The 72,089-nt window shown below is 40.6% G+C and overlaps 1 protein-coding gene across 1 annotated transcript; it reads right to left on the bottom strand.

The window, feature by feature from the left end:
• Nucleotides 1–32,036: 32,036 nt before the first annotated feature.
• On the bottom strand, nt 32,037–57,011 carry LOC120032965 (zinc finger protein 135-like; the record flags this gene model as incomplete). Its single annotated transcript, XM_038979242.1, has 3 exons — nt 56,683–57,011; nt 41,669–42,370; nt 32,037–32,440 (listed from the first exon to the last, which is right to left on the bottom strand). Coding segments are annotated over exons 1-3 (1,347 nt in total), but the record flags the coding sequence as incomplete, so codon positions are not given.
• Between the last annotated feature and the right edge of the window lie 15,078 nt (nt 57,012–72,089).

The raw sequence follows: 72,089 nt of genomic DNA, 5'->3' as shown, positions 1-72,089 counted from the left end.
ATCAAAACCAAATGTACACCCCTTTGTTAATATGTATTGGCAATACTTCACTTAATGGTGAGGCATGGAATAATAAAACATGTATCTTTTGTCAGGCTGAATGTTTGAAATATGAGTAGGTGATTTGAGTCATGCTTCTTCAGTAGTGGAATAAAGACAATTATCATTTGAATGTTGTCAAGAAATACTGGAGTGATGTCAGATTGTTAATAAAATTGATTAGACCAATTTATTATTATTCATGTGTGTATATACACAAACATCTGCAACAATTATCATATTACATGTCTTTTTTAAACAAGCAGCTTTTTCAACTTGTAGAAAACAGCTAGCTACATTTTGAAGTGCTGCATTTTGATTAGTGGGTCACCAACCCAGTAAGTGTAACACAGCTCTTTTTTTGTTAGTCACTTTTTGTTAAATAATACTCTTTCAATTCAGAGCCTGGATTTTCCCCTGAGGCTAATATACATATCATGCTGCAATCAATTGAACAGGGCAAACGATAAGGTAGAACATCATTAAAATACTCCTACTACAATGTTAAAACATTCTACATTGCGACATTATTTCATTGATATCATGAAACGACTTCTTCATGTATGTATTTTCTGATGTTTGATCAGAGATCTTTTATCAGAGTATCTCTTGTCACACTGATTACAGCTAAAAGGTTTCTCTCCTGTGTGTGTTCTCTGGTGTGAAGTCAGCTGGCTAGATGTAGGAAAACTCTTCCCACATTGATCACAGCTACAAGGTTTCTCTCCAGTGTGTGTTCTCTGGTGTGAAGTCAGATTGCTTGATCTAGTAAAACTCATCTCACATTGATCACAGCTATAAGGTTTCTCTCCTGTGTGTGTTCTCTGGTGTATTTTAAGGTCTGATGAATATTTGCAACCTTTCCCACAGTCAGAGCAGAAGTGAGAATTCTTCAATGTGGGTCTCTGCTGGTGTTTCTTGAGGTGTTTTGATGTGGAGAGACTCTTCTCTACCTCGTCAGCATCATGAGGTTGTTGAGGCCCCCCAGAGGATCCACGATAGTCACGTTTCTCTCCTGTGTGAACAACAAGTCAGACAGGTGGTTTAAGGCTCACAACAGCAAAAATCTACTGTAAAAAGGTGATGCCAACAGTGTAGCCATGATGTTGTACAAACAATGACGTCTGTAATGAATGTTCATTATTTGACATTTGTCTTAAGACAGTCAAGTGAACAACAAGTCATATTTTGTCTTGTTTTCCCATTAGTAGTAACATCGACGATTGTATGCTAGAAATACGTTTTTAAAGTTGTTGAAATCCTAAGCAGTGTGCCAGACAACTTTTGGTCTCCAATATAGGCACCTTTCTGTAGGTCTATGTTGTTGTTAGGTGAAGAAATGGGTCCTACAGTAGGTCTATGTTGTTGTTAGGTGAAGTTATGGGTCCTACAGTAGGTCTATGTTGTTGTTGGGTGAAGTTATGGGTCCTACAGTAGGTCTATGTTGTTGTTGGGTGAAGTTATGGGTCCTACAGTAGGTCTATGGTATTGGTATAACTAGGGATTTCCGCATTAGCATGGAGGAGTTTCTGCAACCAAATTGCGTTTTAGCAAACACAAAGGGCAGAGAGCGATGCAGAGAGCGATGCACCTATTTGGGGATGTCTGATAGTATTTACGCACCCCCACTAATGAGTTGTGGAGCTTCTCAAAGTAATTTTTTCTTCACCTCAAACAGCAAGTAAACAGTCTTACTAAAATCAATTGGCGAATGACAATAGTTCCTCAAAGTATTTGTAAAATATTTCCAGCTCTCACTCTTGATAACCACTCGACATGAAAGGGAAACATTTTATGCTCTGATCCAGCGGAAATGTCATAAAATACCTGATTACTTCTTATCCCTTACACAAATAGCCTACAGCTGTGTCTGTCCCAAACGCACTGGCGCGGGAAACTGAGGGCCCAGAATATTTTATAATCAAGTTTCGGACCGACCTAGGTGATAGAACTTGAAACATTGTATCAACTACTGTATGTAGACAGGCCATGCGCATCCAATGTGATTTATTTTTATCTGGATATTTTCTAGCTGTTTTTATTTGTTGGCTTTATGTAGGCTATTTTTACATAGTTGGCAATGGCAATAAAAGTCATTTAGATTTGTCTAATTTTCATTTTGATTTATATAGAATATAGATTAATCACAGATAATGATTTTGAGATAAAGACTATTATAATTATTATTACTATTATAAATTAAATGAAACTGTTCCAGTAAAATGTGAATATGAAAATCCCAACTGGCACCAGATCAGTAGAAATGGTCAGATAAATTGGCACTACAAATGGAAAAGGTTGCCGACTGCTGTTGTAGCCTATTACTGGAAACTTCAGGAGCATAACATCAGAATTTACAAAGGCCAGCAGCAGCGGGAGGAGAATGCTAAGGAAGAGTTTTTTTTCTTATTGTAAGGCTATCTTGATCTCTGGTTCCCTCCAGTCATTTGTGTGTCTCAATTATTTAATAAAAACGGGTGATTCCTATGTTGATGATGTAAAGAATATTTGCTGCTCTGTGGTATGTAATGAGGAGACCAGATGCTGCACGCATTTATGAAATTGCTTTTTCCAGTTACTAATAAGCATGCACCCATTAAGAAAATGACTGTAAAAGCTGTTAAATCCCAGTGGATTGATGAGGAATTTAAAAATGGTATGGTTGAGAAGGATGAGGTAAAAGGAATGGCAAATAAGTCTGACTGAACAACTGATTGGCAAACATCCTGCAAATTGAGAAATCATGTGACTAAACTGAATAAAAAGAAAAAAAAGACAATATAAAAGATAAATTACATAAAGAATGATAGTAAAAAGCTTTGGAGAACCTTACATACAATTTTGGGGAAAAATTGACTGAAGATGGCTCATTCATCAAAGTCCACTACTTTTATGATTTTTTCATAGGCAAGATTAGCAAATTTAGGCATGACATACCAGCAACAAACACTGACACTACACATCCAAGTATATCTGACCAAATTATGAAAGACAAGCATTGTAATTTAGAATTCCGTAAAGTCAGCGTGGAAGAGGTGAAAAAATTATTGTTGTCTATCAACAATGACAAGCCACCGGGGTCTGACAATGGAAAATTACTGAGGATAATAGCGGACTATTTTGCCACTCCTATTTTCCGTATCTTTAATTTAAGCCTACTAGAGAGCGTGTGCCCTCAGGCCTGGAGGGAAGCTAAAGTCATTCGACATGCACTATGCTCTGCATAGTTAGCTCCAGGTAAAATGTTGCACTTATTCAGCCATTCTGTGACATAAAACAAGCTACATATGGACAGTACCAAAATAAACTGACTCTGGAAATGACAAAGCGCCTCGTAACCTTGCTGGAAATGGGACAAACGGACCCCTTCTGTGGTAACAGACTGGGACGATTTGTAATCAAATGTAATTCCCAGGAACGGGGTTCAAATGAACCACAGAGACTGTGTGGGATAATAACATGGCCGTGTCCAACCCTGCTTGTTCCCTCGACTCCACTACCAACCACCAATCTCCAACAGGGCCCTTAACCTGTATCACTAGACACTTCATAGTGAGCTACAGGTAGGAATCAGCAATGGATCCCAATAATGAGCCACCTATGGGAGGGGTAACCCTTTGTGGACAAATCTCTCAACGTATTACTGCTACCCTGGGGAGATTGATATACCCCTTGAACATCGGCTCCAACCCTCGTCGGATGTGGTAGGGCTTGCCACATCAGACTACAAAGGGAAGCACAGCCGATAGCTGCCCAGTGACACAAGCCTACCAGACGAGCTAAATTACTTCTATGCTCGCGTCGAGGAAAGTAACACTGAAACATACATGACAGCATCAGATGTTCCGGACGACTTTGTGATCACACTCTCCGCAGCTGATGTGAGTAAGACCTTTAAAACCTTTCTGGACTACCCATCCCGGATCCGGGATCATCCTCATCAAAAAAGCTGACTAGCATAGCCTAGCCTAGCGCCACAGGGATATCATATAATATAATTTCATGAAATCACAAGTCCAATACAGCAAATGAAAGATAAACATCTTGTGAATCCAGCCAACATTTCCGATTTTTTTAATGTTTTACAGCGAAAACACAATATATATTTATGTTAGCTCACCACAATAGCCAAACACACAACGCCATGTTTTCACCGCCAACATAGCTTTCACAAAACCCACAAATAGAGATAAAATGAATCACTAACCTTTGAACAACTTCATCAGATGACAGTCTTATAACATCATGTTATACAATACATTTATGTTTTGTTCGAAAATGTGCATATTTATAGGTAGAATTCGTAGTTTTACATTGCAGCCACCGTCACAAATAGCACCAAAACCGCCAGAATAATTACAGAGAGCAACGTGAAATACATAAACACTCATCATAAAACATTTATGAAAAATACATGTTGTACAGCAAAAGAAAGATACACTGGTTCTTAATGCAACCGCTGTGTTAGATTTAAAAAAATAACTTTAGTACAAAGTACAGCATGCAATATTGTGAGACAGCGCCCAGCAATTCTCCGCCTTGTTGAAGCCAAAATATACCACAAAAATACGAAATAACATCATAAATATTCTCTTACCTTTGATGATCTTCCATCAGAATGTAGTGCAAGGAGTCCTAGTTCCACAATAAATCGTTGTTTTGTTTTAGAATGTCCATTTCTTCTGTCGAATTAGCAACTTTGGCTAGCATAATGGTGCTCACGTGTCCATCATCTCTTGGCGCATGCAACGAAAAATTCCAAAACTCACAATAAACGTCGAATAAACTGGTCAAACTCAGTTGAAAATCCAACTTTATGATGTTTTTCTCATATGTATCCAATAAAGTCCGAGACGGAGCATTTCGTCGTGTATACCTAACGCATTTCAGAAGACAATGTGGGGTTCCCTGGTGCGCAGTTGAATACTGCCAATAGGGCGGACCTGTCACTCCAAAAGTTCTCATTCGGTCTCACATCAAGCTAGACACCCCATTCAACATTCTACTGCCTGTTGACATCTAGTGGAAGGCGTATGAAGTGCATACAGATCCATAAATATAAGGCAATTGAATAGGCAAGCCCTGACACAGAGCCCCATTTTCAGAACTTTCACTTCCTGTATGGAAGTTTGCTGCCAAATGAGTTCTGTTTTATTCACAGATATAATTCAAACAGTTTTAGAAACTTGAGTGTTTTCTATCCAATAGTAATAATAATATGCATATTGTATGATCTAGAACAGAGTGAAAACATCGCCCCCTATTTCCAAGAGGTTTTAAACAGATTAACATTCACAAGGCCACAGGGCCAAATGGATAACCAGCACGTGTACTCCAAGCATGCGCTGACCAACTGGCAAGGGTCTTCACTGACATTTTCATCCCCTGTCTGAGTCTGTAATACCAAGATGTTTCAAGCAGACCACCATAGTCCCTGTGCCCAAGAACACTAAGGTAACCTGCCTAAGTGACTACTGACCCATAGCACTCACGTCTGTAGCCATGAAGTGCTTTGAAAGGCTGGTTGTGGCTCACATTAACACCATTATCCCACAAACCCTAGACCCACTCCAATTTGCATACCGCCCCAACAAATACACAGATGACGTAATCTATTTTGCACTCCACACTGCCCTTTCCCACCTGGACAAAAGGAACACCCATGTGAGAACGCTATTCATCGACTACAGCTCAGCGTTCAACACCATAGTGCCCTCAAAGCTCATCACTAAGCTAAGGACCCTGGGACTAAACACTGAGCACGCCCCCATTCTCATCGAAGGGGTTGTAGTTGAGCAGTTGAAAGCTTCAAGTTCCTTGGTGTCCACATTATAGGCTTAGTTAACTGGTGAACTGTTGAAATCATGGAAACATAATGACGATTCTAATTCTAGATTTGGAATAGAATGTGCAGCACCTTGAATATATTGTTGTTTGACTACCAATTAATAAACCAGGGAGGAATTACTGACAGAGTAGGAGCGTGGTGGAGACATCCAAGAGAGGGAAATCAGGAAGGGAAATGACAGCAAGTAGTGCAGACGAAAGGGATAACAAGTTGGTGAAGCAACAGATGTGCTGGAATGAGAACAATATAGATGGAATGAGAATAATATAGATGGAATGAGAACAATATAGATGCTACTTTGAGAACACAAACTCTCACAGCACAGAGCGAGGGAGTCCAGGGGATGACTGGAGGAGCAATGGAGGAAGCATTGTGGGATTCTCTTGGCGCGGGTACAGTTGTTGAGACTGCGTGGACGATGGTGAAGAACAGTGGAGTGAAAAGGCCTAAAGTTGGTAATGAACAGCAGTTTAGGGTCGGAGTGGGAATCATCAGCAAGGATGTTTTTGTGGGTGACCTGTTAACGGTCTCAAAGACGGTGAAGGATGAATTGGGTAAAGTGGAATCGGTTCGACTGACCAGGAGCGGTATGAATCTGATTGTGTGTCAACAGCGCAAAAGGAGAAAGCTTTGTGTGGTTTAGGTTAAACATTTCAGGTAGACGCACGTTGATTAAAATGAATGATAGACGGAAGGTTTTACTGTGGTTTGGTGAAGTGGCTCTCCCATCTTATGTAAAACCTGGGTATGTGAGATATACAGAAGGCGCTGCAGTTTGGACATGTGGCAAGTGTTTCTCGAAGGAATAAATATGTCGTAGTCAGATGAAGCATGTTGTAATTGTGATGGGAATCACATTCCCGGAGTGCCCTGTACGAATGAAGGATGTCACAGTAGCTAGGATGATCAGGCCCATCCAGCAGGTGTCCTATGTGGAGGCAGTGAAAATAGCTGAAGGAGTAGAAAGGAGAAGGTAGTTCATGTCCATGTCAGTAGGTGGCAGCAATACACCTGATGAGTGTAGTCTGACAATAAACCTCAGAGAAGAAGACATGGTAGGAAGCAAAGTGTTGGTCAGTGTCCAGTTGACCCTAATTAGATGTTACATTACATGTTGTTTTCTTACTTCATGTAGCCGGCTAGCTAGCCAACATATTCATACTTCGCTTACTCCTCTCTGATAAGATACCGCTGCACAAACATGCTTATCTAGGCCTACACCAGCACTGGTACCAGGCAGTATTAGCTAGCTACGTTTGCTCTGACTCGTAATACATTTAGCAAGCTAGCTAGCCCGCTAACTAGCATTTAGCAGCTAACATTATTTGAGCAACACCTTGCTAAGAAAAGACAATCTTTCGCCTTTAATGTAATGGCATGAAAAGAATTGCCAGAATATTATACAATGACTTAACAGCTGTAACAATTTGACCCCCACAGGAAATCTACACTGTCAGTTATAGAAAGACCCATTTACTAAATAACCATTGATTCTTGAAGAATATAACTTATAAATGCCTCAAATGTCTCAACTGTATTACCCCGACCAGAAACCAAAACATAAGCTTGTATAACGCCACTGTTTGTAAACAAATACTATATGGCTGAGGAGTAGGGTCGATCCAAGCGTTCTGACCTCACAATGACAGTAAAGCACCCAGCTAACTGGCTAACGTTGGACAGCTTGCGAGACACAAATCAGAGAAAACCTCACTCTTACCATTTTACTTGCCCTAGCAGAGCTGGTTAGGCTGTTTTCATGTTACCCAGAGCGTTGGTGACTAACTGTGCTGCTGGCAACAATTTAATTTGAGCTTTTTTGCAGATGTTTACTGACACCGGCCATATTCAACAGGTGTTGAGCGTTATTAAATACATCAGTTATTCTGCGCTCTAATCAAGTCAATAAACATTGGGTAGTTAATTAGAATATAGTTACTATACTGGCAAGTTTGATGTACAAGTAGCCAACTAACATTAGGTAGCTAGCTCACATACTGGTACATACTGCTGTAAAGATATGCTATGCATTTTGTAAGGATAGTGTAGCTAACATAACGTGTAACGTAACTTATTTGAAAAGTCATTACATTGCTCAACATTTGTCATAATTATTTAAAGCAGTTAATTTGTATCCGATCTCTCGTTGGACTTCGGCTGCATATTTTCCCCCATTTTCTTCAAATCTGAAAACGTTGAAGCCACAACCATTTCCCGAAGAATTGCATTATGGCCCTAAAGTTCTGCGTGTATACTTCGTATTTTGGCGAATTTAGTACGACATCCGGGAACTTTTGGCATACTAACTACATCATACTATGACCAATAAGCATACTATATACTCAATTAACATCACAAATAGTGCGGTTAGTATGAGTATTCTAACACAGCTCAGGACTCTGGGCAGCCATTTTGTTTGTTTAAAAACTAGGTTGCCCCTTTAAAAAAAGCCACACAACAATCAATCAACCAACCAATCTGCAGTTCAACCAATAACAAAGCTGTAATTCCACCACTGTTTTGGTAATAAGATGATGGATGGGGCTGGAGAAATGTAACTAGTCTAATTCATAGACAGACCGATGGATGCAAGGACTGACAATCCATGATATCAACATTATAGTTTTAACCATGTTGAGGCTATACAGTGTTGATTTACATTGTTTCTAAACATTGGAGTAAAAAAAGCTTATTTGGGGTTTTGATGGGGTAAAAACAGTTGAACTAAGCGCATGAGGCATGTGTTATATTCAAGAATCAATGGCTATAAATAAATAATTTAAAAGTCAAAATATGGATGTAGCAATTGCACATTTCCCCTTTAACACCACACAGAGTTCAGCAATCGCAGAGTTTGTGCTTATGTATTTAAGACAGTACTTACGAGTGTTACTCAGGGAACGGTTTCTCAAAACCATCTTATTGCTAAGTTCATCGTTAGAACCATCGGATGCCTGAAGATGTGTTTGGGAAACCGGGACCAGATATCCAGTTTCGTCCTCTTCATTTTTCGATGTGACAGTCATATCCCCCTCTTCTTTCACTGAAACGTCGTCGTCGTCCTCCTCTTCCTCTGTAACGTCTTTCTCTTCTTCTTTCACGGTAACAGCCTCACCTTCGACATGTTTTTGTATTGTAACAGCCTCCTCCTCCTCCTCTTTCACGAGAGCTACTTTCTCCATCCAGCAGACCTTCTCTTCTTCAGCAGGAACGGGGTTAAGTTTGAGACTGGAGTTATGAGGCATGTACTGAAGTCGCTAAACGGTATACAGTAATCCCTCGTTTATCGCGGGGGTTACGTTCCGAAAATGACCCGCGATAAGTGAAATCCGCGAAATAGAAAACTTTTTTTTTTTTTACAATTAGCAACTATTACATGTATACAAATACAGTGACTCACGTGTAGGCCGTTTCACTGCTCTTCAGACTGGGCCGCTGCATCCTGACTGCGCTCTGCAGTGTTCTCTTCTTCTGAAGCCCGCGGTGCAGGTGTGTTTGTTCGGGAGAAGAACATAGTGATAGGCAGCTGTTGTCGCTCTTTTTTCTTCTTTGCAAAAAGATCCTTGTACACCGACATGCCACCATCGATTACGTTGGAGAACTGTAATGAACGGCTCATCAAAGGGTCCCATTCCTCAGCTACTCGCTTAAGTTCAGTGGCCATTCGCACCATGGTTGCTAAGCGACCAAGCGTTAGTCCTTCCTCCTCATCTCTCGTGTCCTCTTCTCCCTCTTCTCTTTCATCGTCGCTTTGTGGCTTTGTCATTTCTGCCAGCTCTGCATCGACAAAATGATAGCACAATTCGTAGCATGTTTTGATACAAGAAGCGGGAGTGAGTTTTTAGCGAATCAGAATGCAGAGCACAATGCACCAAAAAAAAAAAAAAAATGCATTATGAAAATCCGCGAAATAGCGAATCCGCGATAAGTGAACCGCGAAGTGGCGAGGGATCACTGTAATTCAAAGGAGTGTCACTTTATTAGCAGCACGTGATCAATGACGTCTGAAGAATCATTTCGTCGAACACCTGATTGGTTTGGTATTGGGCTCGTTCGACATTGCAGCCGACAGTGCAGGTGGCTGCTGACTGCTGATTGACTAATTTACAAATCACCTTGCATCATAAATAACTACTCACTATTATTTATAAATCAGTCAGCCAGTCACCGTTTACCCACAACGCAGCATGGATTTGATGCTCTCGAACACGGCCAGTGGTTTAATATATGACATATTGACTACGGGAGTTTTGTAACTTTTTCTCCGGTAGTTGGTCTCGCTGACCAAACCCGTGCTGGTTGGCTACGCTGGTTAGGCTAATAGCTAGTTGACTAAATAGCTAACGTTAGCTGGTTGGCTAAGATAACTGCATATAGCTAATGTTATCTGGCTGGCTAAGATAACTGAATATAGCTAATGTTAGCTGGCTGGCTAAGATACTTGCATATAGCTAATGTTAGCTGGCTGGCTAAGATAACTGCATATAGCTAATGTTAGCTGGCTGGCTAAGATAACTGCATATAGCTAACGTTAGCTGGCTGGCTAAGATAACTGCATGTAGCAAACATTCTTTGATATTTGGTTAGATGGCGTTATGTATTTACAAAACTGTGGTTTACTTTAACCACTCAAGTCATGAGAGCAAATTATTGGTTTAATTTAAAGTTATACATTTTAAGTTATTTCTGTTGTAGTATACATCATAGGGAATAGGCTGGTCCTCCATATTACTTCACACCTGACTTTAATGTAATAACTCAAAAAATAGAACTGTGAGGTGTTACTTTGCATTGGAAATGTTTTAATATTTTATTTAATATTTTATAAAGAATACAAAACATACACATACAAACAACATCATAGAAACATTAACTACATCACACCTGCCCAGACCCACTAGAACACACCTCCATCTCCATTAACTACATCACACCTGCCCAGACCCACTAGAACACACCTCCATCTCCATTAACTACATCACACCTGCCCAGACCCACTAGAACACACCTCCATCTCCATTAACTACATCACACCTGCCCAGACCCACTAGAACACACCCCCATCTCCATTAACTACATCACACCTGCCCAGACCCACTAGAACACACCTCCATCTCCATTAACTACATCACACCTGCCCAGACCCACTAGAACACACCTCCATCTCCATTAACTACATCACACCTGCCCAGACCCACTAGAACACACCTCCATCTCCATTAACTACATCACACCTGCCCAGACCCACTAGAACACACCTCCATCTCCATTAACTACATCACACCTGCCCAGACCCACTAGAACACACCTCCATCTCCATTAACTACATCACACCTGCCCAGACCCACTAGAACACACCTCCATCTCCATTAACTACATCACACCTGCCCAGACCCACTAGAACACACCCCATCTCCATTAACTACATCACACCAGCCCAGACCCACTAGAACACACCCCCATCTCCATTACCTACATCACACCTGCCCAGACCCACTAGAACACACCCCCATCTCCATTAACTACATCACACCTGCCCAGACCCACTAGAACACACCTCCATCTCCATTAACTACATCACACCTGCCCAGACCCACTAGAACACACCTCCATCTCCATTAACTACATCACACCTGCCCAGACCCACTAGAACACACCTCCATCTCCATTAACTACATCACACCTGCCCAGACCCACTAGAACACACCCCATCTCCATTAACTACATCACACCAGCCCAGACCCACTAGAACACACCCCCATCTCCATTACCTACATCACACCTGCCCAGACCCACTAGAACACACCCCCATCTCCATTAACTACATCACACCTGCCCAGACCCACTAGAACACACCTCCATCTCCATTGACTACATCACACCAGCCCAGACCCACTAGAACACCCCCCCCCCATCTCTATTAACTACATCACACCTGCCCAGACCCACTAGAACACACCCCCATCTCAAGCGCCCGCATCAGCACCATTTTATTTCTCTCCGTCACTTTAAACTTTTAGATAATAAAGCATTTGACCTTTCTTTTGAAATAACAACAGAGGATTGGTTGATTTCCAGGTTTGAATTAAGTATAATATTTAAGATAATTGACGAGAAAAGTATCATCCAACCATGGGTATCTCACTGCACCCTTAAATGCCATGTCTTGAAATATACCGACAGTGTAACGGGTGTCCTCCTCCTCTTCAGACGAAGAGGAGGAGTAGGGATTTGACCAAAACGCAGCGTTGTGATACGACATGAATATTTATTAAACAAGACGAAAACTAAACATACTTGAGAATATACAAAATAATAAACGAAGTCAAACAGACCCGAACAAACGAACTTACATAACACGAAGAACGCATGAACTGGTACAGACGACACAAACGAAACAGTCCCGTGTGGTGCACAGACACAGACACAGACACAGACACAGACACAGACACAGACACAGACACAGACACGGAAGACAACCACCCACAACAAACAATGTGAAACAACCTACCTATATATGGTTCTCAATCAGAGGAAAACGTAAACCACCTGCCTCTGATTGAGAGCCATACAAGGTCAATTAACACTGACACTTAACATAGATACACAAAACATAGAATGCCCACCCCAACTCACGTCCTGACCAACTAAACACATACAAAAATAACAGAAAACAGGTCAGGAACGTGACAGACAGACAGATTAAAAGTAATTTTACATTGTATAACTTTACTTCTGACAGCCAACTTTCTAACTCCTCCCATAACTTTATGACGTCATAACATTCCCAGAAGGATTATTGAGTCATTGTTAGTTTTACACTTAAGACATGACTCTGCCGTTGTGCTGTAGAATTTGTGAATTTTGTCTCTTGTATAATAAGGGACTATCATTTGTCCCAACTTCACAGGCCACAGACTTTGATGCAGTTAAAGACTTCCAAAAGTTTTTCTGCAGTTTAAGATCAACTGAGTTTTTTATTTATTTACACAGACAATTAGACAGACAATTAGACAGAAAAAGGGATCGGTGGCAGCTAGTAGACCGGCGACGACGACCGCCGAGCGCCACCCGAACAGGAAGGGGAGCCACCTAGAAATGGCTGAAGCTACACTGTAAGGTGTAGAACATCAAGAGTGGACCATCACCAAAACGTTAACAATTGATCAAATGCATCCAATGACAATGCCTGAAATACTATAGTCCTCAATATGTAGTCTTAAAGGGGCAATCAGCAGTTGTTACATCCATTTTGGGACTTATACATTAATGATATGTACCCATTGTTTCTTTAAGAATTCACTTATAAATGCCTCATGAGCTTAGTTCAACTGTTATACCCCATCAGAACCCAGAATATAAGCTTTTTTTTACTCCAATGTTTGTCAGTAAATATAAACAATCACTGTATATCCTAAAAACATGGTTAAAACTAGAATGTTGATATCATGGATGGTTGCATTTCTCCAGCACCATCCCTCAGCTTTTTACCGAAACGGGCAGGGAGTACGCTTTGTTATTGTTTCTACTGCTGATTGCTGCCCCCGTTACTCCTCAAGGTCCAAGGACTGTATGTTATTTTCAGAGGTAGACTGGCTCTGGCAGCTAAAATAGTAAAATATTCCATCTAAATGTGAATCCATTCTCAATTGCGATACATTTCTAGAAACATAAATCGCTGTACTTTCATATCAATTCAGAATAATTTCACACAATACTTTCATATCACATCAAAATAAGTAACCAGTCGCAATACCCCAAACGGTAAACCAAATGAGTTTCTTGTCATTTCACCTTCCTTTAGGCTTCTTTTTCTCCTTTGGACTTTATATGGCGGTTGGAAACCAACTTTAAGGTGCATTACCACCATCAACTGGACTGGAGTGTGGACCTCAGTTCTTCTTTCAATCACCCAAATGGGTATATACCAAGACAGTCATGAAGAGGGCACAACAAAACCTTTTCCCCCTCAGGAGACTGAAAAGATTTGGCAGGGGTCCCCAGATCCTCAAAAGGTAATACAGCTGCACCATCGAGAGCATCTTGACCGGTTGCATCACCACCTGGTATGGCAACTGCTCGCCACCTGACCCTGAGGCGCTACAGAGGGTAGTGCGAACGGCCCAGTACATCACTGTGGCCAAGCTTCCTGCCATCCAGGACCTATATAATAGGCGGTGTCAGAGGAAAGCCCACAAAATTGTCAGAGACTCCAGTCACCCAAGTTATAGACTGTTTTCTCTGCTACCACACGGCAAGTGGTACCGCAGCGCCAAGTCTAGAACCAAAAGCCTCCTCAACAGCTTCTACCCCCAAGCCATAAGACTGCTGAACAATTCGTAAAATCACCACCGGACAATTTACATTGACCCCCCCCCCTTTTTTGTGCACTGCTGCTACTCACTGGTTGTTTGTTACCTATGCATAGTCACTACACTCCCCTACCTTCATGTACAGATTACCTCAACTAGCCTGTAACCCCGCGCACTGACTCTGTACCGGTGCCCCCTTTATATAGCCTCCACACTGACTCAGTACCGGTCCCCCCTGTATATAGCCTCCACACTGACTCGGTACCGGTGCCCCCTGTATATAACCTCCACACTGACTCAGTACTGGTGCCCCCTGTATATAGCCTCCACACTGACTCAGTACCAGTGCCCCCTGTATATAGCCTCCACACTGACTCGGTACCGGTGCCCCCTGTATATAGCCCTGTTATTGTTATTCTCATTGTGTTACTTTTTATTATTACTTTTTATTTTAGTCGACTTGGTAAACGTTTTCTTCTTCTTGAACTGCACTGTTGGTTAAGGGCTTGTAAGTAAAGCATTTCACGGTAAAGTCTAAGTTGGTGTCTTGACAGATTTGTAAAAAACGGTTTGTCATAAAACACTATATATATATATATTTTTTTTAATGTTGCTGACACCCCTCCCCAGAGGTGTCTCATTATTGGGATTCATTGCTGATTCCTACCTGTAGCTCACTATGAGGTGTCTAGTGATACAGGTTAAGGGCCCTGTTGGAGATTGGTGGTTGGTAGCGGAGTCGAGGGAACAAGCAGGGTTGGACAGGGCCATGTTATTATCCCACACACAGTCTCTGTGGTTCATATGAACCCCATTCCTGGGAATTAGATTTGATTACAAATCGCCCCTGTCTGTTACCACAGAAGGGTTCCGTTTGTCCCATTCCCAGCTAGGTTTCGAGGCGCTTTGTCACCAGTACCTATGACTGGTTGATAGGGGAAACCTCCATGCTTATTATAGAAAAAGTATTTAGGGGAAAAGTATTTAGTAAACTGAAATAAAATAACAAACCTGTTTGAAAAATTTAAACTATTCCAGAACTATCTTTGACTCAAACTAAAATAGCCTAAAATAATATTATATTAAATAATAATATTATGTTCAGTTTGAATAATTTATAACTTGACTTTGGGCAAAAATAGAATTGGGTTTTAAATATTTTTGTGGTTTTAAAGCTTCTGAACCTGGTGGCTGGTAAATGCTGCCATGGGATGGCAATGTTTCAAATAGACCTAGCTTGTGTATCACTATCACCTGCTATCACCAGAAATACTTGAAGAAATTAGGATATTGGAAACTCCTTTCGATTTGTATTAATAGCTTAAAGAAAAGAACATTGGCATGAATTACGCTCCGTGAACAAGAAGCACAACATTACAAATATTTTCAGAGATGTGAGATAATGAATTTGTTCTCTGTAATATCGTATAGCTTTACAATCGTGACATTACATACTTTCAAGGAAAATAGGCATGTTTCTCAACTCATACCCTGACTTTAAAAAGGGATTTCGTGAGAATTAGCTTAGGAACTGCGTGTGACAGCATGACAATGTGAACGCGATTGGTCGACCGTCTCTTGGACGGGCGTTATATACGCTTTGACATTTTCTGGAATAGTTTTTATTTGAAAACGTTTTTGTTTAGTTGCCTGCCTATTGAATTTGGAATGCACTGTACTGTTCATCTCTGAAAGTCACTGAGATAATTCCTTTGATCCAGCAGTAGCAATACAGGGATATAACATCTACAGTGAAGACAGGAATGCTTATGGGGGAGCTGTTGCTGTATACAGTGCATTTGGAAAGTATTCAGACCCCTTGACTTTTTCCACATTTTGTTACGTTAAAGCCTTATTCTAAAATCGATTAAATTATTTTTTCCCCCCTTTCATTTAGCTAATTTATTTGGCACACTTGCATTTCGGGAGGTTCTCCCATCCTTCTCTGCAGATTCTCTCAAGCTCTGTCAGGTTGGATGGGGAACATCACTGCACAGCTATTTTCAGGTCTCTCCAGAGATGTTAGATCGGACTCATTTCCGGGCTCTGGCTGTGCCAGTCAAGGACATTCAGAGACTTGTCCCGAAGCCACTCCTGTGTTGTCTTGGCTGTGTGCTTAAGGTCGTTGTCCTGTTGGACGGTGAACCTTTTCCCCAGTCTGAGGTCCTGAGCGCTCTGGAGCAGGTCTTTCATCAAGGATCTCTCTGCACTTTGCTCCGTTAATATTTCCCTTGATCCTGACTAGTCTCCCAGTCCCTGCTGCTGAAAAACATCCCCACAGCATGATGCTGCCACCACCATGCTTCACCGTAGGGATGGTGCCAGGTTTCCTCCAGACGTGACTCTTGGCATTCAGGCCAAAGAGTTCAATCTTGGTTTCATCAAGCCAGAGAATCTTGTTTCTCATGGTCAGAGAGTCTTTAGTTGCCTTTTGTCAAACTCCAAGCAGGTTGTTATGTGCCTTTTTACTCAGGAGTGGTTTCCATCTGGCCATTCTACCATAAAGGTCTGATTGGTGGAGTGCTGCAGAGATGGTTGTCCTTTTGGAAGGTTCTCCCATCTCCACAGAGGAACTTTGGAGCTCTGTCAGAGTGACCATCAGGTTTTTGGTCACCTCCTTGACCAAGGCCCTTCTTCCCCAATCGCTCAGTTTGGCCAGGTGACCAGCTCTAAGAAGAGTATTCTATTTAAGGATGATGGAGGCCACTGTGTTCTTGGGAACCTTCAATGGTGCAGAATTTTGTAGGTACCCTTCCCCAGATCTGTGCCTCAACACAATCCTGTCTCAGAGCTCTACGGACAATTCCTTCGACCTCATTGCTTGGTTTTTGCTCTGACATGCACTGTCAACTGTGGGACAATATATAGACAGGTGTGTGCCTTCCAAATCATATCCAATCAATTGAATTTACCACACATGCACTCCGAACAAGGTGTAGATACATCTCAAGGATGATTAATGGAAACAAGATGCACCTGAAAGCAATTTCGAGTCTCATAGCAAAGGTGGACTCCGAACAAGTTGTAGACTCTATTTTTAAAAAAAATCAATTTTAAAATTAAGCTGTAACGTACCAAAATGTGGAAAAAGGGAAGCGGTCTGAACTTTCTGAATGAACTATGTTTTATTTCATTTAAAAAGGTTTTACCTTTAATTAACTCCCAATCACGGCCGGTTGTAACACAGCCTGGACTCGACCCGGTGTGTCTGTAGTGAAGCCTCAAGCACTGAGATGCAGTGTCTCAGGAGCCCCAAAATCATGTTCTAGTGCTGTCCCCACCTAAAATAAATCTTGGTCAACCAAGAGTCGTCTGTTCTTTCTACCAATCGATTGGTTGAAATGTTATGTGTATTTTTCCATATATAGACAAAACCCATTGTGTTTTAATAACATCAACTATATGTACTGAATTTCTCTGATGCTTTAAGCGCGCTGTTTGATCAAATAATTAAGACACACAAATGACTCGAGGGAGCCAGAGATCAAGATAACCTAACCAGAAGGAGAAAAATTCTGCCGTTATGCTCCTGAAGTTTCCGGTAATGGGCTACACCAGCGGTCGGCAACCTTTTCCATTTGGAGGGCCAAGTTATCTTACCATTTCTACCGATCTGCGTGCCAGTTAGGATTTTCATATGCACATTTTCGTGGAACAGTTTCATTTCATTTATAATAGTATCTCAAAATCATTGTCTGTGATTAATCTACATTCTATCTAAATCTAAATGAAAATTATACAAATCTAAAAGTAACTTTTATTTCCATTGCCAACTATGTAAAAATAGCCTACATAAAGCCAACAAATAAAAACATTGCAGCCTGCAGGTAGAAAATATCCTATAAATCACATTTGCTGTACATGGCCTGTCTACAACGAACTTGAAACATTGTATCAACTATCAACTGGGTCAGCCCAAAACTTGTGATAGCAAGCTTGCAACATTGTATGAAATATTCTGGGCCCTCAGAGTTTCCCGTGCCAGTGAGTTCGGGACAGACACAGCTGTTGGCTATTTGTGCAAAGAATAAGAAGTAATCAGGTATTTTATGACATTTCCACTGGATCAGAGCATTACATTTTTCCCTTTTATGCCGAGTGGTTATCGAAAGGGCGAGAGCTGGAAATCTTTTATAAAATACTTTAAGGAACTATTGTCATTCGCAATTGATTTTGATTAGACTTTTTTACTTGCTGTTTGAGGTGAAGAAAAAATTACTTTGAGAAGCTCCACAACTCATTAGTGGTGGTGCGTTAAGACAATCAGAAATACTATCAGACATCCCCAAATGGGCACATTTATAGGCCTACATTTGCGCGCAGGACAGGTAGACTAGTCCTACTTCTATATGTGTAATCAGGTGTGCGTCCTTACTCAACATTGACAGGAGTGTTTCAAACAAAAGACAATAAATAAATTGACAAAACTGACACATCTTGCAGGGTCAGGTCTGGGTGGTCTGCCAGGGGCCGTTTCATTTAGTATCCGTTTGGGTCGGCATGGGAATGATTGTATTTTCCCATAGTATGTTTTACCGAAGTTGACTGACTGAAAGGGAGTGTACCTTTATGACTATATTTTACTGTTCCCTGAAGGAGGGAAATGAGGTACAACACCTGTTTGTCCCCGCCCCTTTCCTGGGTCGGTGAAGAGCGGTATTAAATTGAATATGACCTAAGGCTCGTATTTCTGTGTGTATTATATTATAATTAATTCTATGATTTGATATTTGATAGAGCAGTCTAACTGGGCGGTGGTAGGCAGCAGCAGGCTCGTAAGCATTCATTCAAACAGCACTTTCCTGCGTTTGCCAGCAGCTCTTCGCAATTCTTGAAGCACAGTTCTGTTCATGACTTCAAGCCTATCAACTCCCAAGATTAGGCTGGCAATACTATAGTGCCTATGAGAACATTCGGGGTGGCAGGGTAGCCTAGTGGTTAGAGAGTTGGATTAGTAACCGAAAGGTTGCAAGTTCAAATCGCCGAGCTGACAAGGTACAAATCTGTCGTTCTACCCCTGAACAGGCAGTTAACCCACTGTTCCTAGGCTGTCTTTGAAAATACGAATTTGTTCTTAGCTGACTTGCCTAGTACAATAAAGGTAAAAAAATATATTAGATAAATGTATATGAAATACAAATGGTATCGAGAGAAATAGTTATATGTTAAAAGCTTTTTTACATGGCTTTTTTTAACGTTAGCTTTTTTACATGGCTCATATTGCACTTTTACTTCTTTCTCCAACACTATGTTTTTGCATTTGCATTGCATTTTTAAACCAAATGTTTCATTATTTATTTGAGACTTAATTGATTTTATTTATGTATTATATTAAGTTAAAATAAAAGTGTTCATTCAGTATTGTTGTAATTGTCATTATTACAAATATATATATAAAATCGGCCGGTATCGTCTTTTTTTGGTCCTCCAATAATCGGTATTGGCGTTGAAAAATCATAATCGGTCGACCTCTACTATGTTATTGTTTGGTGAAGTTATGTGCCAATTTGTTAAACACTTAGTGTAACAAACAGTGTACAAACCCTCATTGTCAGGCTGATGGAAAAGCTAGCCAAAGAGCATTTTACTGGTTGAAGTGTTTTTTAAGTATAAAGCAGTTGATTTGCGACAAAAACACAAACATATTAAGCAGGACATTCAAAACGAGCGTTGCAATTATAATCCAAAAAGTTGTGTGAAATGCACTCATAAGCAACCTGTAAATGGAGGCTATTTTTGCTGTCAGCCTATGAGAATTCCCCTGAGTTTTCCCCCACGGTGGTGAATTAGTGAATAGACACAGAGCTTAATGGAGGTTTCCTTGAGTAGCTCTCCTGATCTTGTGCTGTAATATTCAGAATACATTGTGAAAAACTACAATATTCGCTTACCATTTTGGCTCCAGGCAGATATACTACATCCTCATTAGCAGGGATGAGTTTCTGCAATCAAATTGTGTGTGCATTGACCTCGTGCCGCAATTTTATCAAACACCGAAAGGGACCTATATTGGAAACCAATAGTTGTCTGGCACAGTGCTTAGGATTTCAACAACTTGAATAACTTATTTCTAGTTACCACTAATGTGAAAACAAGACAAAATATGACTATTGTTGCTATCTTGAATGTCTTAATTGTCACATTTAACAGACGTCAGTTGTTGTACAACTTCATGGGTACACTCTGGGCATCACCTTTTACCTCAAATAAACAGTGGATTTCTGCTGTTGTAGGCCTTTAACCATCTGTCTGACTTTGTCGTTCACACAGGTGAGAGACGGGACAATTGTGGATCCTCTGTGGAGCCTCAACAACGTCATGATGCTGAAGAGGCAGAGAAGAGTCTCTCCACATCAGAACATAAGAAACACCAGCAGAGACCCACAGGGAATAAATCTAACTGCTGCTCTGACTGTGGGAAAAGATTAAACTCTTCAGTAAAACTTCAAATACACCAGAGAACACACAAAGGAGAGAAATCTTTTAGCTGTAATCAATGTGGGAAGAGTTTTACTACATCTGGCCAGCTGACTTTACACCAGAGAATACACACAGGAGAGAAATCTTATAGCTGTGGTCAATGTGGGAAGAGTTTTACAACATCTAGCCAGCTTACTTTACACCAGAGAATACACACAAGAGAGAAACCTTATAGCTGTGGCCAATGTGGGAAGTTTTGGTCAATCTATCAATCTGAAAGTGCACCAGAGAATACACACAGGAGAGAAACCTTATAGCTGTGATCAATGTGGGAAGAGTTTAACTACATCTGGCTCTCTGACTTTACACCGGAGAACACACACAGGAGAGAAACCTTATAGCTGTGGTCAATGTGGGAAGAGTTTTGGTCAATCTAGCCAGCTGACATTACACCAGAGAACACACACAGGAGAGAAACCTTATAGCTGTGGTCAATGTGGGAAGAGTTTTTGTCAATCTAGCAAGCTGACAGTGCACCAGAGAAGACACACAGGAGAGAAACCCTATAGTTGTGATCAATGTGGGAAGAGTTTTGTTAAATCTGACCAGCTGACAGTACACCAGAGAATACACACAGGAGAGAAATCCTATAGCTGTGATCAATGTGGGAAGAATTTTACAACATCTGTCTCTCTGACTGTACACCAGAGAACACACACAGGAGAGAAACGTTATAGCTGCGATCAATGTTGGAAGAGTTTTGGTCAATATAGCCAGCTGACATTACACCAAAGAACACACACAGGAGAGAAATCTTATAGCTGTGATCAGTGTGACAAGAGATACTCTAGTAAAAGATCTCTGATCAAACATCAGAAAATACATGAAGGAGTTTTTTCATGATATCAATTAAATAATGTCACAATGTAGATTATTTTAACATTGTAGTAGGAGTATTTTAATGAATGTCAATGTAGAACCCTAAATGTTTGCCCCCTGTTCAATTGATTTTAGCCTCAGGGGGAAAAAATCCAGGCTCTGAATTGAAACAGTTACTATTTATGTGATTGAACAAAAAGTGACTAACAAAAAATTGTTGTGTTACACTTACCACGTTGGTGACCCACTTGAATCAAAATGCAACACTCCAAAATGTTTAGGTTTTCAATATATCCCAAACTGTTTCTGCATATTGGTTATTGATTTGGACACGTTACAACGGTGTTTTGACATTGCACTATTCCCATTTAGCAAAATGTCATTCAAAAGACGTTGAAAATAAGACTATGCCCGACGTCCAATATATGTTCAATATATGTTCGGTTGTAGTTGAAAGTGAAAAGATGTCTTTTCGGGTCGTTTTTTCAATGACTTGAAAACAGCTTAATTTCAACTTACTTGCAGCTTATACACCTATAATCAATTTTATTAACAATCCTACATCACTCCAGTATTTCTTGACAACATTCAAGTGCTAATTGTCTTTATTCCACTACTGAAGAAGCATGACTCAAATCACCTCATATATTCAAACATTCAGCCTGACAAAAGATACATGTTTTATTATTCCATGCCTCAACATTAAGTTAATTATTGCCAATACATATTAACAAAGGGGTGTGTACATTTGGTTTTGATATTTCATATTTACAATTATGTAACATTTAGTAATCATAGTTATTCATGCAACCAACTTGACATTTTTGGGTACAATTATATTGACATTGTTACCCTGCTTTTATATCCAACAACATGCCTATCGAGTGAACCCTGAAAAGAGAGAGAAGCTCTGCAGTGAGGTGGAAAGTTACTACGGATGTTGCAGGAGTTTCCTCTTGAAATCAGACATGTCTGTTGTAAGGACAACTTGGTTGCTGATTATCTCAAGGGTTGGCAGTCAAATAGATTTGTGTTTTGCATTTAGCCAGTGAGTTACCATGATCACAATTTATTTTGACACGTTTTTCCCGTGTTGGAGATTAGTTTTATCTCTTATTCTTTTCTGTATTTTTTTGAAACTGCACTGTTAGGCTTTCCAGTGTTGTATCCGGCGCATGTGACTAATACAATTTGATTTGAGTTTTGTTTGGGCTCGTTCTAGAACGAGAGTTCTAGAATCTAGTGAGTTTTAGGAAGATGAGAGTTCTAGAAGCTAGTGAGTTTTAGAAAGATGAGAGTTCTTGAAGCTAGTGAGTTTTAGGAAGATGAGAGTTCTAGAAGCTAGTGAGTTTTAGGATTCTATGGAAAGAAAAAGGATAAAAAAATTATACGATTGCGTATTATTATTTAGAAATACGTGTTTTTAATTGTTGCCAGCCAGTAGACAATATGTTTATATTGTAGAAGGTGAGGCATTGTAGATGATTATGTGAAATGGAAGTTGTAGAGATATTCTGAATGATTGGCTATGAAAAGCTAACTGACATTTACTCCTGAGGTGCTGACCTGTTACACCCTCGACAACCACTGTGATTATTAATATTTGACCATGCTGGTCATCTATGAACATTTGAACATCTTGGCCATGTTCTGTTATAATCTCCACCCGGCACAGCCAGAAGAGGACTGGCAACCCCTCAGAGCCTGGTTTCTTCCTAGGTTTTGGACTTTCTAGGGAGTTTTTCCTAGCCACCGTGCTTCTACACCTGCATTGCTTGCTGTTTGGGGTTTTAGGCTGGGTTTCTGTACAGCACTCTGTGACATCAGCTGATGTAAGAAGGGCTTTATAAATACATTTGATTGATTGATTGTATTCAACTTAAATGTGTCTTGGGAGCACTGATTGGTGTCACCTCGTTAGTCAGTATGTGTTACACCTGTGCAGGCTTGTCCATCTCGTTAGTGGGAAGGTGTTTCACCTGAGCTGGTCCAGGTTCTATTTAAGAGTGTCTGGCCCAGTGCTCCAGTTGTCTTGATAGATGTGGAGAGTCAACACCTTTAGTTGATCCACCTTTTTGGTTTGCTTCCTGTCTTTAAATTTGGTGTGGGTTTTAATCTTGTTTGCCTCTTCTTGGGCAGATTTAGTGGGTCTCATGGTGGGTGTCTTTTAGGTCCCAGTTGTTACCAGTCAATTTTCAATCGATGCGCCCGTAGTGTCTTTCAGAGCCCCTCCTAAAAAACAAGTTATGTTTTGGGTTGGATGTAGCATCATATTGTTAATATTTTAATCAATGGCATTTCCTTTGCAATGCTCATTAGTCTTTCAGTTGTTCTTTGTTTTTTTATTCTCAATATTTCTGTTTATTTTCATTGTTTTTTCCTGTGAAGCCATTGTGTTGCATCCATGTCTGAAATGTGCTGTATAAATAAAGCTTGATTTGATTTGAACATATTGTAAAACAAATGAACCCAGTGGCTGACCAATCAACAGACTCTTGGTCCCTCTTAGTATGAAAATCAGTATCAATCCCACTTTTCAAGCCTGCTGAAGGCGTGGTGGAGTGGTAAACACCACCCCTGGCTCTACCAGGGGCTTGAGGTGGTCTCCCACAGCTCTGCTTATGTCATGTTCTGTGGCCTTGCCGTTCCATTTCTTGACTGCCCCTGCAACACAGAAAGAAACACATTTACTTATATTATATAAAACATTAAAAGTAATGGATATGGAGCATCTACGGCCTCAGTTACACCTGGCACCTAAATGTGACTTCTGTCATCCGATCACTCCAAGCTGCATTAGGTTCAGATCTACCAGGATGGGCCTTTGACATAGTCTGGATGCAGTCAGGCCACTAAATATAAATAAGCAAAGTAAAGAGGTGTGGTGAATGAGTGGGGAAAAGTACATTCTACACAAATGACCTTCATAATAGCAAAGAACAAATGTGTGTGTCTGAGGGGAAAATAACTTTAATACAGCCAAAAGGGGTGAGAAATTACTCCAATATCAGTGGACAATTTGCAACAATGTAAATAAACATAGATGATGGAGCATATTCCCTTTTGCTTACGTGAAGAACCACTAACCACTATTTACCATCTAAACCATGTGTGACCTCTCACCTCTCTGGCTGTAGAAGTGTTCTTCCTAACCAGTCCTTCAACAGCTATCTGAGTGAGCTCCACCCTCATTGAGTCTTAAGAGGAGAGGAAGGCTGAGGAGGGATGGAAGGATGAATGGATCAGTCAGTCAAAAAAGTGTAGAGCTGCTGTCTATGCTGTCTGACAAAATCACTATTTTAGTAGTTCATTAAAGTAAGTTAGGATTTATGACTGCTGAATACCAACGATCAATCACTTACATCATGTATTTTCAGGTAGAGATACATCCTTGGGACATCCCTAGCCCATTGAAGTTGACATTTAAAATGGTTAAGGTAGGGGATAAGGTTAGCGTTTAGGGTAGGGATGTCCCAAGGATCCCGGATAGCATTGATCATTGTGCATTCTTCTATCTCTTTTACATAGCAGGTGATGGGTTCTGACTTCTGAACTTGAAAATATTAAATATCCTTATTTATGTGAAATAGATTTTTTCTGGGTGTGCGCCAGCTCGTGTTTTTTAAGGGTAGGTAACAACACATCCGCCACGCTGATCCTCAACACAGGGGCCCCAAACTATCATGGTCCAAGCACACCAAGACAGTCGTGAAGAGGGCACGACAAAACCTATTCCCCCGCAGGAGACTGAAAAGATTTAGTATGGGTCCTCAAATCCTCAAAAGGTTCTACGGCTGCACCATCGAGAGCATCCTGACTGGTTGCATCCCTGCTTGGTATGGCAACTGCTCTGCCTCTGACCGCAAGGCACTACAGAGGGTAGTGCGTACAGCCCAGTACATCACTGGGGCCAAGCTTTCTGCCATCCAGGATCTCTATCCCAGGCGGTGTAAGAGGAAGCCCCCCCACTCTCTGTTATCATCTATGCATAGTCACTTTAATAACTCTACCTACATTTCCATATTACCTCAATTACCTCCACTAACCGGTGCCCCCGCACATTGACTCTGTACCGGTACCCCCTGTATGTAGTCTAGATATTGTTATTTAACTTCTGATCTTTAATTACTTGTTCCTTTTATTTTCTATTCTTATTTGTACTTTTTAAAAACTGCATTGATTGTTGGTTAGGGGCTTGTAAGTAAGCATTTCACTGTAAGATAAAATTTTATTTTATTTGATAGACTCATAGTTCAGAATGAATGACTGACTGCCCAATTCAACATCAGTTCACCGTCTCACCTCATACTGTATTGGAGCAGCAGCAGCTGACTGCCCAGTTCAACGTCAGTTCACCGTCTCACCTCATACTGTATTGGAGCAGCAGCAGCTGACTGCCCGGTTCAACATCAGTTCACCGTCTCACCTCATACTGTATTGGAGCAGCAGCAGCTGACTTGATCGTTGATGCTAATCAGCATGTGTTGAATCTGAGAGTAAATAGAGCCGACTACACTCTAAAAATGAAGGGTTCAACTGGAGTTGTTCTCAGATCCCCTAAGAACCGTAGGGTTCTTGGTCAATGAAAAACAGCCCCAAAAGGTTATTCAAAGAACTTGTTAGAAGGTGGGTTCATCGAGGAACCTCCGTTGTTGCTGGACTTCTTCCGGGAACTTCGCAATTACAACTGAAAACGATGGTGGCAAGTTTGGATGCGACAACAGTTAATGAATAACGAAGACAATGATGGTTTTCTGTGAATATCTTCCATAACGTTACTATAGTTAATTAACGTAAATATTAGAAAGCCGGGTTTGACCGTCGGCGTTGTATGAGCTACAGTACAGTACCGTTATCTAGCTAGATAACGTTATGTCCTAACTAGGCAGAACTAGGTTTGGATTATTTCCTCGACTATATTCTTTCCCATATATTGTATATCGTTTCCATAAAGCCGACATGGCTTTACACTCATTAACGTAAGTTTCCAATCTAGAGCAGTTCTCACTTTTGTGATAATGAACTAGCTAACGTTAACTAACTAACTAACTAACTAACTAACTAACTAACTAACTAACTAACTAACTAACTAACTAACGACGGTGACCTGTCCAGACGAGATGTTACAACGAACTGAATCGTCAATGGAGGTCTTCCTCTTTATATAGCCTGCTACAGCATGCAATACTATTAACTTACAAGTTGGCATAACGTTATATGGACAATACTATCCCATTTTGGAAACGTTACATGGACAATACTATCCCATTTTGGAGACGTTACCTGTACAATACTATTCCATTTTGGAAACGTTACATGGACAATACTATCCCATTTTGGAAACGTTACATGTACAATACTATCCAATTTTGGAAACATTACATGGACAATACTATCCCATTTTGGAAACGTTACATGTACAATACTGTCCCATTTTGGAAACGTTACATGTCTGCCCCCTTGTGGAGGGAAATTAATATCTTAGATGGTAGCTGTAGATGGGATTCAAATGCATAATGGTATTAATACAGTGTCTAGACTACCTCTTTTGTATAAATGCCCTTCAGAATCCAAACACAGTATTGCCACGCAGCAAAATGTTGCGTATCTTTCAAGTCAGCCTGATAAAATACTGAACAATTTGTGTACAAAGATATCTTGTAATGTGATATTAGGCCTGTATGGCAGTACTGGTACTGTATGGCAGTACTGTATTGGCTAGTGCTTTCTCCAATATGTTCTTCTATTTTGCATTCAATTGTATGTCGATGCCATTTATTTTTCAATATTTATTTAATATATATATATTTAAATGCTTGTAAGACTATTCTTTGACACATTTTCTCTAACTTTGAAATTCTTATAGGACAGAACATGGACACAATGCAATTGGGATCAATGAGAAGGTACAGATATGTTGTAGGACAGCTGCATTTGAAGTGTACATTTAACCTACATAGCAGTCAAAACAAACTGACATCTATTAGCATACAAATGTGTGCAAATTATCTTTTCAGATCTTCTCATAAATGAATCAAGTCCATGGAATGGATATAGACAAAAAGATAATTCAAGGACTATCAGAGATAGAGAGGCAGGGGTGAGGACATCATCCTGCTATTTTGACAGTCCCTGAAGGACAATACAGAAGAGGTACAGTGGGGCAAAAAAGTATTTAGTCAGCCACCAAGTGTGCAAGTTCTCCCACTTAAAAAGATGAGGGAGGCCTGTAATTTTTGTCCTGGAGTGCCCTAGCCAGTCTCCAGATCTCAACCCCATAGAAAATCTTTGGAGGGAGTTGAAAGTCCATGTTGCCCAGCAACAGCCCCAAAACCCCACTGCTCTAGAGGAGATCTGCATGGAGGAATGGGCCAAAATACCAGCAACAGTGTGTGAAAACCTTGTGAAGACTGACAGAAAACGTTTGACCTCTGTCATTGCCAACAAAGGGTATATAACAAAGTATTGAGATAAACTTTTGTTATTGACCAAATACTTATTTTCCACCATAATTTGCAAATAAATTCATTAAAAATCCTACAATGTGATTTTCTGGATTTTTTTTTCTAATTTTGTCTGTCATAGTTGAAGTGTACCTATGATGAAAATTACAGGCCTTTCTCATCTTTTTAAGTGGGAGAACTTGCACAATTGGTGGCTGACTAAATACTTTTTGCCCCACTGTATTTGCTCTTATTCCTTCCCTTTCTCTAATGTATTTTGTAATAAAATTAGCAAGTGTAGTAAGATCATTGCTTTACTTTACTAGGACTGGAGACCACAGCAGCGATTCTGTTCTACCTCTTCAATGAGGACCCGAGTGGCCTTTATGTCCGTGACAAGGTATGCCAATGCACCAATCATCTGTTTCTTCATAAACATAGGTGTGCATGCTTATATAAAACTACAGCTGATGGGGAGAAAATCCACGCCCTCGAGGACGTCCCCAGGGGACATTTTTTATTTTCCCTTAAATTTCCAAAAAATGTCAGAAAAACACTTATGTTGTTAAGTTACTGTGTTCTGGGGAGAAGAGAAGTTGGGGTGAAGTTACCAGGGCCGGTCATAAAGATGGCAAACTTCCTAACATAACTAAGTGGATACGATATACACACTAAAGCTGAAAAATCTGTATTTAGCATCAAGTCTACAATATTGTTAGTTTACCTATGATTCATTTTTAATGTATGTTGTTTTTATTGTACATCATTATTTTATATATTTTAAATGTCATGAAAAGCACTACAAAGTAAATGTATTATTTATTATGGTCTGACATGTCTGCAGAAATGTTGCAATTTTGTAATGTGTTTTGTTTGGTAAATTGTTTTGCAAATATTAATTCACATTTGTGGTGCCACTAAATAAACAATTAATTATTTAAATCAATATTGTCAATATTGTTATTATTAAAATATGTTTTTATAATGGAGGGAGGGTGGACAGGGAGTTTAAAAAATGAACCCCAAAAGGTTCTTTGATGAACCATGATAAGGGGTTCTTCAATTACCTTATAGGGGTTCCCACAAAAGGTTCTTTGAATAACTTTTAGGGGTTCCCCCACAGTTTCAATTTGAAGAACCCCTAAAGGATACTCCAAGAAACTTTAGTTTTTAGAGTGTATATTGATAAAAGTTACCTTGTCCGAGAGACATTTACATAGTTATACACAACCCAATTAGGGATGACTATTTTAGGGCAAAATAGAGGCCACAACAGAGACCTGATTTCGCCCATAATTCGACGTCACGTGCTGACTGGGTATGACCAAAGTTATTCTGTTTAGCTACACTTTGTCGTACATTTTTACACTATAATAAATGTTTCTGATGCCGCATCGCCCGTTTTCAAAGAGAGTCGTTGGTTTGTAGGGGCAGTCGCTATTTAGCTTTTTGTCTGAAAGTATTTTCTCAACTGCGATACCATGCAGATGGCGATGTTTGTCATTCAGGTGATTCTGCCACTGTGACGTATAATCTAGTGGACGGGACGTTTCTTCAACATCAACAGCTAATCAGCCACCTTGTTTCACTCTAACTTGCTAGGTTTAATTAATAAATCTAGCAACTCCTCTCATACTGGGAATAATTACAGGTGCACCTTACTAGCTTATACTATATCATACATGGTCTTAACTAGTAAACACAGATTCTAGTTTTCATCCAGTTCACATAGATAGCTGTCTCGGCCCTCTTCACACCTCCAAAGTGCCCCCCTCACACAGGAATACACACTCACAGCCTACGAGGATTTTATAAAAAGTGCTTGTTTCGCTCACTCTTTATTTTTTTACTACGTTTGAGATGTGGTATCCACTCGGCTCGCTGCCTCTCAGATCAAAGTTGGGTCCATCTGCTCCGTTCCCAAAGTGTGGTCTCCTGAGATTCCAAGTTTGAGGGATCCCTCATGTACCATTTACCCAGGTCGTCAGGAGCGTCACCAAATGAAGATTCACATCCCCATCGCCAAATGTGGTTAATTTCTTTAATATCAAATGAGGAGACTAAGGAGACTTGTATGATAAGTTTTTCTTAAACTAAATCTTGATTCACTTATTAATAAGGGAGCAGGTCAAGACAACGCACACATATAAAGTGAATCAATTGAGTGCTCTACGATAATGACAGCTGGTCGACAAATCACCTCCAGATGATTCGTTGAGAGCCACGAGACAAAAGTATTGCAACCTACATGACGAACAACAGATGTATAGAACGGGTAACTAGGTTAAGATTTGTATGAGAGATACTTATAATTCTCAGCAGACAGTATCTGCTGTCAAAACAGTACTCTGTGTAGAGACCAGGGTCTGGACCTGGGGTAATCTCTCCCTGGTACCATATAGAACAGAAACATTAACTCATGCTCTGGAATGCAGTCTCCTTAGGTTTTATAACCCAAAAGACATTGTAAATCTCCTGTCAGTGTTATCTCCCAGAGGCCCATAGTTACAAGAACCCTCTATGTTGCAGTTTTGCTATCAGTGTCCACTGAAAGTTGACTAGTAACAACAACTGGGACCTAAAAGACACCCACCATGAGACCCACTAAATCTGCCAAGAAGAGGCAAACAAATGAAAAACCCACACCAAACTTAAAGACAGGAAGCAAACCAAAAAGGTGGAGCAACTAAAGGTGTTGACACTCCACATCTATCAAGACAACTGGAGCGCTGGGCCAGACACACTTAAATAGAACCTGGACCAGCTCAGGTGAAACACCTTCCCACTAACGAGATAGACAAGCCAATACAGGTGTAACACATACTGACTAACGAGGTGACACCATTCAGTGCGCCCAATGTGCTAACGAGCTATACGTGCTAACGAGCTAAAGTCCAATCTCAAAACATAAATGTAACACTTTCCCCCTTAAGACATCAAATAGATCCTATATTTTTCCCCCACAAGCTTCTGGAACTCTCGTCTTCCTAAAACTCACTTAGTTCTCGAACTCTCGTCCCCTTGGAACAAAATAAATTGTGATCCATGGCAAAGTACTGGCTAAACGCAAAACTTGCTGACTGCCAACCCTTGAGACAATCAGCAACCAACACCTGCAATATCTGTGGTAACTTTCCACCTCACTGCTGAGCTTCTCTCTCTCTTTTCGGGGTTCACTCGATAGGCATGTTGTTGGATCGGGGCCCATTCCCCAATGTCATGCATTTGGGTTAGCACATCTGAGAATAAATCCTGACATTCTAAAAGAAGGGTAACAACTTCAATATAATTATATCTAAAAGCGGGGCAACATTGTCAATATAATTGTACCCAAAAATGGTCAGCTGGTTGCATAAATAATTATGAATACTACATGTTACATAAATTGTAAATATGAAATATCAAAACCAAATGTTCACCCCTTTGTTAATATGTATTGGCAATACTTCACTTAAGGGTGAGGCATGGAATAATAAAACCTGTATCTTTTGTCAGGCTGAATGTTTGAAATATGAGTAGGTGATTTGAGTCATGCTTCTTCAGTAGTGGAATAAAGACAATTAGCATTTGAATGTTGTCAAGAAATACTGGAGTGATGTCAGATTGTTAATAAAGTTGATTATAGTCCAATTTATTATACTGCTTTCATGTGTGTATATACACAAACATCTGCAACAATTAAATTAAACAAGCATATTTTTCAACTTGTAGAAAACAGCTAGCTACATTTTGAAGTGCTGCATTTTGATTAAAGTGGGTCACCAACGCAGTAAGTGTAACACAGCTCTTTTTTTGTTAATCACTTTTTGTTAAATAATACTCTTTCAATTCAGAGCCTGGATTTTCCCCTGAGGCTAATATCCATATCATGCTGAAATCAATTGAACAGGGCAAACGATAAGGTAGAACATCATTAAAATACTCCTACTACAATGTTAAAACATTCTACATTGTGAAATTATTAAAATACTCCAACTACAATGTTAAAACATTCTACATTGTGAAATTATTAAAATACTCCTACTACAATGTTAAAACATTCTACATTGTGACATCATTTCATTGATATCATGAAACAACTCCATGTATTTTCTGATGTTTGATCAGAGATCTTTTATCAGAGTATCTCTTGTCACATTGATTACAGCTATAAGGTTTCTCTCCTGTGTGTGTTCTCTGGTGTGATGTCAGCTGGCTTGATGTAGTAAAACTCATCCCACATTGAACACAGCTATAAGATTTCTCTCCTGTGTGTGTTCTCTGGTGTGAAGTCAGAAAGCTAGATGTAGTAAAACTCTTCCCACATTGATCACAGCTATAAGGCTTCTCTCCTGTGTATGTTCTCTGGTGTATTTTAAGTTCTGATGAAGATGTGCAACCTTTCCCACAGTCAGAGCAGAAGTGAGATTTCTTCCCTGTGGGTCTCTGCTGGTGTTTCTTGAGGTGTTTTGATGTGGAGAGACTCTTCTCTGCCTCGTCAGCATCATGAGGTTGTTGAGGCCCCCCAGAGGATCCACGATAGTCACGTCTCTCTCCTGTGTGAACAAAAAGTCGGACAGATGGTTTAAGGCCCACAACAGCAGAAATCTACTGTAAAAAGGTGATGCCAACAGCCTAGCCATTATGTTGTACAAACAATGAAGTCTGTAATGAATGTTCATTATTTGACAATTGTCTTAAGACAGTCAAGTCAGAAACTATAGACATATTTTGTCTTGTTTTCACATTAGAAATAACATCGATGATTGTAGGCTAGAAATAAGTTATTAAAGTTGTTGAAATCCTAAGCAGTGTGCCAGACAACTATTGGTCTCCAATATAGGCCCCTTTCTGTGTTTGCTAAAATTGGCGCACGAGGGCGATGCACACGCAATTTGGTTGTAGAAACTCCTCCATGCTAATGAGGAAACCACTAGTTATACCAATACCATTGACCTACTGTAGGACCCATAACTTTACCTAACAATAACATAGACCTACTGTAGGACCCATAACTTCACCTAACAATGGAAAACCCTAAGCAATGTGCCAGATGACCTTTGATCTCCAATATAGGACAATTTCGGTGTTTGCTAAAATTGCGGCACGAGGGCGATGCACACTCAATTTGGTTGTAGAAACTCCTCCCTGCTAATGAGGAAACCGCTAGTTATGAAAAAGGTTTATCTGCCTGGAGCAAAAATGGTGAGCAAAGATTTTTGTTTTTCACAATGTATACTGAATGTGAATGGGGTAAAACTCAGGGGAGTAACCTCCATTTCCAGGTTGCTTATGAGTGCATTTCACACTACTTTGGATTATAATTGTAAGGCTCGTTTGAATGTCCTGCTTAATATAATGTTTGTGTCATCATCGCAAATCAACTGCTTTATACTTTTTTTTTTTTTTTAAATACTTCAACCAGTAAAATGCTCTTTGGCTTTAACATCAGCCTGACAATGAGGGTTTGTACACTAAGTGTTTGCCAAATTGGCACAAAACTTCACCTAACAACAACATAGACCTACTGTAGGACCCATAACTTCACCTAACAACAACATAGACCTACTGTAGGACCCATAACTTCCCCCAACAAGAACATAGACCTACTGTAGGACACATACCTTCACCTAACATAGACCTACTGTAGGACCCATAACTTCACCTAACAACAACATAGACCTACTGTAGGACCCATAACTTCACCTAACAACAACATAGACCTACTGTAGGACCCATAACTTCACCTAACAACAACATAGACCTACTGTGGGACCCATAACTTCCCCCAACAAGAACATAGACCTACTGTAGGACACATACCTTCACCTAACATAGACCTACTGTAGGACCCATAACTTCACCTAACAACAACATAGACCTACTGTAGGACCCATAACTTCACCTAACAACATAGACCTACTATGCATATAGAAGTAGGACTAGTCTACCTGGCCGGAGCGCAAATGTAGGCCTATAAATGTGCCTATTTGGGGATGTCTGATAGTATTTCTGATTGTCTTAACGCACCACCACTAATGAGCTGAGAAGCTTCTCAAAGCAAATTTCTATTCACCTCAAACAGCAAGTAAACAAAGTCTAATCAAAATCAATTGCAAATGAGAATAACTCCTCAAAGTATTGAAAAAATATTTCCAGCTCTCGTCCTTTCGATAACCACTCGGCACAAAAGGGAAAAACGTAATGCGCTGATCCAGTGGAAATGTCAAAACACCTGATTACTTCTTATCCCTTTCACAAATAGCCTACAACGGTGTCTGTCTCGAACTCACTGGCGCGGGAAACCAAGAGCCCAGAATTATTTTAAACAATGTTTCAAGTTTGTTGCAGACAGGCCATGTGATTTACAGGATATTTATTTGCAATGTTTTTATTTGTTGGCTTTATGTAGGCAATTTTTTACATAGTTGGCAATAAAAGTTACGTTTAGATTTGTATAATTTTCATTTAGATAGAATGTAGATTAATCACAGACAATGATTTTGAGATACTATTATCAATGAAATGAAACTGTTCCATGAAAACGTGAATATGAAAATCATAACTGGCATGCAGATCCGTATAAATGGTCAGATATATTTGCACTCCAAATGTAGGTTGCCGACTGCTTGTGTAGCCTATTACCAGCAACGTCAGAATGTATGAAGGCCAGCAGGAGTTGGTTCAGGAAGAGTTCTCTTTCTTCTGGTTGGGCGATATTGATGTAATGGCATGAAAACAAATTGGCTGAATATTATACAATGACTTATCAACAACTCTAATAACTTGACCCCCACAGGAAAATCTTCACTGGCAATTCTAGAATATACTATATGTCCTAGAAACCTGGTTAAACTATCACTATGACATCATGGATGAATTCTAGAATATACTATATAGCCTAGAAACCTGGTTAAACTATCATTATGACATCATGCATGGCCAGTCCTTGTATTCATAGTGTAGTGAATTCGTGGGGAAGCCCTGAGCTGAACTCAAACCTAGGTCCAGCGACTGTCAAGCCAACACCTTATAACTGTTATGCCAAGATGTCTGAACTTCTTGACGAGTTCGCTAGGTGTTGGGTTACGGTTGCTACAATTGCTTTCTCTATGAATTTGAGAGTGGTTACATTTCTCCAGCCCCATCCCTCAGCTGTTTACCAAACCAAGTCTCTTGGCAGCCATTTGTTGCTGTTTAAATACTAGGTTGTCCCTTTAAAAAAGCCACACATCAATCAACCAATCTGCAGTTGAAACAATAACAAAGCTGTAATTCCACCACTGTTTTGGTAATAAGATGATGATGGGCCTGGAGACATTTAACTACTCTCAAATTCATAGACAGACCTATGGATGCAAGGACTGACCATCCAAGATATCAACATTATAGTTTTAACCATGTTGAGGCTGTTGATTTACATTGTTTCTAAACATTGGAGTAAAAAAAGCTTATTTGGGGTTCTGATGGGGTACAACAGTTGAACTAAAATTGAATATATGGTTAGCTATATAGTGTGGATTGTGTTATATTCTTCAAGAATTAATGGCTATAAATAAATCCTTTAAAAGTCAAAATATGGATGTAGCAATTGCAGATTTCCCCTTTAACACCAAACATCAGTTCAACAACTGCAGAGTTTGTACCTCTGTATTTAAGACAGTACTTACCAGTGGTAATCACGGCCCGGTTTCTCAAAACCATCTTATGGCTAAGTTCATCGTTAGAACCACTGGATGCCTTAAATTGCGTTTGGGAAATCGGGCCCAGATATCCAGTTTCCTCCTCTTCTTCCTCTTCCGATGTGACCGTAATCTCCCCCTCCTCTTTCACTCTGAACGCCTCTTTCACTGTAACGTCTTTCTCTTCTTCTTTCCCTGTAACAGCCTCACCCTCTACTTGTTTTTGTATTGTAACATCCTTCTCTTCCTCCTCCTCTTTGACGAGAGCTTCTTTCTCCGTCCAGCAGACCTCTTCTATAGCAGGAGGAGAGTAGTTTAGTGAACTCATGGTCGGAGATGCTAGCTAGCTAGGCTAATGCTAACTTAACCAGCCCGCCAGCTGAATAATAACAACAACACCGTAAATATGAAATGAAATAGGATAACTAACTAACTAGACGACAGAAGAAGGTTTAAAACACAGTGGCTAATATAGACGAAAGCGTCTAAAGAGCTTTATTGGTTCGGCTATTTTGTCTAGCAAGCTACGGAGGTGGCTGACGAACTGTTGCTGCTGCTGAAAGAAGCGTTCCGTCCACTAGATTATACGTCATAATAACAGCATTGCCTTAAAATCGCACACCGCCATCTGCTGACTGGAGTGGGTAACGCTCAGTCTGAACCTGCAATGGAGATGTGCGTCTTTAAGACAATGACGCTAGTGTGATGTAAAATATATATTATAATGTTCAGACAAAAAGTTAGTGTAGGGAGCATTAGTTTTTACTCACCAGTGTAACAACGCAGTGTGGTTAAAGACTTAATAGTAACTTAGTTGTGTTCACGATCTGGTTCCCTATAAGCACAACCAGTCACGTTTTTGAATTATCACATATGTATTAATTTATTTCGGGATTCTGGGTAATCCACAGCAGATTTATGGAGAATTGCTGTGGGTGAGTTGAAAATTGAATAGTCCCGGGATAGAAATGAATAAAGTTGACATTACATCATAAAATCCACTTTTTAAATCATACATTAGCAATTTATGTTTTACTAACTACTGTTGTTGGTTTGGCGTCAAATAAGCCTCTTTATATGTTATTTGCCGAATCTCAGTTTTCCATGTGGGTTTTATGCTAAAGATCCCTCTTTCAAGTTGGTATCTAACTGGAAAATGCATCTTCTTTAGGAGTGCTATTTTTACCCTGTCGACTACTGATCGTTCATCCACACTGTGTGTCTCATCAATGCAGGTAATTTATGACAAATGTATAAAGTATATGTTTTATAAACTCATGAACACCAGCCAGTTTATTAGCCCGGTTTTGTTAGTTTAGTGCTATTATACTTCTTCGCCACCAGAGGGGGACATTGAGTAGTTTCCCAGTCTAATTTGATATATTTTGATACTAAAATACCTTTATGTTGTATCAACTTTTCGATATGTTACGTTTGATACCGGAGCTACGAGTCATGCGCCCAAATCACTAAACAATCATTCAAAGCAGTGTGCTGATGCCTGTATCACTTTATCAGCAGCACGTGATCAATGGCGTCTGAAGCTTCATTTCGTCGAACACCTGATTGGTTTGGTATTGGGCTTGTTCGACATTGCAGGTGACTACCATTTGACTGATCTACAAATCACCTTGCGTCATAAATAACTACTCATTATTATTCATAAATCAGTCAGCCAGTCACCATTTACCCACAACGCAGCATGGATTTGATGCTCTCGAACACGGCCAGTGGTTTAATATATGACATAATGGCTACGCTGCTACGGCGTGTGACTTCATCTATAAAATGTGGCTGTTCTAAATTCTGTGCCGCTCAAAGCCTTGGGTAATGAACCTATTTTTGACAGAATTGGCTGGAAAGAGCCAATGCTTCAGGAAGCTTTGTTTCCCCATCAATACTTTTCAGCATGTTCTCTGTGAAGTAGACTATGGGAGTTTTGTAACTTTTACAACCTTGGCTTACTGCTAGCGCGCTAGCTGACTGACACCTGTAATCTTTATATTTTGGATGTTGGGGATTTTCCCTGTATGTCTCTTTTGATCTGCAGTTATGTTTTAGTTGGGTTTTGTTAGTTGGGTTCTAACTGGTCTCCGGTAGTTGGGCTCCAGCTCGCTGACCATAGCTAGTTGACTAAATAGCTAACGTTAGCTGGCTGGCTAAGATAACTGCATATAGCTCATGTTAGCTGGCTGGCTAAGATAACTGCATATAGCTAACATTCTTTGATATTTGGTTAGATGGCGTTATGTATTTCCAAAACGTTGGTTTACTTCAATCACTCAAGTCTTGAGTGGAAATTATTGGTTTAATATGAAGGTATACATTTGAAGTTATTTCTGTTGTAGTTTACATCATAGGGAATAGGCTGGTCCTCCATATTACTTCACACCTGACTTTGGCATTCTTCTGAATTCTGATTGGTTTTATGTAATAAGGTGTAACTTTGCATTGGGACTTAAAACATATATTTCATTTGATATTTTATAAACATACAAATTACAACATCATACAAACATTAACTACATCACACCTGCCCAGACCCAATAGAACACACCTCCATCTCCATTAACTACATCACACCTGCCCAGACCCACTAGAACACACCTCCATCTCCATTAACTACATCACACCTGCCCAGACCCACTAGAACACACCCCCATCTCCATTAACTACATCACACCTGCCCAGACCCACTAGAACACACCTCCATCTCCATTAACTACATCACACCTGCCCAGACCCACTTGAACACACCTCCATCTCCATTAACTACATCACACCTGCACAGACCCACTAGAACACACCTGCCCAGACCCACTAGAACACACCTGCCCAGACCCACTAGAACACACCTCCATCAACTACATCACACTTGCACAGACCCACTAGAACACACCTGCCCAGACCCACTTGAACACACCTCCATCTCCATTAACTACATCACACCTGCCCAGTCCCACTTGAACACACCTCCATCTCCATTAACTACATCACACCTGCCCAGACCCATCTCCATCTCCAGCATCACTCCACCACATGGGCTCAAACTGCAGCATGTTATTTCTCTCTGTCTCCCAGCACTTTAATGTTTAGATAATAAATAATTGTACCTTTCCATTGTGTTATCAACAGGTTTTTAAGTATAGTATTTAAGATGATTGACGAGAAAAGTATCGTCCAACCATCGGGTATCTTGTTTCATGTGCATCAAAGGTGAGGGTGAATTTCAGATGTTCACTGCTTGTATTGATGAAGGAGTGGAATCGATGAAGTTCCTCTGCTGTCCCCTGGAATATAAGGAACACGTCATCAATGAAGACTTTTACAGAAACTGATGAGGTGCTAGAATGGATTGTTAGGGCTGACAATCACATTCTTCTCTAACAACCCCACATACAGATTGGCATAATTAGATGCTATTATTTTTAAATTACAACGACTCTTGTCTTGTCTGTTTCTTTTACACCTAATTTTTTAAAGAGAATGCACAATGGTCAATGTTATCTGGGATCCTTGAGACAACCCTACCCTAAACCCTAACCTTAATGCAAGCACATTGTAACGTTTGTGCATCCAGACCTAATGCAACTTGGAGTGATCAGATGACATAGTCACATTTAGGTGCCAGGTGTAACTGAGGCTGTAGATGCATCATAACCATGACTTTGAGTGTTTTATATAATATGACTAAATGTGTTTCTGTGTTGCAGGGGCAGTCAAGAAATGGAACAGCAAGGCCACAGAACATGACATAAGCAGAGCTGTGGTAGACCACCTCATTGGGTTCATTGTTGAAATCAAATTAATAAACTGCGGTTGAAAATTAGCCAGCTGGCTAAAACCGGCACCTTTACTGAAACATTGATTAATGTGAACTGTCCCTGTAAAAATAAACTCAAACTCAAATCAAGCTTTATTTATACAGCACATTTCAGACATGGATGCAACACAATGGCTTCACAGGAAAATACAATTAAAATAAACAGAAATATTTAGTACACAACAAACAGAAGACTAACAACTGAAAGACTAATGAACATTAAGGAAATTCCATTGATTAAAATATTAATTGGATGCAATATCCAACCCAAAATATAAGCTTGTTTTTTAGGAGGGGCTCTGAAAGACACTATGGGGGTGTCCACTGAAAGTTGACTAGTAACAACAACTGGGACCTAAAACACACTCACCATGAGACCCACTAAATCTGCCCAAGAAGAGGCAAACAAAGACAAATAATCCTATATTTTAGTTGGGCAAGTTCACTCACCACCAACAGAAAACAACTTCCATTTCACATTATAATCAACTACAATGCTTCACCTTCACCAATATAAACATGGTGTCTACTGGCTGTCAACAATAAAAACAAGAAACACCACATTTCTAAATAATAATAAACAGTATTATTTTTTTCTCATTTTTCTTTCTAGAATCCGAAAACTCACTAGCTTCTAGAACTCTCGTCTTCCTAAAACTCACTAGCTTCTAGAACTCTTGTCTTCCTAAAACTCACTAGCTTCTAGAACTCACTAGCTTCTAGAACTCTCGTCTCCCTAAAACTCACTAGCTTCGAGAACTCGTGTCTCCCTAAAACTCACTAGCTTCTAGAACTCTCGTCTTCCTAAAACTCACTAGCTTCTAGAACTCTTGTCTTCCTAAAACTCACTAGCTTCTAGAACTCTCATCTTCCTAAAACTCACTAGCTTCTAGAACTCTCGTCTTCCTAAAACTCACTAGCTTCTAGAACTCTCGTCCCCTTGGAACGAGCCCAAACAAAACTCCTCTCCAATACAGAAAAATGTGCAGTCAAAATCAACTGGGATCCATGGTAACGCACTGGCTAAACGCAAAACACAAATCTTTTTGACTGCCCACCCTTGAGACAATCAGCAACCAAGTTGTCCTTACCACAGACATGTCTGATTTCAAGAGGAAACTCCTGCAATATCCGTAGTAACTTTCCACCTCACTGTGGAGCTTCTCTCTCTTCTCAGGGTTCACTAGATAGGCATGTTGTTGGATCGGGGCCCAGTCCCCAATGTCATGCTCTAGTACATTTGGGTTGGCACATGTGAGAATTAACCCTGATATTCTAAAAACAGGGCAACAATGTCAATATAATTGTACCAAATAATTGTCCGTTGGTTGCATGAATAATTGTCATTACTAAATGTTATATGAAATGTAAATATGAAATATTTGATTGCATAGTCTTATTTTCAATGTCTTTTCAATTACATTTTGCTAGGTGGGATAGCCCAATGTGAAAACACAGTTTTAACGTGTCCAAATCAATAACCAATATGCAGAAACAGTTTGGGATATATTGAAAACCTAACATGTGCTATTTACACAAACATCTTCCGCAATAATCATATTACTTGTATTTATTTAAACAAGCTCATTATAAACTGCACAAGCACCAAAAACGCTGTTGTTTTGTCAAATAGCAATAAATCACTGATATCAATTAGGGGGGAAATCAGGTTGTACGTGCTGTTGAAACTAACACAACTAAAAAAAACACATGGAAATGGGAGATATCTTTTACCTCACTGATTAGAGGACAGTCAGCTATATTTTGGAGTGATGCATTTAAATGTCGGGGTCACTAAACAAAGGAACGCAACACTTATTTGTCATAACTCATCGATATCATGCTAAAATAATTTGTGCGAGAGGGAGATGAGGTTGCACGTCCTGTTAAAACTAACAGCTCAAAACCCACACCAAATCTGGGAATAATGTTAACATCACTGGTTAGAGGACAATTTGTAGAAAACAGATCTCTACATTTTGAAGTGTTGCATTTTGATTCAAGTAGGTCACCAACGTGGGAAGTGTAACATCACTTTTTGTTAAATCTCATAAATAGTACTCTTTCAATTCAGAGCCTGGATTTTCCCCCTGAGGCTAATATCCATATCATGTTGAAATCAATAGAACAGGGGACAAACATTTAGGGTTATACATTGTGACATCATTAAAATACTCCTACTACAATGTTAAAACATTCTACATTGTGACATTATTTCATTGATATCATGAAACAACTCCTTCATGTATGTATTTTCTGATGTTTAATCAGAGATCTTTTATCAGAGTATCTCTTCCCACATTGATTACAGCTAAGAGATTTCTCTCCTGTGTGTGTTCTCTGGTGTGTCGTCAGACAGCTAGATGTAGTAAAACTCTTCCCACATTGATCACAGTTAAAAGGTTTCTCTCCTGTGTGTGTCCGCTGGTGTACTATCAGGCTGTTTAGCTGAGTAAAACTCTTCCCACATTGATTACAGCTATATGGTTTCTCGCCTGTGTGTGTTCTCTGGTGTATAGTTACATAGCTAGATGTAGAAAAACTCTTCCCACATTGATTACAGCTATAAGGTTTCTCTCCTGTGTGTGTCCGCTGGTGTACTATCAGGCTTTTGATGTGAGTAAAACTCTTCCCACATTGACTACAGCTATATGGTTTCTCTCCTGTGTGTGTTCTCTGGTGTATAGTTACATAGCTAGATGTCGAAAAACTCTTCCCACAGTGATCACAGCTAAAAGGTTTCTCTCCAGTATGTATTCTATGGTGTGATTTCAGGGTTTGTAGCCGAATAAAACTCTTACCACATTGATTACAGCTATATGGTTTCTCGCCTGTGTGTGTTCTCTGGTGTATAGTTTGATAGCTAGATGTAGTAAAACTCTTCCCACAGTGATCACAGCCATAAGGTTTCTCTCCAGTGTGAATTCTTTGATGTATTTTAAGGTCTGATGAAGAGTTGAATCTTTTCCCACAGTCAGAGCAGCAGTGAGTTCTCTTCCCTGTGGGTCTCTGCTGGTGTTTCTTGAGGAGTTCTGATCTGGAGAGACTCTTCTCTGCCTCGTCAGCATCATGATGTTGTTGAGGCTTCCCAGAGGATCCACGATAGTCGCGTCTCACTCCTGTGTGAACAACAAAGTCAGACAAATGGTTAAAGGCCTACAACAGCAGTTTATTTGAGGTAAAAGGTGATGCCCAGAGCATGAAGTTGTACAACAATTGATATCTGTTAAATGATTTGACAAGACGGTCAAGATAGCAACAATAGTTATATTTAGTCTTGTTTTCACATTAGTAGTAACATCGATGATTGTAAACAAACTCCAAGCATTGATTATGCAAGAATGGGCTGCCATCAGTCAGGATGTGGCCCAGAAGTTAATTTAATTGACAGCATGCCAGGGCGGATTGCAGAGGTCTTGAAAAAGAAGGGTCAACAATGCAAATATTGACTCTTCACATCAACTTCATGTAATTGTCAAAAAAAGCCTTTGACACTCATGAAATGCTTGTAATTATACTTCAGTATTCCATAGTAACATCTGACAAAAATATCTAAAGACACTGAAGCAGCAAACTTTGTGGAAATTCATATTTGTGTCATTCTCAAAACTTTTGGCCACGACTGTACACTAAGTGTTTAACAAATTGGCCCATAACTTCAGCTGACAACATAGACCTACTGTAGGACCCATATCTTCCCCTAACAATAACATAGACCTACTGTAGGACTCATCATTTCAGCTAACAATAGCATAGACCTACTGTAGGACCCATAACTTCACCAAACAACAACATAGACCTACTGTAGGACCCATTACCTCACCTAACAACACCATAAACCTACTGTAGGACCCATAACTTCACCTAACAATAACATAGACCTACTGTAGGACCCATAAATTCACCTAACAGCAACAGACCTACTGTAGGACCCATAACTTCACCTAACAATAACATAGAGCTAGGACTATAAATCATGTAATATTTCAGGTGAAACATGGAAAGTTAAGTGTCTTTGTCATGACATTTCATAACCTGATCACCAGATAATTTTGTGAATAATTCCACTAGGCTACTCTGTAATGTGTTGTCATTCTAAATGTCCTGAATAAAGGAAAATAGCTCTGTGTGTTGTACAATAGCCTATCCATCAAGGAACAGTTCTCTACACATTATGAGCTAAGTATCTCTGTGTCCAAACAGACTAACGAGACCCTACTGTAAATCAAGCAGACAATAACACATTATAAACATCAATTTGCTAGGGATGTTGGATCCAACGTGGAGCACGGCATAACTGTCTTTACCAGAGTAATGAATGAAGAAGCACTGTGGTTGTTGTTGCATCTAGTGATGTTTGTCATTTGACTGGCATGCAGAAAATGATTTCCTGGATCAGCTGATGATAGTTGAACATGTGACTGTAACTAAAGAGCTACAGTATTAAGTATTATGTGTAATTATTGAAGAACCGTATCAATTTGGGTGTTGTGAATCAACTTAAGGTGACTCTCAGTCAGAACCATTGGATTTAGCAAACTCTGAAATTATTTAGGATTTCTGTGCCCATGAAAACTGTTTTCCCAGCGTAACATAAGGAGACACTAAATGTTACGTAGTTAGAGAGCATTTCAGAGATCCGAATACAAAAAACTGTCCGACAGCAAGATCCAGTATTTAAGTTGAAGTTCATCATATGACAAGCTTAACGTTATGACTATAACTACTGTTCCCTGAAGGAGGGAAACTAGGTACAACATACTATTAAATCCACACGTTATGACTATAACTACTGTTCCATGATGGAGGGAAACTAGGTACAACATACTATTCAACCCACACGTTATGACTATAACTACTGTTCCCTGAAGGAGGGAAACTAGGTACAACATACTACTAAACCCAAACCTCGCTGGAAGCCCCGCCTTCCACATGTGATGAGCGTGAGAGTCAGATTTATTTATTCCTTAAATTTAATACCGCACTTCACCGACCCAGGAAGTGGCGGGGCCAAACAGGTGTTGTAACTCGTTCATAACTGGCACGTAGATCGGTAGAAATGGTCAGATAAATTGGCACTCGAAATGGAAAAAGTTTGCCGATTTTACCGGAAACTTCATGGGCATAATGTCAGAATTATGAAGGCCAGCAGCAGGTCGGTTGGTTATTTTCTTCTGGTTATATTGATCTCTGGCTTCCTCAAGTCATTTGTGTTAATTATTTAATCAAACGCTTGAAGCATCAGTTCAGTTCAAGTTCCGCACAAACAGTTGATTTGATTCAGCACAAACAGTTGATTTGATTCAACACATACAGTTGATTTGATTCAACACATACAGTTGATTTGATTAAACACATGGGGTGTGTCTATATGGAAAAATACACATCATAACATTTCAACTAATCAATTGGTAGAAAGAAAATACAATGGGACACCCCTAGAACATACAACATACATGTATTCAGACCCCTTCCCTTTTTACACATTTTGTTACGTTACAGCCGTACTCTAAATTGGATTACATTTTTTTTTAATTATCAATCTTCAGACAATACCTCATAATGACATCACAATACCCAATAAAAGTGAGAAAAAAGTTTAGAAACGCTTGCATACCAGTGGTTGAATCTCTGTAGGACATGTCAGTAGGTTACAGTAGGTTGTAACTCTCTAGGTCATGCCAGTAGGTTACAGTAGGTTGTAACTCTCTAGGCCATGCCAGTAGGTTACAGTAGGTTGTAACTCTCTAGGTCATGCCAGTAGGTTACAGTAGGTTGTATCTCTCTAGGTCTTGCCAGTACGCTACAGTAGGTTTTATCTCTTTAGGTCATGCCAGTAGGTTACAGTAGGTTGTAACTCTCTAGGTCACGCCAGTAGGTTACAGTAGGTTGTATCTCTCTAGGTCTTGCCAGTACGCTACAGTATGTTTTATCTCTTTAGGTCATGCCAGTAGGTTACAGTAGGTTGTAACTCTCTAGGTCATGCCAGTAGGTTACAGTAGGTTGTAACTCTCTAGGTCATGCCAGTACGCTACAGTAGGTTTTATCTCTTTAGGTCATGCCAGTAGGTTACAGTAGGTTGTAACTCTCTAGGCCATGCCAGTAGGTTACAGTAGGTTGTAACTCTCTAGGTCATGCCAGTACGCTACAGTAGGTTTTATCTCTTTAGGTCATGCCAGTAGGTTACAGTAGGTTGTATCTCTCTAGGTCATGCCAGTAGGTTACAGTAGGTTGTATCTCTCTAGGTCATGCCAGTACGCTACAGTAGGTTTTATCTCTTTAGGTCATGCCAGTACGCTACAGTAGGTTTTATCTCTTTAGGTCATGCCAGTAGGTTACAGGAGGTTGTAACTCTCTAGGTCATGCCAGTAGGCTACAGTAGGTTGTATCTCTCTAGGTCTTGCCAGTAGGCTACAGTAGGTTGTATCTCTCTAGGTCTTGCCAGTAGGCTACAGTAGGTTGCATCTCTCTAGGTCATGCCAGTAGGCTACAGTAGGTTGTAACTCTCTAGGTCATGCCAGCAGGCTACAGTAGGTTGTATCTCTCTAGGTCATACCAGTAGGCTACAGTAGGTTGTATCTCTCTAGGTCATGCCAGTAGGCTACAGTAGGTTGTAACTCTCTAGGTCATGCCAGTAGTCTACAGTAGGTTGTAACTCTCTAGGTCATGCCAGTAGGCTACAGTAGGTTGTAACTCTCTAGGTCATGCCAGTAGGCTACAGTAGGTTGTATCTCTCTAGGTCTTGCCAGTAGGCTACAGTTGGTTGTAACTCTCTAGGTCATGCCAGTAGGCTACAGTAGGTTGTATCTCTCTAGGTCATGCCAGTAGACTACAGTAGGTTGTATCTAAGTGGAAACAATGATCAACCCAATGTGGAAAGTGTCGAATTTGGTCAACAACAAAATGAATGGCTTATTTGCTACGTGAGGTTTACTTGATCCAACAGAAGTTTCGGAATGATTAAGTTGTTGTGGACACGTGACATACCGACAACTTTGATAAAAACACTATAGTTGTCTCCAGATCGCTATGCAAATTCATGCTAGTAGCTTAGCATCTTTCTCCATTGAATACAGGCGGTGCATATTCATGCTAGTAGCTTAGCATCTCTCTCCGTTGAATACAGGCGGTTGACGTCAACAACCCTCATAGAATATAAACAATAGATTTCAATAATAAGATGCATCCACCAATCCAAAGAAAGGGTAGGCGGGAGCTAGACAACCCACAGTGACGCTTTGTGGACAACAACTCCCCTTGTTAGGGCGGAGAGACATCTTGTCAGTATATCCATAATCTTTGGTGTAGCCAACCCAACTCTCACATGGCACTATTGGGGGGGAACGGTGTGTAGTAAATCATCACTACATGAAAATCACTACATGCCTTGCACCCCAGTCTGCGGTCAGCAGATAGACCCTTCTCAAATATATATGTTAAACAAGACTTAGCTTGCTCTCTACGTCGTCTGATTCTAAACATATCAGTCATCATCCTAGGGCCTTCCGTTGAAGAGGTATTGACGGGCCAACTCCGAATATCCAAAGTTAAAAACAAATTTAAGGCGGTACTTACTGGTGTTAATCAGATCTCCTTCCTCCAATGTGACAGTAATCTCTCCTTCCTTCTTCACTCCAAAAACTGCATCCTCCTCTTCCTCTTCTTTCACTGTAACAGCCTCATCCTCTACTTCTTGTTTTACTGTGACATCCTCCTCTTCCTTCTCCTCTTTCACAACAATGTTCAGCCCCAGAGCTTCTTTCTCCGTCCAGCAGACCTCCTCTTCTTTAACTGGAGGGGAGAAGTTTAGGGAGCTCATGTTCGGGGATGTTAGCTAGCTAGCTATCATTAGCGACTAGGCTAGTGCTATCTTAACCAGCCAGCTAATATAACTGACTAATAAAAAATAACGTAATATTAAATTAAATAGGTTAACAAGTAGATACGACAGACGTGTGTCTAAAACACAGTGGCTAATATAGACCGAAATCGTATAAATAGCTTGAATCTTTCGGCTATGTTGGCTAGCAAGCTACCGAGGTGGTTGACGAGCTGTTTATGAAGAACCGTCCACTAGATTATACGTCACGCTAGCAGCATCGCCTGAAAGACGCACATCGCCGTCTGCTGACTGGAGTGGGAAACGCAGTTGTGGAAATATCTTATTTTTAGACAAAGTTCATTTTTAATGTACTTAATAAAAAGAAAAATTTAGTTTACAGCACATTTGTGGCCTGCTGGAGGTCATTTTGCAGGGCTCTGGCAGTGCACCTCCTTGCACTAAGGCGGAGGTAGCGGTCCTGCTGCTGGGTTGTTGCCCTCCTACGGCCTCCTTCACGTCTCCTGATGTACTGGCCTGTCTCCTGGTAGCGCCTCCATGCTCTGGACACTACGCTGACAGACACAGCAAACCTTTTTGCCACAGCTCGCATTGATGTGCCATCTTGGATGAACTGCACTACCTGAGCCACTTGTGTGGGTTGTAGACTCCGTCTCATGCTACCACTAGAGTGAAAGCACTACCAGCATTCAAAAGTGACCAAAACATCAGCCAGGAAGCATAGGAACTGAGAAGTGGTCTGTGGTCACCACCTGCAGAACCATTCCGTTTTTGGGGGTGTCTTGCTAATTGCCTATAATTTCCACCTGTTGTCTATTCCATTTGCACAACAGCATGTGAAATTTATTGTCAATCAGTGTTGCTTCCTAAGTGGACAGTTTGATTTCACAGAAGTGTGATTGACTTGGAGTTACATTGTGTTGTTTAAGTGTTCCCTTTATTTTTTTGAGCAGTGTATATATAAACCCCAATCTCTCCCTATCCCTGTCTACTGTCCCCACATGATTCAAGACGTCCACCATTGTTCCTGTACCCAATATATATTTTTATTGAACCTTTATTTAACTAGGCAAGTCAGTTAAGAACAAATTCTTATTTACAATGACGGCCTACCCCGGCCAAACCCGGACGATGCTGGGCCAATTGTGCGTCCCTATGGGACTCCCAATCACGGCCATATGTGATTCAGCCTGGATTCGAACCAGGGACTGTAGTGACGCCTCTTGCACTGAGATGCAGTGCCTTAGACCGTAGCGCCACTCGGGAGCTGGTAAAGCAAAGGTAACTGAACTAAATGACTATCGCCCCGTAGCACTCACTTCCGTCATCATGAAGTGCTTTGAGAAACTAGTCTTACCTGATACCCTAGACCCACTTCAATTTTATTACCGCCCCAATAGATCCACAGACGATGCTAGCCCTATCCCATCTGGACAAGAAGAATACCTATATAAGAATGCTGTTCATTGACTATAGCTCAGCATTCAACACCATAGTACCCTCCAAGCTCTTCATTAAGCTTGAGGCCCTGGGTCTGAACCCATCCCTGTGTAACTGGGTCCTGGACTTCCTGACGGGCCACCCCCAGGTGGTGAAGGTAGGAAAAAACACCTCCACTTCGCTGATACCCACAAGGAAGGGTGCTCAGCCCACTCCTGTACTTCCTGTTCACCCATGACTGCATGGCCATGCACGCCTCAATCATCAAGTTTGCAGACGACACAACAGTAGTAGGCCTGATGAGACAGCCTATAGGGCGGAAGTGAGGGCCCTGGGAGTGTGGTGCCAGGAAAATAACCTCTCGCCCAACGTCAACAAAACAAAGGAGATGATCTGCCCAACACATCACCGGGGGCAAACTACATGCCCTCCAGGACATCTACAGCACCCGATGTCACAGGAAGGCCAAAAAGATCATCAAGGACAACAACCACCCGAGCCACTGCCTGTTCACCCCGTTATCATCCAGAAGGCGAGGTCAGTACAGGTGCATCAAAGCTGGGACCGAGAGACAGAAAAACAGCTTCTATCTCAAGGCCATCAGACTGTTAAATACTGTTAAATAGCCGTCACTAGACACATATATACATAGACTTGGAATCACTGGCTACTTTAAAAATGGAACACTAGTCACTTTAATAATGTTGACATATTTTGCATTACTCATCTCATATGTATATACTGTATTCTATCCTATTCTACTGTATCTTAGTCTATGCATTACTCATCTCATATGTATATACTGTATTCTATCCTACTGTATCTTAGTCTATGTATTACTCATCTCATATGTATATACTGTATTCTTTTCATTAAAAAATACTAAGAGGGACCAAGAGTCTGTTGATTGGTCAGTCATTGGGTTCATTTGTTGAAATCAAATCATGCTTTATTTATACAGCACATTTCAGACATGGATGCAACACAATGGCTTCACAGGAAAAAACAATAAAAAAAATGAAATATTTAGTACACAACAAACAGAAGACTAACAACTGAAAGACTAATGAGCACCCTAAGGAAATGCCATTGATTAAAATATTAATTGGATGCAATATCCATCCCAAAATTCAAGCTTGTTTGGGGGTGTCAACTGAAAATTGACTAGTAACTGTAATATTTGTGTTGTGGAGAAATGACCAGGCAGGAGACGGAGTACAGTTAGTTTTCGTTTAGTCAAAACCTCTCGTGCTCTACAGTTCTCCCGGGCACACTAGTGCGCATGTGCATTTCCTATTAGGTGTAGTAACGTAACACTGTCGTAATAATCACTGCTTAGTAACAGCATAGTAACTAATATAAACAGATGTAGATCCCAGATACTACACTCCTCCCCCCATAGTTTTTAACTCCCAGAGAACAAGGTAAATATGTTAGGGAACTACTAATGCAATATTTGAACAATGCATTCTTAACATTTTTCAACTACTGGGTTGAAGCAGACTTTTCAGAGCCCAGCACAAATCCAGGGGATTATTCTGCCCCGAAGATGGAGTTTGTGTCCTAATAACTAACCCAGGTAATGTCCGTTTTCTTTCCTTTTATCTAGGACATATTAAAGTGTTTGTTTGTTTTACTGTCTGTTACCTTAAACAGTTCAACTCACAGGTCAAGCTTTTGAGGTGCCCTTCGCTGTCGAATAGGATATCTCCGCTCCTCCTGGGCTTCCGGTAGTGGGCCAGGTTCGGGTGGAAGGTCAGGCTCTGTCTCTCCCGTACGTCCACAGTCAGGAGAATAGTCCTGGGGGTCGTTATTGTTCTCTCGGCGTGTCTCTGCTGGGGCGTTGGACCGTAGCAGATGATCCACATGAACGTTGACCTGGCGATGACCAATTTGGACTTGGTAAGTCAAAGGTCCTTTGCGTTGCAAGATCACACCTGAGTTCCACAGGCTCTTGGGGTGTCTGAAATCACGTACCATCACCCTCTCTCCCTCTTTGAATCCTCTGACAGTCTTTGAGTGTCTGTCATGAGCTTTCTTCTGCTGTAGCTGGTGCTTTGCCACAGTGCTTGACAAGTCTGGTTTCAACAATGTCAGGCGGGTACGTGGTTGGCGTCTCAGAAACAGTTCAGCTGGTGTACATTCCGTTACTGTGTGTGGTGTGTTGCGGTAAGTAAACAGGAACCGGGGAAGCCTTAGGTGGGTGGGCACAGACTGAACCTCGAGTTTAGTCCAGGCCTTCTTAAAGGTTTGCACGGATCTTTCCGCTGCTCCGTTTGATGCCGGATGGTAAGGTGGTGACCGGATGTGCCTTACCCCATTGTTCTTGAGAAACATTTCAAAATCGTTTGACGTGAAAGGAGGGCCATTGTCCGATACGAGCTCCTTGACTAGTCCAAAGGATGCGAACAGGTGTCTGAGAAGATTGATGGTCTTCTCAGCTGTGGTCAGTTGAGTAGGGAACACTTCCATCCACTTGGAATGGACATCGACGACAACAAGGAAATGTTGCTTGTCAATCTCGGCGTAATCCACATGGATGCGTTCCCAAGGTGTCGCAGCCCAGGACCATGGATGAAGAGGTGCAGCAGCAGGCTTGTTGCGAACAGCTTCACAAGGTGAGCAGTGGCCTACATGCTGTTGAATGTCCTGATCCAGTCCAGGCCACCACAGATAACTGCGAGCGAGTGCTTTCATTCGAGTGATCCCTGGATGTCCCTCATGCAGGTCAGATAGCAGTCTCCTCTGGAATTTTTGAGGTACCACCACCCTTGATCCCCACAGAACACATCCTTGATCAGTGGACAACTGGTCTTTCTTGTCGATGAATGGACGAAGGTTATCGTCATTTACGAAGTTTGGCCAACCTCCTAATGTTAAGTCCAAGACTTTGGAAAGCACTGGATCTTTCCTTGTTTCCTCTGCTATGTCTGAAGCAGATATGGGCAGTTCGTCAATGAGAGAGATCTGGAAGACTGCTCTATCATCTTCACTGTCGGAGTCACTATTGCATGGTAGTCTTGATAGTGCATCTGCATTTGCGTGATCACTGGATCGTCTGTACTCAATCTCGTAGTCGTAGGCTAACAATATCAGAGCCCAACGTTGCATTCGAAGTGCAGCAAGGGTTGGTATAGCTGATTTTGGTCCAAGGATGGCCAACAGAGGCTTGTGATCTGTCAGCAGTTGGAACTTCCTTCCGTACAGGTATTTGTGAAACTTCTTCACTCCGAATATTATGCTCAGGGCTTCCTTCTCAATTTGAGCATAATTTTTCTCACTTGGTGACAGAGTCCGTGATGCAAATGCAATAGGGTGTTCTTCACCTGACGATAGAACATGTGAGATGACGGCTCCTACTCCGTATGGAGATGCATCACACGCGAGTCTCAGCTTCATCTCTGTGTTGTAGTGGGCAAGCCACTTGCTCTTTAGCAGACGCTGTTTGCAAGTCTTGAATGCTTCTTCGCATTGTGGGGACCAATTCCACTTTGTATCGGCCTGCAGCAGTTGGTGAAGCGGATGCAACAATGTGGACAAGTTTGCCACAAACTTTCCGTAATAGTTCAGGAGCCCCAAAAATGACCTCAGCTCTGAGATATTTGTGGGTGCTGGTGCGTTTACGATTGCTTCCACCTTGCTGTTGGTTGGGTGCAGGCCTTGTGCATCAATCTTGTATCCGAGATACTCCACTGAGTCCTGGAGGAACTCACACTTGCTGCGTTTCATTCTCACTCCGTATTTCTCCAGTCTTGACATCACTTTGTCCAGCACTACAAGGTGCTCTCCAATGGTTGGTGCTGACACGAGGATGTCGTCCATGAAGCACACAACGTTGTCTATACCGTCCAAGATCTGATCCATTGTGTGTTGGAATATCGCTGGAGCTGTCGAGATTCCATAGGCCAAGCGATTGAATCTGAATAGCCCCTTGTGTGTATTGATGGTCAGATACTGTTCTGACTCCGGATCCAGCTTCAGTTGCTGATAAGCGAATGCCAGGTCCAGCTTACTGAAAACCTTCCCACCAGCTAGAGTGGCAAACAGATCTTCAGCGTTTGGTAGTGGATATTCCTCTGGTAGTATGCAGCGATTTACTGTGACCTTGTAGTCACCACACATTCTGACGGTCTTGTCTTTCTTTGGGACTACAACAATCGGAGCGGCCCAGTCGCTCCTCGCTACTTTCGTGATTATGTTATTCTTCTGTAGGCGGTCCAGTTCCTTCTCTACTGCTTCCTTAAGAGCATAGGGAACTGGACGTGGTTTGTGAAAGATAGGCTTGGTTCCTTCTTGCACTCTGACTTTTGCTGTGAAGTCTTGTATTTCGCCGTAGCCATCTTTGAAAAGTTCTTTGTGCTTCTCCAGCATGTTAGTGAGTGTAGCTTGACTCACTGGTTTGTCCTTTCTCAGACTGAAGATTTCTCCCCAGTTCAACTTGATCTTTTGTAGCCAGTTTCTGCCTAGCAAGGCTGATTTTTCTCCTTTAACAATGACAAGCGGTAGCGTCCACTCCTTCCCCTCATACCGGACTGGTACCTGGATCTGCCCTAACACAGGAATAGTGTCACCAGTGTATGAAGAAAGGCGGATGGACGCTGGCTGAAGAGGGCACTCTTTCAGTTTTTCTTTGTAGAGTCTCTCTGGAACCAGAGATACAGACGCTCCGGTGTCCAGCTGCATTTTTACCGGTTTTCCCGCTAACTCCATGTTGAGATAGATTCCATCTTTTTGTTGTTGAGCTGTGTACACTGTGGACAGTACTTTGTGCGCTCTTGCTGTGCGTTTTGAGGCTTTACACACTTTCTGTAAATGTCCAACCTTTCCACAATTGTGGCACTTTACATTTTGGAATCGACATTCACTGTGCTGATGATTATCTCCCCCACATCTGTAGCAACTTGGCTTAGACCTTTGAGATGTGGGCTGCTTTGTTCTTGTGTAACCTTGAGGACAGGACTGAGAAAAGTGTGACTTTTGTGAGCCTTTTTCACCACGTGCATCACTGACCTTATGAACACCTTTCTGACGTTCTGCATATCCCGATAGCTCAATAGTATCCCTGTGGGCAAGCTCGAGTCCAAGTGCAATATCACAGGCTTTCCGAAAGGTCAGGTCCTTCTCTGACAGAAGCCTTCTGTGATATGCTTCACCTGTGAGACCACATACAAACTTGTCTCGAAGAGCATCATCAAGAAATTGTGCAAACTCACATGTACTTGCCAGCCTTTTCAAAGCAAGGATGTAGTCAGCCACGGTTTCCCCTTGACTCTGGTGACGTTGGTAAAATCTGAAACGTTCTGCAATGAGAATTGGCTTAGGCTTGAAATGCCTTGAAAGAGTATCAGTCAGTTCTGCATAGGTCAACTCCACTGCTTTTATTGGTTCAATGAGACCTTTCAGCAATCCATACTCAGTTGGACCCAAAACACTGAGAAATACGTCTGCTTTCTTTTCATCTTTGATTTCATTTGCAGCCAGCCAACGCTCAAAACGCTCCAAATAGGAATCAAAATCCTCTTTTGTAGCCTCAAACTCTGGTACTCGACCAATGGTTGCCATTTTCACAGTTAATTGTTCAGTTTCCTTATTCCTTTTTTTTTTTTCCTTCTTGACAATATTTCTCCACCGAGATCGCCTAATTTCAATGGGTTCAATGACAGTTTATTTTATTTTATTTAACCACCAGAGGGCAGTGTCGCTATTCTGGACTCCAATAGTCTTGCTACTTGGCAGCTCCTGAACACTGTACCTGCTAGCAGTGCTTAGCCGTTTTTTACTGGCGAAAGAAAATAAAAAATAACTGACGAATTACATAATTATTTTGAGTTTCATTACTCACGCAACATTCTTCCCTTCAAGCAATGTCCGTTAAAGAAGTTGAATCACCTCGTCGCCACTGTAATATTTGTGTTGTGGAGAAATGACCAGGCAGGAGACGGAGTACAGTTAGTTTTCGTTTAGTCAAAACCTCTCGTGCTCTACAGTTCTCCCGGGCACACTAGTGCGCATGTGCATTTCCTATTAGGTGTAGTAACGTAACACTGTCGTAATAATCACTGCTTAGTAACAGCATAGTAACTAATATAAACAGATGTAGATCCCAGATACTACAGTAACAACAACTGGGACCTAAAAGACACCCACCATGAGACCCACTAAATCTGCCCAAGAAGAGGCAAACAAAAGAAAAACTAACACCAAACTTAAAGACAGGAAGCAAACCAAAAAGGTAGAGCAACTAAAAGGTGTTGACTCTCCACATCTATCAAGACAACTGGAGCACTGGGCCAGACACTCTTAAATAGAACCTGGACCAGCTCAGGTGAAATACCTTCCCACTAACGAGATGGACAAGCCAGCACAGGTGTAACACATACTGACTAACGAGGTGACACCAATCAGTGCGTCCTACGCGCTAACGAGCTATATGTGCTAAAGAACAACCTCAAAACATAAATGTAAAAACCAAAGACTAACACCTTAAGAGAATGCTCACCACCAACAGAAAACAACTTCCATTTCACATTATAATCAACTACAATGCTTCACCTTCTACAATATAAACATGGTGTCTGTCTAACAACAATTAAAAACAAGATTTATTTTTCCCACAAAAAAACATAAAACTCACTAGCTTCTAGAACTCTCGTCCCCTTGAAAGGAGCCCAAACAAAACTAATCTCCAATACGGAAAAACGTGCAGTCAAAATAAATTGTGATCCATGGCAACGCACTGGCTAAATGCAAAACACAAAGCATTCTGACTGCCCACCCTTGAGACAATCAGCAACCAAGTTGTCCTTACCACAGACATGTCTGATTTCAAGAGGAAACTCCTGCAATATCCATAGTAACTTTCCACCTAACTGCAGAGCTTCTCTCTCTTTTCAGGGTTCACTCGAAAGGCATGTTGTTGGATCGGGGCCCAGTCCCCAATGTCATGCTCTAGTACATTTGGTTTGGCACATGTGAGAATTAACCTTAAAATTCTAAAAGCAGGGTAACAATGTCAATATAATTGTACCCCAAAAATTGTCAGTTGCTTGCATGAATAAATATCACTACTAAATGTAAATATGAAATATTTGATTGCATAGTTGCTAGGTGGGATAGCCCAATGTCAAAACACAGTTTTAACATGTCCAAGTCAATAACCAATATGCAGAAACAGTTTGGGATAAATTGAAAATCTAACATGTGGTATATACACAAACATCTGCTACAATAATTGTATTTTTTAAAACAAGCTCCTTATAAACTGCACAAGCACCAGAAACGCTGTTGTTTTGACAAGTAGCAATAAATCACTGATATCGATTAGGGTGGAAATCAGGTTGTACATGCTGTTGAAACTAACACAACTAAACAAAACACATGGAAATGAGAGATATCTTTAACCTCACTGGTTAGAGGACAACCTGCAGAAGACAGTCAGCTACATTTTGGAGTGATGCATTTAAATGTAGGGGTCGCTAAACAAAGGAACACAAAACTTATTTGTCATTACTCATCGATATCATGTTGAAATCAATTGTGCGACAGGAGAGAGATGAGGTTGCACGTCCTGTTAAAACTAACAGCTCAACAACCACAAGGAATCTGGGAATTATGTGTACATCACCGGTTAGAGGACAACTTGTAGAAAACAGCTAGTTACATTTAAGTGTTGCATTTTGATTCAAGTGGGTCACCAACGTGGTAAGTGTAACACAACTCTTTTTTTGTTTGCCACCTTTTGCTTAATCACATAAATAATACTCTTTCAAATCAGAGCCTGGATTTCCCCCTGAGGCTAATATCCATATCATGCTGAAATCAATAGAACAGGGGACAAACGTTTAGGCTTCTACATTGTGACATCATTAAAATACTCCTACTACAATGTGTTAAAACATTCTACATTGTGACATTATTTCATTGATGTCATGAAACAACTCCTTCATGTATGTATTTTCTGATGTTTGATCAGATAACTTTTATCAGAGTATCTCTTCCCACATTGAACACAGCTATAAGGTGTCTCTCCTGTGTGTCTCCGCTGGTGTATAGTCAGATAGCTAGATGTAGTAAAACTCTTCCCACATTGATCACAGCTAAAAGATTTCTCTCCTGTGTGTAGTTTACGGTGGGATTTCAGGGAGCTTGACTGAGTAAAACTCTTCCCACATTGATCACAGCTATAAGATTTCTCTCCTGTGTGTGTTTTCTGGTGCATCTTCAAAGTATGTGATGTTGAAAAGCTTTTTCCACAATCTGAACAGTGGTGAAGTTTCTCTCCTGTGTGTCTCCGCTGGTGTATAGTCAGATGGCTAGATGTAATATAACTTTTCCCACATTGATTACAACTAAAAGGTTTCTCTCCTGTGTGTTTTCTCTGGTGTACTGTCAGATTGCTAGAATTAATAAATCTCTTCCCACATTGATCACAGATAAAAGGTTTCTCTCCTGTGTGTAGTTTACGGTGTGATTTCAGGGAGCTTGACTGAGTAAAACTCTTCCCACATTGATCACAGCTATACGATTTCTCTCCTGTGTGTGTTTTCTGGTGCGTCTTCAAAATCTGTGAAGTTGAGAATCTTTTTCCACAATCTGAACAGTGGAATGGTTTCTCTCCTGTGTGTACTCGCTGGTGTATTTTAAGGTATGATGAAGATTTGCAACGTTTCCCGCAGTCAGAGCAGCAATGAGATTTCTTCCCTGTGGGTCTCTGCTGGTGTTTCTTGAGGTGTTCTGATCTGGAGAGACTCTTCTCTGCCTCGTCAGCATCATGATGTTGTTGAGGCTCCCCAGAGGATTCCACGATAGTCACATCTCTCTCCTGTGTGAACCACAATGACAGATGGTTAAAAGGCCCACAACAGCAGAAATCCACTGTTTATTTGAGGTAAAAGGTGATGCCCAGAGCGTACCCATGAAGTTGTACAACAAATGACGTCTGTTAAATTATATGACAATTCTCTTGTTTTCACATTAGTAGTAACATTGATGATTGTAGGCTAGAAATAAGTTATTCAAGTTGTTGAAATCCTAAGCACAGTGCCAGACGACTTTTGGACTCCAATATAGGCCCCTTTCTGTGTTTGTAAAATTGCGGCAGGAGGGCGATGCACACAATTTGGTTGCAGAATCACCACCCTGCTAATGAGGAATCCGCTAATTACGGATGTAGTATATCTGGTAATGAGGAAACCACTAGTTATGGATGTAGTATATCTGCTAATGAGGAAACCACTAGTTATGGATGTAGTGTATCTGCTAATGAGGAAACCACTAGTTATGGATGTAGTACATCTGCTAATGAGGAAACCACTAGTTATGGATGTAGTGTATCTGCTCATGAGGAAACCACTAGTTATGGATGTAGTATATCTGGTAATGAGGAAACCACTAGTTATGGATGTAGTATATCTGGTAATGAGGAAACCACTAGTTATGGATGTAGTATATCTGCTAATGAGGAAACCACTAGTTATGGATGTAGTATATCTGGTAATGAGGAAACCACTAGTTATGGATGTAGTATATCTGCTAATGAGGAAACCACTAGTTATGGATGTAGTATATCTGGTAATGAGGACACCACTAGTTATGGATGTAGTATATCTGGTAATGAAGAAACCACTAGTTATGGATGTAGTATATCTGCTAATGAGGAAACCACTAGTTATGGATGTAGTATATCTGCTAACGAGGAAACCACTAGTTACGGATGTAGTATATCTGCTAAGGAGGAAACCACTAGTTATGGATGTAGTATATCTGGTAATGAGGAAACCGCTAGTTATGGATGTATTATATCTGGTAATGAGGAAACTGCTAGTTATGGATGTAGTATATCTGGTAATGAGGAAACCGCTAGTTATGCATGTAGTATATATGCTAATGAGGAAACCACTAGTTATGGATGTAGTATATCTGGTAATGAGGAAACCACTAGTTATGGATGTAGTATATCTGGTAATGAGGAAACCACTAGTTATGGATGTAGTATATCTGGTAATGAGGAAACCACTAGTTATGGATGTAGTATATCTGGTAATGAGGAAACCACTAGTTATGGATGTAGTGTATCTGCTAATGAGGATACTACTAGTTATGGATGTAGTATATCTGGTAATGAGGAAACCACTAGTTATGGATGTAGTATATCTGGTAATGAGGAAACCACTAGTTATGGATGTAGTATATCTGGTAATGAGGAAACCACTAGTTATGGATGTAGTGTATCTGCTAATGAGGATACTACTAGTTATGGATGTAGTATATCTGGTAATGAGGAAACCACTAGTTATGGATGTAGTATATCTGGTTGTAGAAACTCCTCCCTGCTAATGAGGAAACCACTATTTATGGATGTAGTATATCTGATTGGAGCAAAAATGGTCAGTGAAGATTTTAGTTTTCTGAATATTACAGCGCACGATCAGGAGTGCTACTCAAGGAAACTCACATTATTAAGCTCTGTGTCTATTCACTAATTCACCACCATGGGGGAAAACTCAGGGGAATTCTCATAGGCTGACAGCAAATATAGCCTCCATTTACAGGTTGCTTATGAGTGCACTTCACATTACTTTTGGATTATAATTGTAAGCCTCGTTTGAATGTCCTGCTTAATATGTTTGTGTTATTGTTGTTATTGTTGCTTTATACCTTTTTTAAAAACACTTAAAATGCTATTGGCTAGCTTTGCCATCAGCCTGACAATGAGGGTTTGTCCACTAAGTGTTTAACAAAAGTTCACCGAACAACAACATAGACCTACTGTAGGACCCATAACTATAACATAGACCTACTGTAGGACCCATAACTTCACCTAACAACAACATAGACCTACTGTAGGATCCATAACTTCACCTAACTATAACATAGACCTACTGTAGGACCCATAACTTCACCTAACAACAACAGACCTAATGTAGGACCCATAACTATAACATAGACCTACTGTAGGACCCATAACTTCACCTAACAACAACATAGACCTAATGTAGGACCCATAACTTCACCTAACAACAACATAGACCTACTGTAGGACCAATAAACTTCACCTAACAAGAACATAGACCTAGGACTATAAATAATTTAATATTTCAGGTGAAACATGGAAACTAAAATGTCTTTGTCATGACATTTCATAACCTGATCACCAGATACAGTGGGGCAAAAAAGTATTTAGTCAGCCACCAATTGTGCAAGTTCTCCCACTTAAAAAGATGAGAGAGGCCTGTAATCTTCATCATAGGTACACTTCAACTATGACAGACAAAATGAGAAGAAAAAAAATCCAGAAAATCACATTGTAGGATTTTTAATTTATTTATTTGCAAATTATGGTGGAAAATAAGTATTTGGTCAATAACAAAAGTTTATCTCAATACTTTGTTATATACCCTTTGTTGGCAATGACAGAGGTCAAACGTTTTCTGTAAGTCTTCACAAGGTTTTCACACACTGTTGCTGGTATTTTGGCCCATTCCTCCATGCAGATCTCCTCTAGAGCAGTGATGTTTTGAGGCTGTTGCTGGGCAACACGGACTTTCAACTCCCTCCAAAGATTTTCTATGGGGTTGAGATCTGGAGACTGGCTAGGCCACTCCAGGACCTTGAAATGCTTCTTACGAAGCCACTCCTTCGTTGCCCGGGCGGTGTGTTTGGGATCATTGTCATGCTGAAAGACCCAGCCACGTTTCATCTTCAATGCCCTTGCTGATGGAAGGAGGTTTTCACTCAAAATCTCACGATACATGGCCCCATTCATTCTTTCCTTTACACGGATCAGTCGTCCTGGTCCCTTTGCAGAAAAACAGCCCCAAAGCATGATGTTTCCACCCCCATGCTTCACAGTAGGTATGGTGTTCTTTGGATGCAACTCAGCATTCTTTGTCCTCCAAACACGACGAGTTGAGTTTTTACCAAAAAGTTCTATTTTGGTTTCATCTGACCATATGACATTCTCCCAATCTTCTTCTGGATCATCCAAATGCTCTCTAGCAAACTTCAGACGGGCCTGGACATGTACTGGCTTAAGCAGGGGGACACGTCTGGCACTGCAGGATTTGAGTCCCTGGCGGCGTAGTGTGTTACTGATGGTAGGCTTTGTTACTTTGGTCCCAGCTCTCTGCAGGTCATTCACTAGGTCCCCCCGTGTGGTTCTGGGATTTTTGCTCACCGTTCTTGTGATCATTTTGACCCCACGGGGTGAGATCTTGCGTGGAGCCCCAGATCGAGGGAGATTATCAGTGGTCTTGTATGTCTTCCATTTCCTAATAATTGCTCCCACAGTTGATTTCTTCAAACCAAGCTGCTTACCTATTGCAGATTCAGTCTTCCCAGCCTGGTGCAGGTCTACAATTTTGTTTCTGGTGTCCTTTGACAGCTCTTTGGTCTTGGCCATAGTGGAGTTTGGAGTGTGACTGTTTGAGGTTGTGGACAGGTGTCTTTTATACTGATAACAAGTTCAAACAGGTGCCATTAATACAGGTAACGAGTGGAGGACAGAGGAGCCTCTTAAAGAAGAAGTTACAGGTCTGTGAGAGCCAGAAATCTTCCTTGTTTGTAGGTGACCAAATACTTATTTTCCACCATAATTTGCAAATAAATTCATTAAAAATCCTACAATGTGATTTTCTGGATTTTTTTTCTCATTTTGTCTGTCATAGTTGAAGTGTACCTATGATGAAGATTACAGGCCTCTCTCATATTTTTAAGTGGGAGAACTTGCACAATTGGTGGCTGACTAAATACTTTTTTGCCCCACTGTAATTTTGTCAATAATCCCACTAGGCTACTCTGTAATGTGTTGTCATTCTAAAATGTCCTGAATAAAGGAAAATAGCTGTGTGTGTTGTACAATAGCCTATCCATCAAGGAACAGTTCTCTACACATTATGAGCTAAGTATCTCCGTGTCCAAACAGACTAATGAGACCCTACTGTAAATTAACCAGACAATAACATTATAAACATCAATTTGTTAGGGATGTTGGATCCAACGTGGAGCACGGCATAACTGTCTTTACCAGAGTAATGAATGAAGAAGCACTTTGGTTGTTGTTGCATGTTGTGATGTTTGTCATGATACTGTCATTCAGAAAATGATTTCCTGGATCAGCTGATGATAGTTGAACATGTGACTGTAACTAAACAGCTACAGTATTAAGTATTATGTGTAATTATTGAAGAACCATGTTAACGACAGTATCCATTTGGCTGTTGTCAATAAAGTTAAGGTGACTCTCGGTTAGAACCATTGGATTTAGCAAACTCTGAAATTATTTAGTATTTCTGTGCCCATGAAAACTGTTTTCCCAGCGTAACATAAGGAGCCACTAAATGATACGTAGTTCGAGTGCATTTTTTAAACTTAGACTTGCACTGTTGGTTAGAGCCTGTAAGTCAGCATTTCACTGTAAGGTCTACTACACCTGTTGTATTTGGAGCACGTGACAAATACATTTTGATTTGATAGAAGTAGGACTAGTCTACCTGTCCTGCGCGCAAATGTAGGCCTATAAATGTGCCAATTTGGGGATGTCTGATAGTATTTCTGATTGTCTTAACGCACCACCACTAATGAGCTGTGGAGCTTCTCAAAGTAATTTTTTCTTCACCTCAAACATTAAGTAAACAAAGTCTAATCAAAAACCAATTGCGAATGACAATAGTTCCTCAAAGTATTTTCGTAAAATATTTCCAACTCTCACCCTTTCGATAACCACTCAGCATAAAAGGGAAAGATGTAATGCTCTGATCCAGTGGAAATGTTATAAAATACCTGATTACTTCTTATTCTTTGCACAAATAGCCAAGAAACTGGGGGCCTAGAACATTTTATACAATGTTGCAAGCTTGCTATCCGGAGTTTTGGGCTGACCCAGTTGATACAATGTTTCAAGTTTGTTGTAGACATGCCATGTGCAGCAAATGTGAATTATTGGATATTTATTTTTATCAGGATATTTTCTACCTGCAGGCTGTGATGTTTTTATTTGTTGGCTTTATGTAGACTATTTTTACATAGTTGGCAATGGCAATAAAAGTTACCTTTAGATTTGAATTTTCTTTTAGATTTAGATAGAATGTAGATTAAACACAGATAATAATTTTGAGATACTATTATAAATGAAATGAAACTGTTCCAGTAAAATGTGAATATGAAAATCAGAACTGGCACCAGATCAGTAGAAATGGTCAGATAAATTAGCACCAAATGTTAAAGGGTTGCTGACTGCTGGTGTAGCCTATTACCAGAAACGATAGGAGCATAACGACTGCTGGTGTAGTCTATTATCAGAAACGATAGGAGCATAACGACTGCTGGTGTAACCTATTATCAGAAACTATAGGAGCATAACGACTGCTGGTATAGTCTATTACTAGAAACGATAGGAGCATAACGACTGCTGGTGTAGTCTATTACCAGAAACGATAGGAGCATAACGACTGCTGGTGTAGTCTATTACCAGAAACTATAGGAGCATAACGACTGCTGGTGGAGCCTATTACCAGAAACTATAGGAGCATAACGACTGCTGGTGAAGCCTATTACCAGAAATGATAGGAGCATAACGACTGCTGGTGTAGTCTATTACCAGAAACTATATGAGCATAACGACTGCTGGTGTAGCCTATTACCAGAAACTATAGGAGCATAACGACTGCTGGTGTAGCCTATTACCAGAAACTATAGGAGCATAACGACTGCTGGTGTAGCCTATTATCAGAAACTTTAGGAGCATAACATCAGAATTTACGAAGGCAAGCAGCAGCGGGAGGAGTAGGCTAAGGAAGATGTTTTTCTGATGGTTAGGCTATCTTGTTTCAGAGGGGTGTCATCAATAGCCCATAATGACAAAGTGAAAACAGGTAAAAAAACAGAAATACCTTATTTACATAAGTATTCAGACCCTTTTCTATGAGACTCAAAATTGCTTTCAGGTGCATCTTGTTTCCATTAATAATCCTTGAGATGTATCTACAACTTGTTCGTAGTCCACCTGTGGTAAATTCAACTGATTGGACATGATTTGGAAGGCACACACACACCTGTCTATATATTGTCCCACAGTTGACAGTGCATGTCAGAGCAAAAACCAAGCCATGAGGTCGAAGGAACTGTCCGTAGAGCTCCAAGACAGGATTATGTCGAGGCACAGATCTGGGGAAGGGTACCAAAAAAATTCTGCAGCATTGAAGGTCCCCAAGAACACAGTGACCTCCATCATTTTTAAATGGAATACTCTTCCTAGAGCTGGTCACCCGGCCAAACTGAGCGATTGGGGGAGAAAGGCCTTGGTCAGGGAGGTGAACAAAAACCTGATGCTCACTCTGACAGAGCTCCAAAGTTCCTCTGTGGAGATGGGAGAACCTTCCAGAAGGACAACCATCTCTGCAGCACTCCACCAATCAGACCTTTATGGTAGAGTGGCCAGACGGAAGCCACTCCTCAGTAAAAGGCACATGACAGCCTGCTTGGAGTTTGACAAAAGGCACCTTAAGGACTCTAAAACCATGAGAAACAAGATTCTCTGGCTTGATGAAACCAAGATTGAACTCAATGGCCTGAACGCCAAGAGTCTCGTCTGGAGGAAACCTGGCACCATCCCCACAGTGAAGCATGGTGGTGGCAGCATCATGGATTGTTTTTCAGCAGCAGGGACTGGGAGACTAGTCAGGATCGAGGGAAATATTAACGGAGCAAAGTGCAGAGAGATCCTTGATGAAAGACCTGCTCCAGAGCGCTCAGGACCTCAGACTGGGGCAAAGGTTCACCGTCCAACAGGACAACGACCTTAAGCACACAACCAAGACAACACAGGAGTCGCTTCGGGACAAGTCTCTGAATGTCCTTGAGTGGCCCAGCCAGAGCCCGGACTTGAGCCCGATCTAACATCTCTGGAGAGACGTGAAAATAGCTGTGCAGTGATGTTCCCCATCCAACCTGACAGAGCTAGAGAGGATCTGCAGAGAAGGATGGGAGAAACTCCCCAAATGCAGGAGTGCCAAATAAATTAGCTAAATGAAAGGGGGGAAAAAATAATTTTATCAATTTTAGAATAAGGCTTTAAACAAAATGTGGACAAAGTCAAGGGGTCTGACTACTTTCCGAATGCACTGTATACAGCAACAGCTACCCCATAAGCATTCCTGTCTTTTCTGTAGATGTTACAGTGGGGCAAAAAAGTATTTAGTCAGCCACCAATTGTGCAAGTTCTCCCACTTAAGAAGATGAGAGAGGCCTGTAATGTTCATCATAGGTACACTTCAACTATGACAGACAAAATGAGAAAAGAAAATCCAGAAAATCACATTGTAGGATTTTTAATGAATTTATTTGCAAATTATGGTGGAAAATAAGTATTTGGTCACTTTTTTTTTGCCCCACTACATATCCCTGTATTGCTACTGCTGTATGAAAGGAATTATCTCAGTGAGTTTCAGAGATGAACAGTACAATGCATTCCAAATTCAATAGGCAGGCAAGTACATAAAAACGTTTTCAAATAAAAACTATTCCAGAAAATGTCAAAGCGTATATAACGCCCGTCCAAGAGACTGTCGACCAATCACGTTCACATTGTCATGCTGTGACACGCAGTTCCTAAGCTAATTCTCACAAAAATCCCAATGTTCTTTTCTTTAAGCTGTTAATACGAATCGAAAGTAGTTTCCAATATCCTAATTTCTTAAAGTATTTCTGGATAGTGATAGGAACTGATAGTGATACACAAGCTAGGTCTATTTGAAACATTGCCATCCCATGGCAGCATTTACCAGCCACCAGGTTCAGAATTTTAAAACCATATAAAAAATTATTTAAAACACAATTATATTTTTGCCCAAAGTTAAGATATAAATTATTCAAACTGAACATAATTCACGCTGGTTATTATTTTAGGCTATTTAGTTTTGGAGTCAAAGATAGTTTTGGAATAGGTTTCACTTTTCAAACAGGTTTGTTATTTTATTTCAGTTTACTAAATAGTTTTCCCCTAATTACTTTTTCTATAACAAGCATGGAGGTTTGCCCTATCAACCAGTCATAGGTACTGATGATAAAGTGCCTCGTAACCTAGCTGGGAATGGGACAGACGGAACCGATCTGTGGTAACAGACAGGGGCCATTTGTAATCAAATCTAATTCCCAGGAATGGGGTTCATATGAACCACAGAGACTGTGTGTGGGAAATTAACATGGCCATGTCCAACCCTGCTTGTTCCCTCGACTCCGCTACCAACCACCAATCTCCAACAGGGCCCTTAACCTGTATCACTAGACACCTCATAGTGAGCTACAGGTAGGAATCAGCAATGAATCCCAATAATGAGACACCATGTGGGGCGGTGTCACCAACATTTAAAAAATATATATAGTGTTTTATGACAAACCGTTTTTTACAAATCCGTCAAGACACCAACTTAGACTTTACCGTGAAATGCTTTACTTACAAGCCCTTAACCAACAGTGCAGTTCAAGAAGAAGAAAACGTTTACCAAGTAGACTAAAATAAAAAGTAATAATAAAAAGTAACACAATGAGAATAACAATAACGAGGTTATATACAGGGGGCACCGGTACCAAGTCAGTGTGGAGGCTATATACAGGGGGCACCGGTACTGAGTCAGTGTGGAGGCTATATACAGGGGGCACCGGTACCGAGTCAGTGTGTGGGGGTACAGGCTAGTTGAGGTAATCTGTACATGAAGGTGGGGGCGTAGTGACTATGCATAGGTAACAAACAACCAGCGAGTAGCAGCAGTGCACAAAAGGGAGGGGGGTGAGGGGGGGTCAATGTAAATTGTCCGGTGGTGATTTTATGAATTGTTCAGCAGTCTTATGGCTTGCGGGTAGAAGCTGTTGAGGCTTTTGGTCCTAGACATGGCGCTCCGGTACCGCTTGCCGTGCGTTAGCAGAGAAAACAGTCTATGACTTGGGTGACTGGAGTCTCTGACAATTTTGTGGGCTTTCCTCTGACACGCCTATTATATAGGTCCTGGATGGTAGGAAGCTTGGCCACAATGATGTACTGGGCCGTTCGCACTACCCTCTGTAGCGCCTTACGATCAAATGCCGAGCAGTTGCCATACCAGGCGGTGATGCAACCGGTCAGGATGCTCTCGGTGGTGCAGCTGTATTACCTTTTGAGGATCTGGGGACCCATGCCAAATCATTTCAGTCTCCTGAGGGGGAAAAGGTTTTGTTGTGCCCTCTTCATGACTGTCTTGGTATATACCAACGTGGGTGATTAAAAGATGAACTGAGGTCCACACTCCAGTCCAGTTGATGGTGGTAATGCAGCTTAACGTTGGTTGCCAAGCACCATAAAAAGTCCAAAGAAGAAAAAGAAAACTAAAGGAAGGTGAAATTACGAGAAACTAATTTGGTTTACCGTTTGGGGCGTCGCGACTGGTTACTTATTTTGATGTGATATGAAAGTTGTGTGAAATTATTTTGATGTGATATGAAAGTACAGCGATTTATGTTTCTAGAAATGTATCGCAATTGTGAATCGATTCACATTTTGATGGAATATTTGACTATTTTAGCTGCCAGAGCCAGTCTACCTCTGAAAATAACATACAGTCCTTGGACCTTGAGGAGTAACGGAGGCAGCAATTAGCAGTAGAAACAATCGTTTCGGTAAAAAGCTGAGGGATGGGGCTGGAGAAATGCAACCATCCATGATATCAACATGATAGTTTTAACCATGTTTTGAGGATATAATGTTTGTTTATATTTACTGACAAACATTGGAGTAAAAAAAAGCTTATATTTTGGGTTCTGATGGGGTACGACAGACAACTGCTGATTGCCCTTTTAAGAGTACATCTTGGGCTAAGATAATAGGAGATATTGAGGACTACAGTATTTCAGGTATTGTCATTGGATGCATTTGATCAATTGTTAACGTTTTGTTGATGGTCCACTCTTGATGTTCTACACGTTACAGTGTAGCTTCAGCCATTCCTACAGAACAACATTAAAGTGTAGAACACTTTTACTGCATATTGGTTCAACGACTGCAGACAGAGACGGTACTTACTGGTGTTAAACAGATCTCCAATCTCCTCCTCTTCCTCCAATGTGACAGTCATCTCCCCCTCCTCTTTCACTCCAAAAACTGCATCCCCATCTTTCTCTTCCTCCTCTTTTACTGTAACATCCTCCTCCTCTTTCACTCTGAACGCGTCTTCCTCTTCTTTCACTGTAACGTCTTTCTCTTCTTCTTTCACGGTAACAGCCTCACCCTCTACTTGTTTTTGTATTGTAACAGCCTCCTCTTCGTCCTCCTCTTTCACGAAAGCTTCTTTCTCCGTCCAGCAGACCACCTCTTCTTTAGCAGAAGGAGAGTAACTTAGTGAACTCATGGTCGGAGATGTTAGCTAGCTAGCATTAGTGACTAGCCTAGTTCTAAGCTAACTTAGCAAACCAGCTAGCTGACAAACAACGTAAATATATAATTAAATGGGCCAACAAGTACATACGACAGAAGTGTGTTTAATACACAGCGACTAATATACACCAAAACATTGTAAAGAGCGTGAATGTTGTAGCTATGTTTGCTAGAAAGCTACCGATGGGTCTGACTAGCTGTTGTTGTTGAAGGAGCGCCCCGTCCACTAGATTATACGTCACACTGGCAGCATCGCCTGAACCTAAAATAAGCAAATCGCCGTCTGCTGACTGGAGTGGGCAACGCAGTTGAGGAACCAAACGTTTATTTTTCATTTATTTAATAAAAGTGTATTATTATATTAAGTCGTTCAAAGAGAAGCATGTGTTGATTGATTCGTGTTTAATGAGTGAGAATTTAAAACAAACTTTACACACTACTACATATTTGCATTGATCCACACTTCTGACATGGATCATTTTGACCCCAGAGGCATATCTTTTATCATAGCCAAAATGTGGTTTATTCAATTCTTCCAATTTTTCATGACTTTGTCAATCAACTTTTTCTTAATAAATATAAATCATGGTTTTGTGTTTCTGTATCAATATGGAATGTTAACAAATTCAAATCCTTTGGATTCATGTTGACCCCAACCAAAAGCACCTTTGATAAATAGGACGTTTATTTCAAATCAAAATCACATTTTATTGGTCACTTACACGTATTTAGCAGATGTTATTGAGGGTGTAGTGAAATGCTTGTGTTTCTAGCTCCGACAGTGCAGTAATATCTAACAAGTGATATCTAACAATTTCACAACATACAGTATAACCAATAGACACAAATCAAAGTATTTGAATCTAAGTTTCTCTGTAGACATGATCCATCCCACCAGAGGGTGGAGGGGCACCTGTATCAGTGGTTTTGACCAGATAGACACCTGCAGACACACAGTATAGTGCCTCCCATGTACTCTCCTAAGATTGGACTTTTCTATACCACGTATCACGTGACTGTGTACAAAACTGACAATGGTAGAAAACTCTGCCAGTGGTAGAAAAATCTGCCAGTGAAATACAGCGCATTCATTAAGTATTCAGACCCCTTCACTTTTTCCACATTTAGTGACATTACAGCCTTATTCTAAAATGGAATATTTTTCCCCCTCATCAATCTACACACAATAGCCCATAATGGACAACCCCAAAACAGGTTTAGACATTTTTGCAAATGTATTTACTTAAGTATTCAGACCCTTTGCTATGAGACTCGAAATTGAGCTCAGATGTATCCTGATTCCATTGATCATCCTTGAGATGTTTCTCCAGCTTGATTGGAGTCCACTTGTGGTAAATTCAATTGATTAGACATGATTTGGAGAGGCACACACCTGTCTATATAAAGTCTCACAGTTTACAAAGCATGTCAGAGCAAAAACCAAGCCATGAGGTCAAAGGAATTCGAGGCACAGATCTGGGGAAAGGTACCAAAAAATGTCTTCAGCATTGAAGGTCCCCAAGAACACAGTGGCCTCCATCATTCTTAAATGGAAGAAGATTGGAACCACCAAGACTCTTCCTAGAGCTGGCCGCCCGGCCAAACTGCGAAATCGGGGGAGAAGGGCCTTGGTCAAGGAGGTGAACAAGAACCCGATGTTCACTCTGACAGAGCTCCAGAGTTCCTCTGTGGAGATGGGAGAACCTTCCAGAAGGACGACCATCTCTGCAGCACTCCACCAATCAGGCCTTTATGAAGCAATGATTAAATTGTCAACATTTATTTCAATGGACAATTCAGTGAACTGTTCTGTGAAAGGTGTCGGCTAGAGATGACATGCAGGAGCTTGCAGGGATTTGTAGTCTTGCATGTCGTCTACTTTGATGCTAATTAGCATTTTCGAATCCGAGAAGGTATAAAGAGAAGGTATAAATGATGGGTTATGAATTAACAGGTATAAATGATGGGTTATGAATTAACAGGTATAAATGATGGGTTATGAATTAACAGGTATAAATGATGGGTTATGAATTAACAGGTATAAATGATGGGTTATGAATTAACATATATAAATGATAGGTTATAAATTAACAAGTATAAATGATGGGTTATTAAAACCTGTCTAGGACTAGCGGAACCACTCGCCAACAGCCAATGAAATTGCAGGGCGCCAAATTCAATCAACAGAAATATCATAATTCAAATTTCTCAAACATACACCATTTTAAAGATAACAATCTCGTTAATCCAACCACAGTGTCCGATTTCAAAAAAGCTTTTCAGCGAAAGCAGAACATATCATTATGTTAGGACAGCAACTAGTCACTGAAAGCATACAGCGATTTTCCAACCAAAGAGAGGAGTCACAAAAAGCAGAAATATTGATGAAATTAATCACTAACCTTTGATATTCTTCATCAGATGACACTCCCGGGACAACATGTTACACAATACATGTATGTTTTGTTCGATCAAGTTCATATTTATATCCAAAATCCTCAGTTTACATTTGGCTTTGCCTCCAAAACATCCCGTGAATTTGCACAGAGCCACATCAATTTACAGAAATACTCATAATAAACATTGATAAAAGATACAAGTGTTATTCACAGATTTAAAGATATACTTCTCCTTAATGCAACCGCTGTGTCAGATTTCAAAAAAACTTTACGGAAAAAGCACACCATGCAATAATCAGAGACATACACAACCCAAAAAGATATCTGCCATGTTGGAGTCTACATAAGTCAGAAATAGAATTATAAATATTCACTTACCTTTGATGATCTTCATCATAATGCACTCCCAGGAATCCCAGTTCCACAATAAATGTTTGATTTGTTCCATAAAGTCCATCATTTATGTCCAAATTACTCCTTTTGGTTCGCGCGTTCAGTACACAATCTAAACTCTCGCGGGCAGGTCCAGGCAAAAGTTCAGGCGAAAAGTCATATTACAGTCCTTAGAAACATGTCAAACTAAGTATAGAATCAATCTTTAGGATGTTTTTATCATAAATCTTCAATAATGTTCCAACCGGAGAATTCCTTTGTGTTCATGAAAAGCAATGGAACAGAGCTCGCTCTTACGTGAACGAGCGTCATGAGCTCAAGGCATTCTGGCAGACCTCTGACTCATTCGGCCCCACTTCACAGTAGAAGCATCAAACAAGGTTCTAAAGACTCAAAAAGAAAGGAGGACCAAGGCACTCTTCATATAATTAATTAAAATGCCTTTATTAGTATGGCATGTTCAATAGAAACAAAGTTGTTTAAAAACCGACGCGTTTCGGCTGCATGGCCTTCGTCAGGGGGTACAAAAAAAGGAGAATACAATGTCCTCTTTTGAAAGGATTTTCCAATTAGCCCTAATTAGAAGAGGGAGTGGTTACCAAATTGGACACACCTAGTAAGCAATAATATACACATTAAAAGGTGAAATACTGTAGCTATGTTATCATAAGGATACAACTCCAAGCTAGACGTATCAGAACACTTAGAAAGGTAGTTCTAACCTTAAATATGACTGGGAGAAGTGTCTAGAATAAGAAAGCAATATATTCCATAGTACACTAGAACACAGCAAAACATGAACAACAGTCTAAACATAGCTGAGGGCAATTGAGCAAAATGTCCACTAGATGACAGCAAATGGACCTATCACGACCCTACAGGAAGGGTGAGAAATCCATATCTTCATTTAAACCAGGGTATTTAGTGGAAGGTTCTAAAGACTGTTGACATCTAGTGGAAGCCTTAGGAAGTGCAAAATGACCTCATAGACACTGTGTATTCGATAGGCCAATAGTTAAAAACCTACAAACCTCAGATTTCCCATTTCCTGGTTTGATTTTTCTCAGGTTTGCGCCTGCCATATGAGTTCTGTTATAATCACAGACATCATTCAAACAGTTTTAGAAACTTCAGAGTGCTTTCTATCCAAATCTACCAATAATATGCATATATTAGCAACTGGGACTGAGTAG

The sequence above is a fragment of the Salvelinus namaycush genome, chromosome 39 (assembly GCF_016432855.1).
Source record: "Salvelinus namaycush isolate Seneca chromosome 39, SaNama_1.0, whole genome shotgun sequence".
In the NCBI taxonomy this organism is placed as follows: Eukaryota; Metazoa; Chordata; class Actinopteri; order Salmoniformes; family Salmonidae; genus Salvelinus; species Salvelinus namaycush.
This window is presented reverse-complemented; position numbering and strand designations above follow the sequence as displayed.